This window comes from Aegilops tauschii, chromosome 3 (assembly GCF_002575655.3).
Source record: "Aegilops tauschii subsp. strangulata cultivar AL8/78 chromosome 3, Aet v6.0, whole genome shotgun sequence".
In the NCBI taxonomy this organism is placed as follows: Eukaryota; Viridiplantae; Streptophyta; class Magnoliopsida; order Poales; family Poaceae; genus Aegilops; species Aegilops tauschii.
In genome coordinates this window covers 401189836-401261924 of record NC_053037.3, presented here as the reverse complement: position 1 = coordinate 401261924, position 72089 = coordinate 401189836, and positions in this window count along the sequence as shown.

The following is a 72089-nucleotide window of genomic DNA, read 5'->3' as shown; positions in this document are numbered from 1 at the left end:
TTGGTCTGTTCTTCGGATGCTCTAAACGCCGGCGAACAGAAGACTCCATCATCGTACTAAGAGCATCTCCAGCCGCGCCCCCAACACGCCCCCAGGCCGACTTTTTTCGCGCCGACGCCGAAAAACCCCCCAGTCGCGCCCCAAGACGCCGAAATCTACTGGCTTGGCCCGTTTTTGGGCCTGACGATCCCAGGCCGAACCCAGCGCACTGGGGGGCGCTCGGGGGCTCTGGCTGAAGGGAAAACCATGTTTGTGCCATACTGTCAGGCAAAAGTCAAGACAAACGTCCAGATTCGCCCCCCCGCCCCCGCGCGCCCTCCCACCAGCTTGCCGATACCGGCGCCGCCCACCGCCCACCACCTGTAGATAGGACAATCCCCGTCGGAAAAGAGAGAGAGGGTTTCGCCACGGTAACCTCTCCGCCCGCGGCAACCTTCCTGGGTGAGTTTTTCGGCGCTCCGGCCCCGCAGGCCGGGATACCGGTGGCTGTACGCCCACCACGCCCGCCAGGTGTTCGGCGATTTGTCTGCTAGGTGATGGACTCGGATGACGAGGAGGCGCTCGCGGTGCTGCTGGAGGAGGAAGCCGATGCCGACGTCGAGGATGAAGAGCATCTCAAGGTCCTCGTCGCCCTGGTCGGCCTGCTCGCGAGCAATGCAAAGTAGCGGCGAGGTGGCTCGGCGCCAGGGCGGCTGAAAGCAAAGAACCGGCATCAACTAGAAGGCTATTGCATGCTCTACTCCGACTACTTCGTCGACGCTCCACTGCACGGCGATAAAGTATTTCGGCGCCGTTATCGGACGAGCCGAAAGCTTTTCCTCAGGATTGTGAATTCCATCCGGGAGTTCGACAGCTATTTTTCAAGTGCAAGAAGGATTGCACCAGCACACTTCGATTCACCTCAATCCAGAAGTGCACGACAGCTATGAGGATGCTTGCATACAGAGCTCCTGGTGATTCACTCAACGACTATGGGCGCATGGCCGAGTCCACGACCATTGATTGTTTCTACAACTTCTGCATGGCAGTGGTGGCAGTGTTTGGACCACAATACTTGCGATCACCCAATGCTGAAGACACTGCTCGGATCCTAGCACAGAATGCAGCAAGAGAATTTCCTGGGATGCTTGGAAGCATCGACTGCATGCATTGAAAATGGAAAAAATGTCCATTTTCTTGGCAGGGGATGTACAAAGGCGCCAAAGGCGGTTGCAGTGTGGTACTTGAGGCAGCGGCCACACAGGACCTCTGGATTTGGCACTCCTTCGTTGGTACGCCAGGAACTCACAATGACATCAACGTACTGGAGTGCTTTCCTGTCTTTGCCAAGCTGGTTGAAGGCCATTCTCCTCCAGTGAACTTCGAGGTCAATGGGCGGCACTACAACAAGGGATACTACCTAGCAGATGGCATCTATGCGAGATGGTCTACATTTGTGAAGACTATCTCAAACCCTGTGCCAGGAGACAAGAACTCCCACTTTGCGAAGGTTCAGGAGGCTTGCAGGAAGGATGTCGAGCGGGCATTTGGTGTGCTCCAATCTCGATTTGCTGTTGTCCGGTACCCCGCTCAGACCTGGTCGAAAGATCAAATGTGGGAGATCATGACGTGTTGTGTCATCTTGCACAACATGATCATTGAGACTTGAGAGCGAGCAGGAAGAGCCAGTGTTTGACACTGAACCATATTACAGGCAGGGTCCTCTTGCCCAAGTTGATCACCAGCTACCGGCAACCTGGACTGTCTTCCTCAATATGTGTCAGGAGATCCGAGACCCACATGTGCATCAACAACTGCAGCAGGATCTGGTGGAGCACCTATGGAGGCTCAAGGGCAACGCCTAGCTCGACGTGTGATGAAATATGAGTTTTTATTTGTTGAACTATATAATTTGTATTGAACTATTTGTTTTTTATTGATTTTCTATGATGAACTATGTGATAAAAAATAGCTTCTGTTGAATTTATGCCGAAGCACGGCGAATATGGCCGATTCGCGCCGATAGCGGGCCGTTTTTGCGCCGAAAGTGGGCTGAAAACGGGCAAATTTGCGTCAAAATTGGGCCGATATTGGCGCCTGGGACGACCTGGGATGGCGGCTGGAAACCTAATCACTCCAAGCCGATTTTAGCGCTGGTTCGTTTTCAGGCGGCGATTTTTCAAGCCGCCACTGGGGAACGGCTGGAGATGGTCTAACGCAAACACACACTTTGCGATAGCATTGCAAGTACCTTGCTCCCAGAAGTCAGCACGTGAGTAATAATTTTGCTGTTTAGACGAAATGACAATTCCCCGAAGGGGCCCCGGCGGGCGGGACACCTCGGGTTCGGCGAGCTACCGGCGGCAGACACGGAGAGAAAGCGAGCCACAGTTGCCAACTGTGGGCGGTCGCTGCATCTGCGGATGGACGGGCACCACCGGCACCCAACCCAGGCCCTCCCTGCTCTCCTGCCCGTGGCGCTTCTGTTTGATCAGCGAGTGGTACGTAAGGTAAACTGCATGGACTTGACGTGGTGCAGTGGCAGCCGAGGCGTGCACGATCAGCGGCGGGGCGCCGTGGGACACAGCCGCACGGACGGAGAGAAGGGGTGTGCAGCACTGATGGCGGTAAAGGTAACGAAAAGTGGAGGGAGACAGGCCAAAAAGGAGCACGCTCGGGTGGCGAGTAGTGTTTTGAGTGGATCGATGTACTCGGGTGGCGAGTAGTATTGGTGTACTGGTATTAGAGAAATGATTTTCTAGCCAACCGCCCGTGGTGTTTGGAGAATTCGGATCCCGGTCCTTGGATCGTGCGTACGCTCACCCGTTATGATACTATTATGCATAGGCATATCTTACCCATGTGAGCATCTTCAAGAAGGTATATTATTTTGAGATTGACGAAATCATCACATGCGTCTCGTAGTCAGAGAAAACGTCTCCTCACACTAAACGCGCATCGTCGAAAGTCTTGAAATAAATCCAAAATAATGCGAGTACCAGGACTTGAACCCTGGTGGTTGAAGATACCACTGTTCTCCTATCCATCCAACCACAGATTGATTCTCTTTTAAGGGGTAGATGCAAACGATCCTTCCCAAACGAACTCCTTCGTTGGAAGAAGAAAATACGTGAACCCAACTCAACGGCCCAAGAGGCCCAATGTTAGACCTACCGAACACCCTTGTGAAAAGAAAAATAAATGCAAAAGTAGTCCAAACCAAAAAACCGATGTCAGGTGTTAGCCAAAAAAGTTGCTAGCATGTAAGGCATGAAAATATGGTGCACGGCTATACCTCGCTTATAGCGAGGCAGCCTTCCGACTAGCTGAGGTAGGCGAGCGTATGGGTCGACCAAGTGCACGGCAGAGGGAACCCTCGTGTGAAGGGAGCCCAAGATAGGCCGGCCAGGCGCACGCAAGGCTACAACCTCGTTTTTCTTTTGGGGTTTTCACGTTTTCTGTTTCGTTTTTTGCTTTACTTTTTTAATTTTGTTTATATTTCTCTAGTATTCTGATTATATATATTACAAAAAACCTCTACATAAAACATTAGAAAAATTGTTAAGCAAGCATTTGAAAAATGTTAAATGTGCATAGGGAAAATGTTTATCATGTATACAAAAAATGTATACGAAAAAATACATTGTGTGTGAAAAAAATTGATCATGTATCTTAAAAAGTAAATCAAGGTTTTGAAGAAAATGTAGACCAAGTATGCGAAAAATCTTTATCTAGCATTTGAAAAATGTTAAATGTGTATAAAAAAATGTTGATCATGTATTAAAAAATTATAATCTTGTATTTGAAAAATTTGTAAATCAAGCACTCAAAAAAATGTTAAAGGAGTATGTGGAAAGTGTTAATCAAACATTTGGAAAATGTTAAATGTGTGTAGAACAAATGTTGACCATGTATTAAAAAATTAATCTTGTATGTGAAAAAAAATTAATCAAGAATTTGAAAAATGATGAAAAAGTATGTGAAAATGTTAAATGTGTATAGAAAAAATGTTGACCACACATTGAAAAAAATCTTGTATATGCAAAAAATGTCAATCAAGCATTTGAAAAATGTTGAACAAGTACGTGAAAAGTGTTAATTGAGCATTTTGAAAAATGTTAAATATGTATCGAAAAATGTTGACCATGTATTAAAAAAACTTGTATTTGGAAAAAAATGGTAATCAAACATTTGAAACATACTGAACAAGTATGTGAAAAATGTTAATCAAACATTTAGAAAATGTTAATTGTGTATAGGAAAAATGTTGACCATGTGTAAAAAATGCTAATATTGTATTTGAACAATGCTAGTCAAGCATTTGAAAATGTTTAAAAGGTGTGTATAGGAAAATAGTTAACCATGTATTCAAATAATGTTAATCTTGTATTTCAAAATGTTGATCAAGCATTTAATTTTTTTTAAATGTGTATAGAAAAAATGCTGACCATGTATTCCAATAATGTTAATCTTGTATCTAAAAATGTTAATCAAGCATTTTAAAAATGTTTAAATGTGTATAGAAAATATTTGATCATGTATTAAAAAATGTTAAATTTGTATTATAATTTTTTAATCAAGCATATGAAAAGTGTTTAAAATGCGTATAAAAAATGTTGACCATGTATTGAGAAAGTGTTGAATTTTTATTGGGGAAATGTTAAACGTCTATTAGAAAAGTGTTCTTGACATATACAACAAGTATAGAATGAAAATCAAAATAAACAAAGAAAAAGCAAAAAAGAAAGAACAAAAGAACCAAAGAAAAAATAAATGACAAACAAATGTAAAGAAAAAAAATGCAAAAACAATAAAAAACCTTGAAAATAAATAAAGAAAGAAAGAATAAGAAAAAACATTGAAAACGAAGAAAGAAAGAAAAAATGAAGAAAAAGGAAGGAAAATGAATAAGAAAAGAATAACAATTAAAACAGTGAAAGAAACAAAGAATAACGAAAATAAATAATGGAGAAGAAATAAGGAAAGCAAACCGAAAAATAAGAACACAAAAAAATAACCCGAAAGAAGACCGAATAGAAATCTATACCTACTAATAAAACAAATAGGTATTCTTAGTCTGTTTTGCTATTTTACAGAAAACTCTCTAATGTTTCTGACATTAAACCCGCATTACATATCAAATATTTTTTAAAATACTCATATCTTCTAAACCGTAACTCCAAATTTAACATGTTATATATGAAATTTGATTAGAAAAATATGTAGAATCTAGATATGATGTTATTTTACCTGTTAAAAATTTAAAAAATACTATCTAGGCTGCAATGTTAATCAACGATGCATTATCTGTCTTTTTTTTATACCGGTATTGATTCAGATTGGGGATGAAGACCTCAGCAAAATCAGGATTTGACATGCAATTAAAGATAAATTTGCTAGAGACACCCAATAAATAAGGGATGCATGACAAGAAATAAAAAAAAGGACCCAACAAAGATGGGATGTCCGATGTAAAAGGAATAACAGAGAAAATGCAGAGAAGATCCGATAAAGATGTGATGTTGCGCTATTCTCCTATATATAAGAAGAAGAAAAAGGACATGCATGAAAAAAGTAAAAAGGAGGCATGCATGACAAAAACTAAAATAAAAGACAACTTTGATAAGATATAAATAGTGATGAAACAGGGACCAATACCTATGACATGTATTACAAGAAATAGTGATGAAATAGGGGCGCAAGTACCTGCGTCCATACGAGACCATACAAACATGTTCTTTTCCAGACAAAAAGTTCTCTTTTTATGATTAAAAAATCATTTATCTTTTTACAACTCTTCATGTATTTAAGAAATATGCATGTGAATAAAAGTGTTCAAGAGTTACCCTAAGTTGGTGATTCTTAAACTGAAAACTGCCATTGATGCACACATGTCTCCGTAGTTGCTAATGTGTCATCGTTTGTTTTTGTCGTTTTTCTATACTCGCCCGTAACAACACCCCATTCTGAACATGACATGAATAAATGCATGATCACTTGCCTGTTTCTTTATATGGATTAAATCCACATGCAAGCCGTGTTGAAAAAGAACACCTGTAGAATCTTAAACTGCGCTTTTATAGGTTAAGACCATCTTTGTTTGGGCTGTAGCTACAAATTCTCAGAGTATAGACCATTTTTTTGTAAATTAAGAGCGTGTGGTATTTTTTTTTCTCCCGTTGCAACGCACGGGCCTTTTTGCTATGAAGCAAAAATAAAGAAATGAAAAAAAAATCAATAAAAACAGGAAACCGTGAAAAACCAGTTGAAACCGGGCAGTTTCGCCTCTAGTATTTCGCGCCCTACTATACTTTGTCAGGAACGCTCACTTATTTCTTTTAAGCATTCGCGAGTGGGCTGGCCCGTTACTATAGACACTTCACACAAGAGATCCTTCCGTCTCGCGTGATGTGAGATATAGCCTTTGCGTGAAAATTGCCAGCTCATAAGAAAAAGCAGAAACTTGAAATAGAGTTTGCCATGGTGCACTACCTAGAATTGGCAAGAACCTAATAATATATTTGCTTTGTCAAGCGAAGAGAAGAGAAAGAAATACAGTTGGCATCATTTAGTATTTTGTTTCTAAATTTTCCATGTATAGCCCGAATCTTGAAAAAGTATCTATTCTATCACTGACTTTCAAAAAAATGCCATACGAAAATTTTACAAAAAAAAAATGCCAAATATTATTGTGTGGGTAGTACAAAAATAATTGTAATTCGTGAAAGACTAAATTTTCTATCCAGTAACACAAAAATAACCATACAAAAAAATTAAATCGCCACACAAGTGATAGGGAGAATTAAAATTTGTGATCTAAAACATTTTTATTCTCTGAAAATGTCATAATGAAAATGGAAACACAAAAAATGTAAATTTACCATGTGCCTAATATAAACATGATCCTAGAAGCCTATGTTTTCAAAACCAAAAATCCTAAAAAAGTAGATATGTGAACGTTACAAAAATGAAATTCATAACATTGTCATGTGCACATTATTAAATTTTATAAATCTCTCAGGTTTGAAAAACAAAATGCTATGAATTTTTCATGTGACCACTATATTTTTTTTACAAAATTTGCAATGTGCATAAAAAGATTTTCCTTAGAAAGTAAAAAAAAATGTAAACTTATCATGTGCCAAAGTAGAAACAATTACAAAAAATGTCATGAACAAGGGAGAAAAATCTGTAAATTTTGCCATGGAAGAGTTACAAAAAGTCCTAATTTGCCATGTTTGGAAGACAAAACTGTTATGAATTTGCCATGTGACCAGTAGTAAATTTGCCATGTGTTAAAAACAACTTTTCTTTCAACAAGCATAAATAAATATCTGAAAATTGTCATGTAACTATTAGAAACACTAGTATGTATACACGTGCAATGGACGTCTTAGTATTGTGGACTGATTTTAGTAAATCAGAAAAATCATTTTTAGGCAAATAAATAGTGATGCATTAATGATACTAGCTATTATAAAATTAGGAATTAGTATACAAACTCCTTTTTGTGAGGGAAAATTAGTAATACAAACTCTATTGTTTGGTGGCATGGAAAATTCAAAAAATGTACATTACTTTACTATCTCTTTCTCCATACTCCCCTCCCAGACTATCGTTGTGACGCTCTTTGGACTCAAATCGTATTGCACTCAAGCTGCAACATGGCCCATGAGACACCAATTGACCTTTTTGTTTTCGGGAAAGGGCCGAGTGAATGTTCTAGAATACAGTGGATGCACAGGTGCCGTACTATTCAGTGTACTGTTCACTGCGAATCCTGCTGCTCTTAGTCGTTCGATTTAGGAGACCAATGGTTACGATTGATGCTCTAGCTCTAATTTAAAACTAGTACACTATATAGTAGTATAGATTTCCAAAAATTGCCATGGCTTATACACCAAATATCGGAAATTTGCCATCTAAAACATGATTTTTTAATTTTTCCTGAAATTTTCATCATTTAAGAGAAACAAAAGAAAAAAATGTAAAATTGTCATGTGCCTAATGCAAAACATTATCCTAGAAGGAACCATTTTTTTTTAGAAAAAAAATGTAAAACTTGACATGTCGACATTACAAAACTGTGTAATTTTTTGTCTAAGAGTATATAAAATTGCCATGTGAGAAGTTTAAAATTCATAGAGTTGCCATGTAGACATTTCGAAGATATATACAATTTGTCATGTTTGGGAAACAAAAAGTTTATGAACTTGCCATGTGACCATATACAAATTTGCCATGTTATGAACATGCATAGGCAAAAATTTGCCATTATCGATGGCAAACCTGTATCAATCATATAAAAATCATGGCAAATTTGTGATGCGTGAAAACCTAAAATTGCCATGATATTTGCCAAAAGGAAAAAAGGCTTCTTAGAATTGGTCACCAAATTCTTTAAAAAAAAATAGGATTGTATTATGAAAGCACACTTGCTCCCTTGGTGGTTTTGATAATTAATGTCAACATACATATTGTTGGACTAATATTTTTACTTAGAATATTTCAGACAAGTTCAACGGCGGCATGGCAAGGACATGAGGATGTGGACCCCTTCAAAATGTCAAGGACAAGAATTGGCTACCCCAAGACTCTACATTTTTGGTTTAGTGACCCAAGATCACATTGAGTCCCTTAGGAAAGTCAATACTATTAAAAGGGGATAAGTAATCGTTGATGAGGTTGTTGCTCAAGTGCTTAGTGGCACTGCTCCAAAAACCCTAAATCATTTTCTCAAAACACATCTATCCAAAACCCTAAATCTTCATTTCGGTCCCACCGATATCATCTACTCCGGACCCACCGAGATGACTATTCCATTGCCACAGCCAAAACCCTAGCAATTCGGTTTGACCAAAATGGTTCTCGGTCCCACTGAGACGACCTGCCCAAGTTTCTGTGATGAAGTTGTTTCATTTCGGAATCACCGAGATGAACTGATCGGAATTACTGAAACGAGGTCTTGCCCTAGCCATTGCACTTCAGTCTCACCGAGTTGGTACGATCGGTCCCACCAACAAGCCCAACGTTCATATCTTTTGCACTAGTCGGTCTCACCGAGATTCTCATATCGGTTCATCGATTTGGGTCAAAAGTGTGTAACGGTTGGATTTTGGGTGAAGGCAATTTATACCCCTCACCCCCACTTACTCTCTAAGAGAGCCATCAGAACGAAAAACAACTTCCATCATTCATTTTCTGAGAGAGAACCACATACTCATGTGTTGAAATCAAGAGATTCCATTCCTACTATTTGAACCTTGATTTCTAGCCTCTTCAAGTTGCTTTCCACTCCAATCCTTCTCCTACCCAAGCCAAATTTGTGAGAAAGAGATTGAGTGTTGAGGAGACTATCATTTGAAGCACAAGAGCAAGGAGTTCATCACCAACACAACATCTATTACCTTTTGGAGAGTGGTGTCTCCTAGATTGTTTAGGTGTCACCTAGGAGCCTCCAAGATCATGTGGAGTTGAACCAAGGAGTTTGTAAGGGCAAGGAGATCGCCTACTTCGTGAAGATCTACCCGAGTGAGGCAAGTCCTTCGTGGGCATTGGCCATGGTGGAATAGACAAGGTTGCTTCTTCATGGACCCTTCGTGGGTGGAGCCCACCGTGGACTCGCAGAACTATTACCCTCCGTGGGTTGAAGTCTCCATCAACGTGGATGTACAATACCACCTATCGGAATCATGCCAAAAATTGTCGTGTCTTCATTGCGTTTGACTTTCCAACTCTACCCCTTGCTTCCCTCACAATTGCATGATTTACTATTTGCGCTACTCTATCTCTAGATATGCATGTGTAGAATGTCTTGGTGTTATCTTAACTTGTGCAAAAATCTGCCTAAGTTTCAAGAAAACTAAAAACTGCTCCTTTGCTTGGTTAAGTGTCTATTCACCCCCCTCTAGACCTATCTTCTTCGATCCTGCAATTTGTATCGGAGCTTTGATCTCCATTGCTTTGGTTTCATCACCATTGAAGGAAGATAGATGTGTCTACTTTGGGGAGTCTTAGATGTAGAGTGCCCATTCTTGATGGAGAGTACTATGACTCTTGGAAAACTGAAATGCTTGCTTTATTTAATGAATTTGACTTGAGTAAGTATGTTCAAAATCCTTATGTGCCTCCTATTGATCCCTTGCAACCCACTCATGAAGAGCAAATTGACATGCTTTTCATAAGATTAAGCCTAGTGATCCTAAGTTTGATGAATGTCTATTTGAGCTTCGTGATCTCATGCGTGCTAAAGGTGACGTTGGGAGCATTAGCAACATTATCTCGGAAACCATTAGAATCCACAAACTTGCACATTGTCATGATCATAAATCTAACGAATCATTTGCCCTAGGTGATGATCACATACATGATGATGCTATTGAGCATGGCTATTATGATGAAGATGAGAATCTGGCATCGAATATGAAAAGACTATGAGAAATCTTAGTCTCATTGCTAATCTTCGGAACTACTTGGCCAGAGGAAATGAGTGGATTCTCGATAGTGGTTGCACCGATCACATGACCGAAGATAAAGACATGTTTCACGAGCTTGCTCAAAATGATGGTCCATGCAATTATGTGACTTTTGGAGACAACTCCAAGGGTAAGGTACTTGGCCTTGGTAAGGTGGCCATATCCAATGATAGCTCCATTCAAAATGTTATGCTTATTGAATCTCTTGGTTACAATCTTATTTTCATACCTAGACTTGCCGACTTTGGTTTCAATGTTCTATTTACTGAAGTAGATCGCCAAGTGTTTCGTCGAGACAATCATAATATGGTCTTTATCGGTATCCGTAGAGGTGATCTATACATTGTTGATTTCACTAAGAGAGCCCAATCTCATACATGTCTTATTGCAAAATCTTCTAAAGGTTGGCTATGGCATAGAAGACTAGGACATGTTGGCATGCGAAATCTTGATAAGCTTGTTAAAGGAGATCAAATCCTTGGTGTTAAAGATGTTATATTTGATAAGCATAGAGTTTGTAGTGCTTGTCAAGCAGGAAAAAAAAGTTCGAGGAAGTCATCCCGTGAAGAAAATCATGACCACAAGGAGACCAATTGAGCCACTCCATATGGATCTCTTCGCTCACAATGCTTACAAGAGACTTGGTGGTAACTCCTTCGGTTTGTTCATTGTTGATGATTTATCAAGATTTACATGGGTGTTCTTTCTTGATGACAAATCATAGGTACAAAAGTTCTTCAAGAACTTCGCTAGGAAGGCTCAAAATCAATTTGAAGTGAAGATCAAGAAGGTTCGAAGTGACAATGGAACGGAGTTCAAGAATTCAAATGTAGATACCTTTCTTGATGAAAAAGGCATCTCACATGAGTTTTCAGCTACGTACAGACCTCAACAAAATGGAGTTGTTGAGAGGAAGAACCATACCCTTATTGAGATGGCAAGAACGATGCTAGATGAATACAAGACACCAAAACACTTTTGGGCGGAAGCGGTTGAGACGGCTTGTCATGCTACGAATCGACTTTGCCTTCACAAGCTTCTTGGTAAAATGGCATACGAGCTACTCACCGGTAACAAGCCACAAGTTGGTTACTTTAGAGTATTTGGCTCAAAGTGTTACATTCTTGACGAACATCATCGTTCAAAATTTGCTCCCGAATCTCATGAAGGTTTCCTACTTGGTTATGGATCGAACTCTCACACTTACAATGTCTACAACAACTTTACTCGAAAATTTGAAGAGACGGTAGATGTGAAGTTTGATGAATCTAATGGCCCGCAAGTAGAGCAATTGCTAATTGATGTAGGAGACATTCGGAAGCAATTCAAGACTTGTCTATTGGCAATATCCGTCCAACGGAGGTGAAGGAGGGCACTTCATCCATTCAAGTGGAAGCCCCAACCTCACATCAAGGTGAACCACAAGTTGACATGGAGGTATCCAAAAGTGGAACACGTCAAGACGAAGGGAATGAGGAACTACAACAAGATGATCCACCTCAACCTCCTTTTGCACCTCCACAAGTGAACAATGACGCCAACGACAATGAAGAAGAAGATGATGACGAGGATGCATCACCAGAACCCAAGAAAAATCTACCCCGAGTTAGAGCAAGAATCGACAAGCATCATCCCATGAAACAAAATCCTTGGCGACATCAAATTCGGGAGAATCACTCACTCTAAATCTCGCTTAGCTAACTTTTCTGAACATTACCCATTCATCTCTAGCATTGAGCCTATGAAGGTTGATGAAGCTCTCGAAGACCCCGATTGGGTAAATGCTATGCACGAAGAGCTACACAACTTCGAGAGAAACCAAGTATGGACATTGATTGAGAAGCCCAAAGAACAAAAAAACATCATCGAAACCAAATGGGTGTTCCGCAACAAGCAAGATGAGGATGGATAAGTCATACGCAACAAGGCTTGTCTCGTTGCTCAAGGCTACACTCAATTCGAACGTATGGACTATGGTGAGACCTACGCCCCCGTTGCTAGACTTGAGTTTATTCGCATCTTACTTGCTTATGCCAATCACCATGATATCACCCTCTATCAAATGGATATTAAAAGTGCTTTTCTAAGTGGTGAAATCGAGGAGGAAGTTTATGTAAAACAACCTCCCAGCTTTGTTAATCCCAAGAAACGAAACCATGTTTACAAACTTCACAAATCTCTCTATGGTTTCAAACAAGCTCCTAGAGCTTGGTATAAATGCCTGACAAAGTTTTCTTCTTGAAAAAGGCTTTGAGATTGGTAAATTTGATTCAACCTTGTTCACTAAGAGAGTAAATGGTGAACTATTTGTGTGCCAAATATATGTTGATGATATTATCTTTGGATCCACTGACCCTTTCTTTAGTAAAAAGTTTGGAAGGCTTATGCCGGAGAAGTATGAGATGTCTACGATGTGTGAATTAAAGTTCTTCCTTGGTTTGCAAATCAAGCAAACTCGGGATGGTACCTTTGTGTCACAAACAAAGTATACCAAGGATCTATTCAGAAAGTTTACCATGCAAGAAAGCAAAGTCATGAAAACTCCCATGCCTATCACTGGACATCTTGACTTGTCAAAGGATGGCAAACCCATTGATCAAAAGGTATATCTATCCACGATTGGTTCATTGCTATATCTTTGTGCATCCCGTTGTCAGTGTCAAAACCGGCGGATCTCGGGTAGGGGGTCCCGAACTGTGCGTCTAAGGTCGATGGTAACAGGAGACACGATGTTTACCCAGGTTCGGGCCCTCTCTATGGAGGTAATACCCTACTTCCTGCTTGATTGATTTTGATGAATATGAGTATTACAAGAGTTGATCTACCACGACATCATAATGGCTAAACCCTAGAAGTCTAGCCTGTATGACTATGGTAATGAGTATCTCCCCTTCCGGACTAAGTCCTCCGGTTTATATAGACACCGGGAGGATCTAGGGTTACACAAGGTCGGTTAAAAAGGAAAAGAATCTACATATTCGGTCGCCAAGCTTGCCTTCCACGCCAAGGAGAGTCCCATCCGGACACGGGTGCAGTCTTCGATCTTCGTATCTTCACAGCCCCTTAGTCCGGCCCATGGCTAACAGGCCGGACGCCCGAGGACCCCTTAGTCCAGGACTCCCTCAGTAACCCCTGAACCTGGCTTCAATGACGAGGAGTCCGGCGCGCAGATTTGTCTTCGGCATTGCAAGGCGGGTTCCCTTCTTTCCGAACTCCAAGGTAGTCTCCAGACGAGATGATTATATCCGGACCTGTCACATACCACACACAACCATAGAGAGAACATAATACTCCGCGAGTCCAATCTGCTGATGACGTCATATCTGTCCGGTCATAATTTCGACCCGTTGTTTCGCCTGCGGCCCCACGTTCCGAAATGTGGTTGTCATTGACATGTCTTATCCAAGCAGAGATCGTGTCCCCTTATTAAGGGATTCTTTTATCGACACGGACGTGGGTAACCCAACCGTCCTTAGGGTACAACTCCTTGGGAATAGGCAAATTTTAAGGCCTGGGAGGAGGCGTTCGATATTCTCGGCCTTTAGAAAGGGGCATAGACCCGCCCTTCCTCTCCACGCTTGCTTCTTCCTCGACTCTTACTACCTCGAGTTCCAACACCCAGGTTTCACCCTCCGTAAGCCTCAGTCATGTCTGGATCCAGCCGTCAAGGCCAGTGGGCGGCTTCTTCTGTCACAGAGGAGGATATCGCAAAGCTTTGGGCGGCAAGATATCTGACCGCAGAAATCCTCCATCGGCTTCCCGCAGAGGGGCAGATTATCCCTACCCCTAGATCTGGCGAGAGGGTCGTGTTTGTTTCCCACTTCCTCCAAGGATTAGGGTTCGCCCTCAATCCCTTCGTCCGGGGGCTCATGTTCTATTACAGATTAGATTTTCACGATCTTGCCCCGAACTCTGTTCTTCTCATCTCGGCGTTTATCGTCACGTGCAAAGCCTTCCTCCGAACTCCTCCACACTTCGGCTTGTGGCTCAAGACCTTCAATGTGAAACCGCAGATGATAGAGGGGGAGCAGGCAGAGTGCGGTGGCGCCTTAGTAAGCAAGCTTGCCAGCGCTGACTGGCTAAAAGGATCTTTCAAAGAATCTTCCAACTTATGGCAGCAGGAGTGGTTCTATATCACTGAGCCCCGCAATTCCAAGTGGGCAGCTGCGCCTGCGTTTCGATCTAGCCCCCCAATTTAGCTTGCATCGTGGATTAATAAGGGGTTGGACTGGGGATCAGTTGACGAGGTGCAGACTCAGCAAAGTCGCACCCGAAGCCTCATTGAGAAGAATATCGATATTATCAACGTTATTCAAGTAATGCTGGTCCGCCGGACCCTGCCGTGCCAGCGACGGCCTCTCCGCCTGTGGGAGTTTAACCCAGAAGGGCCACGGACTCTTCAGCACTTCTTCAGCACTACACACGAAGGAATGTGGAAATTATTCTTCGGGAGACGAAAACAATGGCCGGACACCACCGAAGATACTGGCCTAGATGGTAACCATCCGGACACCCCGGTAAGTACTCGTCCGCCGAACACCTCATAATAGGATATTATGTGGTAAGACACTGAGAAAACCATCTTCTTCCAGGGCTGGATAAAGAAAGCGGAACGGATTAGGTGTCCGACCCCTCTTCCCGAAGACTCAGCGGACCCCTTGTTAACAAGGATGCTAGCACCGGCATCGCATTAGGCGCCGGCAGGGGAAGGCAAGGTGGAGAGTGAGAAGACTCAGGGTGACCTTCATTCCGGAGGTAAATTAGATACTGAGTCTGGAGAAATCAACATTTCCTTGCCCGAAGACGAAGGCGAAAAAGAAGCCAGTATCCCTTCTCCCTTCAGGAAGAAAAGGGCCACCTCCGAAGATTAGGAGGGGCGGTCTCCCAAGAGAGGCAAGATGCAACCGTCGAGCGGCTCGGGACTGGAAGGTGACGCCAGTGAACAGCTCCGTCTTGAGGACAAGCCCTCAACCAAACCGTAAGTAAATCCGGGGTGCTTTGATAGCGTCCCGCTTCTTTCCTGTTACCGAAGAGATACGTAACGTGCCGTGTATTTTTACAGTCCGGCACAGAGTTTTTCTAGGCAATCCTCTTCTTCAGGAGATCTCCTCCCAGAGATGATGGAAAGCGAGACTCCTCCTCCGACCTCCTCGCCCAATAAGGCGGACGACTCTGAAGTGTCATCTCGGAGGGTTATTCTTGATCAACAAGTGGTGCAGGGGATGAAGGAGGCAGTACCCGAAGGTGGACCTCCAATCGTTCGGGATTCGGGGGCCGATAATGAAGGCCCCACACTGTCCGGTTTTCAGCCAACGATGATTCTGGAGACGGGTGAACGGGTTCCTTCAAAGGATGGTCGTGCTCCTTCAGCAGCTTCCGGAGACCCGGCGGCGCCGGATATCTTGAGGGATATGTTGCGAAAAGCATATGTCTCGGGGGAACATCGTACCTTGATGGGTACGGTGGTTGAGAAGATTCTGTCCGCGAAGAGCGGATTGAGTGAAGACTTCATGAGCCTGCTAAGAGGCTTTGAGGTTTGTAATGTTTTCAACTATATTTTATTTGCAAAGATGCACCTGTGTATAGGTAGTAGCCCCTGAGACTCGGGTTGGCTTCCCATGGGAGGCGAATGGAGGATCAAGAAGAAATACTGAAGGACTAATCTGATTAACTGGAACACAGGCTGCTTCCCCCCTGGCTACTTCACAGACTACGGATATTGCCGAGCTGCAGCGGAAGCTTGATGTGGCAGGGGATGACATTGCGCTAATCAATATGCGTCTTGACGAGTCGCAAGGTATGTATTTGGGGCAGTCCCTTCACATACATTTTTGTGATATAAGCATGACGTTGAAGGTTATATACTGAATATGCATGACTGCAAATGGTGCTGCCGCCGTTGAAACTCTTCGGGCGGAGCTGGCCCGGGCCAAGGAGTAGGCCCGGTTTAGTAATGCGGCTGCCGAAAAGGCATCGGCTGAGTTAAAAGCCGAACAAGCTGCTCGGCGCCAAGACGAGGAGAAGATATCCACGATGGCGCTCGAATTAAAAAATGCTGCTAGCCGCTGTGAACTTCTTGGGAAGGAAAATGAAGCCAAAACGGCTGAACTTGACAGGGCCTTACAAGAGGCGAGAGAAGCGCGGTCTGAATCCAGAGCAGCCCGTGAGGAGATCCGGCAAGCTGGGGAGATTGCGGCCGGTAAGCCCTTTTTGCTACAGACTAAGTTCGGCGATCTGAACTATGCTCAGCTTAACCAAGTGTGGAGTTCTCCGGACGAGTTTTTAGACTTGCCGAAGAGTTCTTCCGATGTGGCGTAGTTTTACCAAGCGCGAGAGGGGTATGCAACGGAGAAGCTTTTCTGGTCACAATTTGGCGCATCGAAGCGCCCTCTGTTGCTAAATGAACAGATGTCCCAATGGGCCGAGCTTCATAGGATGTCCGGCTCTACCATGAAGAACGTCATAAGCCGGCCGTGGCCGACTGAGCCTGTTCCGAATAGCTACTTCGGCTTGGTGCAGCGGCTCGTTGATGCAGTGCCACGAATCGATGTTGTGAAGCGGTCGGCGTGCATTGCGGGTGCACGGATGGCCTTTGCCCGTGTCAAGACATTCTGGGGGAAGATGAAGGCCATCGATGTTGCGGCGAAGAGTCCACCCAAGGGCAAGGACCGTCATGCGCCGGAGCTTTATTTTGAAGACGTCCTAGAGGCCGCCCGCTTGATAGAGGGTCAATGCTCGAAAGACATAATATTCGAGTGAGGTGTATGAGAATCGTAAAAGATAATTTTATAGTTAATCTATTTTTATGTTTTGCTCGAAAGCTTATGTTCCTCCCGTGCGGCCGTTTTAATATAATCTGAAAGTTTTCCAGTCGTTGACTTCAGCCCCCTCGTAGGAAGTACGGGGGTGTTCGGAAAAGCATTTAATCACTCTTGATCCAACGTCTTGGTCCATGAAGGAGGTGATTGTCGGATCACGGGTTCCGGCAAAACCCTCAAGGTTCAAACACTGGGGTGTGCACGAAGATCTCCCCCTACCGATCCACGTCCTAGCTTGGCTAAGATATCACGGACTAACTCAACGAACTCGCAACACAAAGGACACAAGATTTATACTGGTTCGGGCCACCGTTGTGGTGTAATACCCTACTCCAGTGTGGTGGTGGTGGATTGCCTCTCGAGCTGAGGATGAACAGTTACAAGGGGAAGAACAGCCTCCTGAGGTTGAGGTGTTCTTGTGCTCGGTGTGTGGCTAAGGGTTGGCTCAAGATCCCATCAGTTGCCTCCTACTGTGGTGGCTAGTCCTATTTATAGAGGCCCTGGTCCTCTCCCCAAATATTGAGCGGGAAGGGAGCCAACAATGGCCAATTTGAAAGGGGACAGCTAGTACAGCTTATCCTGACAAAAGCAGTCTTCGCATGTGAAAGGCTCTGGTGGTGACGCCGCCTTGGGCTCCATGGTGACCTCCATCTTGCCGTCCTGCTGGTCTTGGTCTTGTTGCACCGATATGGAAACCTTTGCTTGATGCCTCGGTACTCCGCGCCTGCGCTTGCCTCCTTTGCACCAAAGAGGAAACAAGGACACTGTGCGCACTGGCGCCCGCCTGGTCTCGATCGTCATGGCTCACGTCACGAAAGCCTCGCGAGGTTTGCCTTGCCTTGATCTCCCCGCCCCTCGCGAGCCAACCTGGTGAGGCCACTCCCGAGGAGGTCTTTTGTCGTCCGCCTTGCGAGGCTTGGCCCCTCGCGAGGGTCTTGAATGCTTGTTGGTGAAGATGGGCCGTACGGGCCCGCTCGCAGAGCCACGCCGTGGGCCGCAGGCAGGCAAGTCTGGGGACCCCCGTTCCCAGAACACCGACAGTAGCCCCCGGGCCCAAGGCGCGCTCGGGCTTGGCCTCGAGGCGAAGCCAAAGGTCAAGTGCGGAGCGCCGCAGGCCCCAATAGCCTGCGGCCTTGGTCGACGCGTGGCGGTTGATTGGACGTGGGCGTCTCCGCTTCCCCACGCTGCCTCGGCAACTGCCCGACTTGACAAGTCCCTGCGACATGCAAGGAAAAACCATCATTACCTGTGATCGTGGGGGGCGCCGGTTGGCCTTCTCCTGCTATAAATGGGGAGGGGGCAGAGCCCCCGTCGCCCATCTCTTCCCATTCTGCTTGCTTCTCCCCTTGGCTCCATTGCTAGCAGCGACACCAATGGCGCCGTCAAGGAGGTTCTCTGCCGCGGAGAAGGGGAAGGCCCCTCGCGAGGGGCCTGGCTCCCCGGCGCTCAAGCGTGGACGGGGTCGTCCCCGCAAGCACACCGCGACCCCCGCCGCGGCCCCCCATTCCCGCGGTGGCGCTGTTGCGCATGGCTGGGGTCGTTCCAGTCGTGGCAGCCCTGTCGATGAAGGGAGACGTGCCATGGTTGCACGGCCTCTACGACCGCGCTTCCACTCGGCGGAGGTGCTGCCGGAGTTCGTCGTCTGGTCGGAGAACCCGGCCGGCAACTGGCTTCAGCTCCCGCGCTTCTTCGCCGATGAGCTGCCAGCCTCCGGTCCAGGTGGGCTCTAGCTGCAGGCGGACGGTTGGTGCAGCAGGGCTTCTTGGGCTGCAGTCGAGGTCTCCGTCGCGGGCAACATAGCTCTGGCCCACGGTTGGCAGACGTTCGCCTGCGCGCGCGGCCTGGGTAGGCGGTGCACCCTCCATTTCAAGTACGACGGTGATGCGACCCTCTATGTGAGGGTGTTTGGGGAAGATGGTCGCCGCGCCGGGTGCTGCCCCGAGGTGAACGACGGTGAGGAGGTGCTCGGCCTTGGCGACGGTCAGGACGAGGAGGAAGGCGAACCCGCCCTTGGTGCCGACCGCGTCTCGTCCAGCTCCGGTGGCTCTTCCCCTGGCGACAGCTCCAGCAGTGGTGGCTACGACCAGCCCCCACGCCGCCACGCCCGTTTCGAAGGTGGCAGCGGGTCGTCTTGTCGCCGCACCTTCGTGAAGCGCGAGGAGGGGTCCGGCTGAGCTCAGGACGACGCCAGGAGCCTGCCCCCGTGGACCGCTGTAAGGGCAGGCGCCATTTTTATTTTGTTCTTCCTTTCCTTCCCGCATCAAAAAGAAACCAGTGTGGGCCCCGGAGGGGCGTGTATCAAACTATGATTTCTCAATCGTTATGCTATGTTGGTTGCTTCCGTGCGGTGTCGTTATTTTGTGTAGAGACAACTTAGCTTGGCACATTCGGGGTAGCCTCCTCTTCATGAGGCACTCGTTTCCTGGTGCCTGTCAAGGCCTTCCTTGATTCAGTGGGCGCTTAGGAACTGCAAAAAATTCGTTAGGAAGCTCGCTAGGAGGCTTATCGTTCACCCGAGCCTTGACCTAGCGCTTCATATCGCGGTACCCGAGGGGCACAGATTAGGAGAGATGCGCCAGCTTGTGGGCTCGAACAAGGGTGCCTCGCGAAAAAGCAGACGGAAGGCAGAGAAAAGGAAAAACGTTCGCAAGGGCACCTGCCTAGCCCCCTCGCGAGGTATGCGAGAGAGAGAACAGGTTAAACTGGAGTCGGAGATAGCAACAAAAGGCGACGGAACCAAATTAGCAAGGAACACCAGAAGCAAACTTCAATTAAAAGGAGGCGAGCCAACTACGGAAAGCAAATGAAAAGCCGCGTCTGGCACCTAGTCTAGTCATCAAGTCTTCTCACCAGCGCGGAGCTAAGTGCTGCCACTAGGACGTGGGAGGGAGCCCCCGAGGCCCGAGGGCGGCACTCCCGAGACTCCGGGGCGTGTACAGCCCCACTCGTTATTACGTGAGAGTGTCACTCGCAGTGATCTTCACAAGCACTGGGCCTTCTTCACAGGCACAAGGCCTTCTTCATGGGTAGAACTTCCGGAGGTGCTGGATGTTCCAGGCGTTTTGGATGGGTACCCCATCCCGTGCCTCCAGGCGCACGGCGCCAGGCCTGGAGACATGGACGACCTTGAACGGGCCCTCCCACATGGGTGAGAGCTTATGCAGCCCTTCCCTGGAGAGGACCCACCTCAGGACGAGGTCACCCGCCTCGAGTGTCCTGGAGCGGATGTTGCGGCAGTGGTATCGCCGCAGCGCCTGCTGATACCTTGCAGCCCGCAGTGCGGCTTCACGGTGGCGTTCCTCCCCCAACACGAGGTCCATCCCCCGCGTGGCGTCCTGTTGCGCTTCATCAAACGCCAGGACCCCGTGCGGAGAGATGCTTGACCTCGTGAGGGAGGACCGCTTCTGCTCCGTAGACAAGGAACAACGGGGTCTCGCCCGTTGGCTTGGTGGCGGTGGTGCGGATGGACCATAGCACGGACTGGAGCTCGTCGTACCAGCCCCTGCCGCAGGCCTCGAGCTTCTTCTTGAAGGTCCTGGTCTTGAGGCCCCTCAGGACCTCTGCGTTGGCGCGTTCGGCCTGACCATTGCTCCTGGGGTGCGCCACCGAAGCGTAGCAGATCTGCGTTCCAAGGTTAGCACAGTATGTCTTCAAGAGATTACTAGTGAACCGCGAGCCATTATCAGTGATGATGCGGTTGGGGACCCCGAAGCGGCTCACAAGACCCTTGATGAACTTGACTGCGGAGCCAGCTGGGATGGTGCGGACGGCTTCCACTTCCGCCCACTTGGTGAACTTGTCAATGGCGAAATAGAGGTAGCGGTAGCCCCCAGGCGCTCGAGGGAATGGGCCCAAGATATCCAGCCCCCAGACCGCGAACGGCCATGTGAGTGGGATGGTCTGGAGGCCCTGAGCCGGCTGATGGATCTGGTTGGCATGGAACTGGCAGGCTTCACAGGACTTCACCAGCTCTGCTGCGTCGTTGAGCGCCGTGGGCCAGTAGAATCCGCTGCAGAATGCCTTGCCGACGAGGGTCCGTGATGAGGAGTGGTGCCCGTAGTCCCCACCGTCTATGTCAGATAGCAACTCCTTCCCCTGGTCTCTGGAGATGCAACGCAATGAAATGTCATTTGGTCGCTTCCTGTATAACTCACTGTCCCGGATGCAGTATGTCGTGGCTTGCCGGGCCACGCACTCCGCGTCCTCCTCCTTCTCCGGCAGCACCCCTTGCATCAGGTATTCCTTGAACTCCTTGGTCCAGCATCCCTCCTGGGGCTCGAGTGCCAAGAGTAGGCGCGCTCCCGAAGTCGGGCCATAGGCTCGGGCTCCTGTGGCAGGCGGCTGCGGGAGTTCCTCCCGAGGCTGGGCTGTCCTTGAAAGTGGTGGTGTCACTGATGGCTTGAAGAGCCGCTCCTTGAAGACGCTCGGCTCCTGGGGCTGTCGCTTGGATGCCCTCCTGGCGATATCGTCAGCCTCCTTGTTGGTGCCACGGGGCACGTGCTGCAACTCCAGGCCCAGGAACTGCTTCTCAATCTTGCGCACCTCCGCGAGGTATGCCTCCATGTGCTCGTCCTTCGGCTCGTATACCTTGTTGGAGAAGTTGACGAGGAGCTGCGAGTCGCCCCTAACGGTGAGGCGCTTCACCCCCAAAGCTGCCGCAGCTTTCAGGCCAGCTATGAGGCCTTCGTACTCTACGATGTTGTTGGATACCTTCTCGCCCCGCTGAAAGCAGAGCTGCACGGCGTAGTAGAGCTTGTCTTGAGTGGGCGAGATGAGTACTGCTCTAGCCCCCGCGCCCTGGTGCGCGAAGGCGCCATCGAAATACATGACCCATCCGTCAGGCACCTCACTTCCTGGCGAGGTGGACTGGTCCTCGCCTACTTCAAGAGTCGGGGCATCCGTCCATTCTGCCACGAAATCAGTGAGTGCGGCTCCCTTGATGACCCTAGTAGTGCTGAACTCCAACTGGAATGCCTGCAACTCGATGTTCCACTCAGCGACCCTTCCAACAGAGTTGGGGCTCCTGAGCACTCTCTCCAATGGGTAGGCTGAGACAACCTTGATGGGGTGGCCCTGGAAGTAGTGCCGCAACTTACGCGAGGCCAAAAAAGCGCGAGTAAGAGCTTCTAAGGCATGGGATATCGTGCCCTTGCGTCCCGCAACACCGTGCTGACGAAATACACCGGGTGCTCGACGAGAGCTGGCGCGTTGGTGAGGCTCGCGTCTTGCGGAAGTTGGGGCGTCTCCTGAGGTAGTGGGACTCCCGGCGCTTGATCGCTTGTCGGGATCTCGGCGGCGTTGTCCTGTCGAGCCTGTTGCTGCTATGGCTCTTGCGGTGCCTTCCTGATCTTGCGTCATCTCGGCTGGTGACGTAGCTCGGCGCGACGCGCCTTTGGCTTGGCGCTCTTCCCGAACCGCCACCAGAGCCGCGCTGGCGGAGTATGGGGTGGCGGCAAGATAAAGCACTAGGGGCTCGAGAGGTCTTGGCGCCACCATCACTGGAGGGCTGGTCAGGTATCTCTTGAGGTCTTGAAAAGCTCGGTCGGCCTCTGGGGTCCATTTGAACGGGCCCTTCTTCTTCATCAGCTTGAAGAAGGGCAGGGTGCGCTCTCCCAACTTGGAGATGAAGCGCCCCAATGCAATTACCCGACCAGCCAGCTTCTGCATTTCCTTGAGGGTCTGCGGTGGGCTCATGTCTTCAATGGCCTTGATCTTTTCCGGGTTCGCCTCGATCCCTCTATGGGATACGAGGAAACCTAGCAGCTTGCCGGAAGGGACACCAAACACGCACTTCTCCGGTTTAAGTCGCAAGTTCACCTGGCGTAGGCTCGCGAAAGTCTGCTCCAGGTTCTCGCCTCCCGAGACTTCACCACGATGTCGTCGACGTAGGCCTCCGCGTTCCTCCCAAGCTGCCACCCTAAGGCGATGTGCATCAACCGCTGAAAGGTCGCGCCCGCGTTACGCAGTCCGAAAGGCATGCAAGTGTAGCAGTACACCCCACACGGGGTCAGGAAGGCTGTCTTCTCTACATCTTCTACCGCCATCTTGATCTGGTGATACCCTGAGAACGCATCCAGGAAGCACAACAGGTCACACTCAGCGCTGGAGTCGACGATCTGGTCGATGCGTGGAAGCGGGAACGGATCTTGGGGGCAGGCCTTGTTGAGGTTGGTGAAGTCGACGCACATTCGCTCCTTCCCGCCTTTCTTCGGCACAACGACGGGCGTTGCCAGCCACTCGGGGTACCGGACCTCGCGAATGGCACCCGCCGCCTCCAGCTTGCGGGTTTCTTGGACGATGAAGCCCTGCTTCTCCGTGGACTATCGTCTCGCCCCCTGCTTCACAGGGCGTACATTGGGGCATACCCTTAAGTGATGCTGAAGCACCTCTCTCGGGAGCCCCACCAGCTGCTTGGGTTCCCATGCAAATATCCCCTTGTTTGCGTGCAAGAACTTCACCAATGCCTCCTCTTGGCCCGGGTTGAGGTCAGCACCTATGGTAAAGGTGGCTCCTGAGGTCCCGTCCTCATCGACCAACACCTGCTTGGTTTCTGCCTTGTCTTGGGTGAATAGCTGCTTGTCGGGGGTTGGGTGCAACATATGCCAATGGATGGCTTATCATGGTGGGAGCGAGTAGAACGTCGCCGGTGCCTGGAAGCGGGATGAGGCGTAGACACGAACGCCAATGCACTTTACCCAGGTTCGGGGCTCTCCTAGGAGATAACACCCCTAGTCCTGCTCTGCGGGTCTCCGCATGATCACTAAGGCACTAGTGAGTACAATGGTGCTCCTCGAGCTGTATGCTAGAGGTAGAAGAAGGCAGGCACGCTCTCTCCTTCCTCTAGGTAGGAGTCTAGTTCTAACAGGTTGGGAACCCTTTGCATGGGTGCCCTGGGGGGTTTATATAGGCCTACCCCCAGGGGTACAATGGTAATCTGACCGGGTGTAGGACCCGGCTGTCAGTGTCTCTGGTCACCGGCTTCTCCGCCGGCAGCTGGGGCCCGCCGCCTGGTGGGCCCCGCCGACTGGTCTAGCACGGAGCCGACAGGCCGCTTCCGCCGCTCGCGGGTCTTGCCAGCTGCTGATTACTGTAGCCGCGGCGCTAATGACGCAGGCTTGGTCAGGGGAGCGTGGCTACAGTCCCGCCGCCTGGTGGGAGATCACTGTAGCCACTCCGGGTCTCATCTGGTTAATGGTGCGCGGGCCCCGAGGGAGAGATGGGCCACCTGCTAGAAGCCGACCCCCCTCGGGTCCGACTGGTCAGGCTTCCGCCGTCTTCCGGGCCCTCGCTGCCTGGTAGGGCCCGCCGCCTGCAGGCCGTACCGACATGCCGTCGTGGGAACAGGGCTCTGCCTGCCAGCTGTGACGTCAGGGGTGGAGTGGCAACAGTGCCGCGCCGAGCGGAGATCTCCGCCTTTACGGAACACTGTGGCCACACCCAGCCCTGGATACGGGGGTGATGGGCTACACTGTAGCCTCACCGTATCTCGTATTCTTAATGGGGGCGCAGACTCTGAGGGCGCCGTGGGCCACCTGCTAGAAGCCGGCCTCTCAGGAGGCCGCCTACAAGGAGTCGGCCCGCCTTGGTGCCGCCTTCTGGAGCTTAGCCGCCTTCTGGCAGCCAGCCACTTGGGCCAGCTGGCTATCAGAAGGCGGCGCTTCATCTTGAAGTTCTGAGGGGCGCTGCCGGCCCCGACGTCTTGAATGGTTCAGGGACTCGGGTTAGGCTACCCATGGCCCATTACTCTGACAGTAGTCCCCGAAGCTGGTGAGGCGCCGCGGCTGAGGAGTCGAGGAGCCTCAACAGTTTCTTTCTCCGGGTGCTCTGGACGGAGGCTTCATCCGACTCCTGGCAAGCCGCCTGGTGGGAGTCGGCCACGTCCAGTCGGATTTTTCTGAAACTACGAACGCAACGGCGGGAACTAAGTGGCGTGCTAGCTAAGCCTCCAGGCCCGCCGCCCGTCGTGGGCACGCCGCGTGGCGTCAGCCAGCCGGGCCAGCCTGCTAGCCCACGCGCGCGATGGGACACAACAGCAGGCTGGCCCCGCCACCACCGGGCCTTGGCGCGCAAGCGGATCTGCTGCGGCTGAGGCGGGCGGTTGAGCTTCGTCGCGGAGTTACCGCACGCAGTAACTCGTGCGGTAAACGTGGGGACGTGGGGTCGTGGGCGTAGCTAATCCCACGATCCCATGCATCGCCCCCCTCGGCTTCGTAGCCCGCCAGCTATAAGTAGGGGGAGGAGGGGGAGCGGCGGAGCACGCGCGCCCTCCTGCCCCATCCTTGTCTCCCTCTTCTTCTTTCCCTCGCTGCCGCCGCACCTTAGTGCTCCGCCGAGGCGCCGCCGCAGCCCGCCGCTGCTAGGCTTCCCCGCCCCAAGCTTCTTGCTCGATCCTGCTCGGTCTCCATGACGCGCGAGAAGGGAGGGGACTGGGATGGCTCGGTGGTGATTGACGACCACCTCACCTTCCTCCGCGCGACACGGCGGCTGCCCGCCCCGGGCTTTGTCAAGGTGCGCGTGCCGCCGGAGAAGGAAATCTCGCCAGTGCCACAAGGGGACGAGCGGGTCATCTTCCGCTCGCATTTCCTCCACGGCTTCGGGCTACCGGCGAGTGGGTTTCTCCGCTCCTTCATGGAGTTTTACCATCTCCAGCTGCATCACTTGACGCCCAACACGGTGACGCTGCTCTCCGCCTTCATCACGGCATGCGAGGGCTACCTCGGCATCCTCCCCACCATCGAGTTGTGGGGATCCTTCTTCTACACCAAGCTGGGCACCTCCGTCCGGGAGGTGGCAGCCCAGTGCGGCGCCTTCGTCGCGGTGCACCGGCCATCGCCGAAGAACGCCTTCCCCGCCATCAAGTTGTCACAGTCGGTGAAACTGTGGCAGAAATCCTATTTTTATGTGGAGAATGTTGACCCGGCGATCGACTTCATCAACCTGCCGCCCTATGAAGCCGGCCCCCAGCCAAGCCTCGGGCCAACTGGAGCTATAAGCCGAAACCCCTATTGGCCGACGCTGCTACCGCCATCAGCCGGCTCCGGGTGCTGACGGAGGTGGAGGGCCTCGTGGCGTCCGACCTGCTGGTCGCCTTTGTCGAGCACCGGGTCCTCCCGCTCCAAGGCCGGCCTCATCTGATCTGTCGGATGAGCGGGCACCGCGACCCGAGCCGGATGTGCACGAGGGACATGCCGACTGCCGAGGTGGCCCAGATGGTGAACGAGATCGCCGACCTCAAGCTGTCGGAGGGGTCGTGGCGGTTCGGCAAGCGGCCGTACTCCCGCTCCAACCCGCCGCCTGCTGTAAGTTCCCCGACTCTTTCTTTTTAGTACTTGCCTTGGTCTTGTTCTCGGTCTTGAACAGTCGGTATCTTGGATGCAGATCTACATGTCTCCAGCGACGGCTGCCTCGTGGGGCGGGGTGGAGACTACCACGCGGACCGGGAGGTGAGCGATGTGGACGACCCCGACTTGGGGGCGGCCGTGCTGGAGGACGACGCCATAGGCGGAGGTGACGGAGCAGGTGGCTCCGAAGAAGCAGGCGGCATCGAGACTTGGCCCGATGACGACGATGAGGAAGACGAGCCGCGCCCTTCACGAGGCACCGGCAAGGCGGACGTGGGCCCCTCCGCCGAGCCGACTGCTCGAGGTGGCACGCGAAAGCGCAACAGGGCGCCGCCTTGTTCGACAGCATGCCGAAGAAGGCCAAGAACCCGACCGCCATGACTAGGCGGAAGGAGGCCGCTACGAAGGCGGCCAAATTTCGGAAGCTCCCGAAGGCGCCTCCCATGGTGTCGGCGTAAGTATCTTTTCTCGTGCTTTTCTTTCTTGTCGATTCTTTCTGAGCTTCCTTTCTTCGTCTTTCTTGACTTAGGGCTCCGCTCTCTCTTGAGAAGTCGGCCGCCGCCTCCGTCATTGGGTCGGTGGAGACCTCAGCCACCACCCGGCGAATCGATCCGGCCGCCGACCTCCGGGAGGCGTGGGAGTGAAACGTGTGGGAGGTGCGCGAGGAGCAGGAAGCCGTCCGCCTGGAAAAGGCGGAGGCAGACAAGGCGGAGGCCGCCGCATTGAAGAAGCTGGCGGAGGCCGAGGCTGCTGCCGCGGCGAAGGAGCAGTCCAAAGAAGTCGTGCACCGTCAGTCGGCGTTATTCGTCGTCCCCTTAAACTCTGCGCCGCCACCACCAGAGTTCGTGGCGCCGACTGGGGGAGCCGGCGACGAGCAACCGATCATGGAGAGGGACGGCGGCGATGTCGTCATGCCAGACGTGGCCGTGCCTCCGCCACCACCGTCTGGAGAGGCGCGAGACAAGTAGCCGGCGGACCCGCCGGTGCCGCCATTCGGAGATGAGATGGTGATGGGCCTGACTCCCGAGGTCCGCACACCATCGCGCCGCCGGTTTGCAAAGGCGGCTTCGGCGCCACACCCGCTGGAGGCCGGTGCCGCGAGCTCTTCGATCCAGGATGCTGAGGCGACCAGCGCCGCGCCCGCTGATTGGGTGCGGGGAGGCGGGACGAGCCCTTTGAATCAGGCGATCCTGGACGTCCAAGGCAAACTCCGAGCCGAGGCCGACGCCCTGAAGCGGTGCAACCAAGCGTTCCTGGAGTCGCGAGCCGCCGTCCGGGTATACTTCTTCATCTTTAATTCTTGTATTTCTCTGTGGGGGCGCGCTATCGCACCCACTGGGTGTAGTCCCCGAGTTTTGGGCCGGCTGCTGAGCAGGCGGCTCGGAACTTTAATTGGCAAGCTCCAAGTACTGACGTTGTCTGATATCTTCACTGCAGGATTATCATAACCTTCACGCGGCTGCCTTCAACTCCAAAGTCCAGGAGCTGAATCAATGAACCACCGACTTGTCGGAAAGCCAGAGTAAGTCTTTGTTTTGTTTCTCTGCGGGGGCACGCTAGCGCACCCGCGGGCTGTAGTCCCCGAGATTCGGGCCGACTGCTGAGCAGTCAGGCCGGATCTCCCCGGCAACTGTTCTTCTTTTTTGCTGATGTCTTTTTCTTTCTCTGCGGGGGCGCGCTGGCGCACTCGCGGGCTGTAGTCCCCGAGATTTGGGCCGACTGCTGAGCAGTCGGGCCGGATCTCCCCGGCGAATGTACTTCTTCTCCGTTGGCTGCAGACGCCTTTTTCTTTCTCCCTTCTTGCAGAGGCCAACACTGCCCTGCAGCAGCAGCTGGGCGAAGCCAACACCGCGCTGCGTGCCAAGGAAGCGGACTGCAGCAAGCTGGCCGAGGAGCGTGACCGGCTGACCACGCAACTGGCGGAGCAGGCGGAGCTTCTCAAGAAAGCCCAGAAGGAGGCAGAAGAAAAGGAGACCGCTCTCCTTGCTGAATTCGAGACCGAATGCTCCACCTGGACCGATAAGGAGGCTTTGCTGACCGCCGGATTCTGCAAAATTGAAGACATGGTTGACGGTGAGCTTCCCTCTTTTTTCTTTCTTCGAGCTGCCGGCTACTGATCGAGCCGGTTTCTTGTCTCTAACATGGGCTCTTTTGCTTTCAGTTTGAGCAGACTTCTTCCCTGGTCACTCTGACGCCGCCAATCAGGCCATCGAGGCTGATCGCGAAGAGCGGAGGGCGGAAGGTACGCAGATTGCTGCCAACGCCCCCCGGACCCTTAGTGAACAGCTTCTCAGCATCCAGGCCCGCCTTCGGCCGGCTCATTGGACGCTGCGCCGTCTTCAGCGCATCGGCGCCCAGGAGATCTCTGCCCTGTGGCCAGGCATGCCGGCACTGCGCACTCCCAGTCGGACTGCCGACTGGTTGGAGGTGGCGGCCGGCCGTCTTGAGGCCTAGAAGGGCTCCTCGGCCCTGGCTGGAGCATGCCGGGCCTTGGAGTTCATCAAGGCGTGGTACCCTGGGCTAAATCTAGCCCAGTTGACCACGTTTCAATAGGAGGCCCAGGAGGAGCTGGTGGCGGTGGAGGGTGAACTTGTCAAACGGGCGGCGGCGATCGCCGAGTACACCAACACCAGCATCTTCGTCCCAGAGCTGGCTGAGAACGGTGCCGAGGCGCCACCAGAGTGGTTCGGGCTAAACCAGGAGGATGGCGAGGACTCGGTCAAGGTGATCGACTCCAGCGATGAGGGAGAAGACGAGGAGGACGAGGAAGGTGAAGAGGAGGCGCCAGAGGCTGAAGTGGACGACCAGCCTCAGCTCAACCGTGCCTCCAGCAACGAGCCACGCCCGAGCGAGCCGACTGCTGCTGAAGGCAACCAAGCGGAGACTGACCAGCCGGCCGCTCCACCAACCGGCACCACCAACTCCACCGTTCCGCGGAACCCGTCTGCTGCTCCCTAGGCTGCCAATTTACCTTTTGTTTTTACCTGCTTATCAGTCTCGACAAACTTTGTTAACTTCGCACGATTCCACCCGCGGGGTGTATTTCAAACTTCTGTTGAATGTTGGCCAAGGGCCTTTTGATATGTAAATATGCTCACCGAGTTCTATCTTTCCTGGCTTTCTACTCCTTGGCTTTTTTCCTTTGCCGCCCTCCCTGGTCTGCCATCTGGCCAGCCAAACAGCCGCTCTGCGGACTGAGGCTGGGTCCAGTACTTGGCCGCTTTGGGAGGGTAAGTACCTAGCCGATTAGAGTTTTTTTATCAAGTTAGGTAGAAGCCGGCCGGACGGCTGTTTAGCAGCTGGTCGGTGAAGCGGGAAGCCGGCTTGAACTATATGCATACTTTGGGTCCTTAGCCATTTTTCACGCGGACACCCTTTCTGCCTTAACTCCTGCCCAGCAAACAGTCGCTCTGCGAGCTGCGACTTCTGGCAGGAGAAGGCTTAAGTACCAACACATTACTTGTCCGGCTGCAGGAAGCATTACATAGTACAAGGCGGCGAGTCCCTGGGTCAACTGGTCGAGCCCGGTGCCAGGCGGACTAATGAAATAACACATTGATAGGCATAATACTTATCGTATAGATAAAAGAGGGCAGTCCCCGAGCTCTTCTCGGGGGACCCGTAGTCTTCGTACTTAATACAAAAGTTGGCGTGGTACATACTGCTTCAACGGTAAAACCTTCGGAGGAGGTTTGCATTCCATGGTCGCTCCGTCTCCTTGCCGGAGTCATCTCTTTTGCGTGCTTGAGGCTTCTGCGCATCAATCAGGTAGTAGGACTCATTGCCCAACACCTTGCTGATGATGAAGGGGCCTTCCCAAGGTGCCGAGAGCTTGTGTTGGCCGGCTGTTCGCTGGATCAGCCGGAGCACAAGGTCTCCCTCTTGGAAGGATCTTAGCTTGACCTTCCGGTTGTAGTATCGGCGTAGATTCTGCTGGTAGATGGTGGACCGACTGAGTGCCAACAGCCGGCCCTCTTCCAGCAGATTGACGCCGTCTTCTCGTGCTTCTTTTGCCTCTTCTTCGGTGTACATGGTGACTTCGAGGGGAGTCGAATTCTATGTCCGTCGGGATGACGGCTTCGGCACCGTAGACGAGGAAGAAAGGCGTGAAGCCAGTTGATTTGTTCGGAGTTGTGCGCAGACTCCAGAGGACGGCCGGCAGCTCGTCGAGCCAGCAGCCGGCCGGACGCTCCAGAGGTTCGACCAGTCGGGGCTTGATGCCGGACAAAATGAGGCCGTTTGCTCGCTCCACTTGGCCGTTTGACTGCGGATGGGCAGCGGACGCTAAGTCCAATTGGATGCCCTGTGTTGCGTAGAAACGGGCCAAGGCGCCTTTGGCAAAGTTTGTGCCGTTGTCGGTGCTGATGCTGTGTGGTATGCCATACCGGATGGTGATGTCGGAGATGAAAGTCACAGCAGTCAGACCACTCAACTTCTTAATTGGCTTTGCTTCTATCCACTTGGTGAACTTGTCTACCGCGACAAGCAGATGAGTCATGCCGCCGTGTGCTGTCTTGAATGGTCCCACCATATCCAGCCCCCAGACAGCGAAGGGCTAGGCAATGGGGATGGTCTTGAGTGCAGAAGCCGGCTGATGTGGCTTGGAGCGGAACTTCTGGCACCCTTTGCATTTCTGGACCAAGTCTTTGGCGTCTTCTAGAGCAGTCGGCCAGAAAAAACCATGGCGGAAAGCTTTGGCGACAAGTGCTCTTGAAGCCGCGTGGTGACCAGACTCGCCTTGATGGATGTCTTTGAGGATTTCTTGGCCTTGCTCCGGATCCATGCAGCGCTGGTACACACTAGTGACGCTGCGCCTCACAAGTTCTCTGTTGACAATGGTGTACGCTGCTGCTCGGCGTTGCACTTGCCGGGCCGAGATCTTATCAGTCGGCAGCTCTTTGTTTACCAGAAAGTTGAGGATGGGCTGAGCCCATGAAGGTGCTGTTATTTCTTCGACTGTCAGGACTGCAATTTCCACAAGGGTGGTTGGGCCGGGAGGCGGCGGGTTGGAGTCGGCTGCCGCTTGCTGAGTCGATGAAGTCCCCGGGCCGGGTGCGGCTGCTGCAGTCCCCGGGTTGTCTGCCGAATTCCCCGTGCCGACTGCTTGGGTCCTTAAGTCGGATCCGATTGCTTCAGGAGGAGCCGGCACGAAGATGGAGTCTGATTCTGGTGACGGCTTGACAGACGGCTTGAGGAGGCGTTGCAGGGCGACACCGGCTCGTATTGCTTGCCGGGTGGAGCCAATCCGTGCCAGAGCATCGGCTTGCTCGTTGTCGTTTCGTGGCACATGGAGGAACTCGCACCCTTCAAAGTATCCACTGAGTTGTTGGACGAGGAAGCGGTAGCTCGCCATATTTGCATCCTTGGCGTCCCAGTCGCCTGACGACTGCTGGACCACCAAGTCGGAATCACCATAGCACAGGATCTGGCAAATGCCGAGTTCCTTGGCAAGCCGGAGCCCGTGAATGAGTGCTTCGTATTCAGCAACGTTGTTGGAGGTGGCAAAGTGGATTTGCAGCACATATCTGAGCTTGTCGCCTTTGGGAGAGGCGAGGACGATGCCGGCTCCCAAACCGGTGTGCATCTTGGAACCATCAAAGTGCATCCGCCAATGGGTGGAGTCTGGCGCTGGCGGCAGGTACTAGGTCTCGGCCCAGTCGACGAGGAAGTCGGCCAGTGCTTGTGACTTGATGGCGGTGCGAGGCTGGTAGTAGATGGTGTAGGGGGCCAAATCTATGGCCCATTTGGCCACTCGGCCTGAAGCATCTCGGCTTCCAATGATCTCGGCAAGTGGAGCAGTGCAGACCACAGTGATTGGGTGCTCTTGAAAGTATGGCTTCAGCTTCTTGGCGGCAAAGTGCACGCCGTAGCTCATCTTCTGATAGTGGGGGTAGTTCTGCTTGGAGGCGGACATCACTGCACTCAGGTAATACACCGACCTCTGGACTGGTAGTGCTTTGCCTTCTTCCTTGCGTTCCGAAACTATGACTGTGCTGACCACCCGGCTGGTGGCGGCGATGTAGAGGAGCATGGGCTCCTTAGGAGTCGGATCCGCCAGGACAGGCGGAGTGGTCAGCATCTTCTTGAGATGGAGAAAATCTTCATCCGCCTTGTCGTTCCACTCGAAAAAAGTGGTCTTCTTCATGAGCTGGTACAGGGGAAGAGCCTTCTCACCCAACCGACTGATGAAACGGCTGATGGATGCCAAGCAGCTGGTGAATTTTTGCACGTCTAGCAGTCGGGTGGGCACCTCCATCCTCTCGATGGCCTTGATCTTCACAGGGTTGCACTCTATGCCGCGCTCTGAGACCATGAAGCCAAGAAGTTGGCCGGCTGGTACCCCAAAGACGCATTTCTCTGGGTTGAGCTTGATCTGAAATTAGCGCAAGTTTTCAAAGGTCTCCTTGAGGTCTTCTAGCAGCGTCCCACGCTTCTCCGTCTTCACCACAACATCGTCCACATAGACATGGGCGTTTTTGCCGAGTTGCTTGAGGAGACACTTCTGCATGCAACGCTGAAACGTGGCGCCGACATTTCTCAAGCCGAACGTCATGGTTAGGTAGCAGAAGGCTCCGAATGGCGTGATGAAGGCGGTCTTCAGCCTGTCGGCCGGGTTCAGCTTGATCTGATGATACCCTGAGTATGCGTCCAAAAAGCTCAACAGCTCGCATCCGGCTGTGGAGTCAATCACTTGGTCGATTCTTGGCAAAGCAAATGGGTCTTTGGGGCATGCTTTGTTGAGGCTGGTATAATCAATACACATGCGCCACTGCTTATTCTTCTTCAGCAGAAGGACTAGGTTGGCTAACCATTCTGGAAAGAACACCTCCATGATGAAGCCAGCTGCTAGAAGCCGGGCTATCTCTTCTCCAACAACTCTTCTCTTCTCTTCTGACAGGCGGCGCAAGGGCCGCCTGACTGGCTTGGCATCAGGTCGGACATGTAGCTTGTGCTCGGCGAAATCCGTCGGAACACCCGGCATGTCCTTGGGAGACCATGCAAAGATGTCCCGATTCTCATGGAGGAAATCGACGAGCTTGCTTTCCTATTTGCTTTCAAGGTTTGTACCTATGACAGCGTGCCTCTCCGGGTGCTCCGGGTCCAAGGGTATCTTCTTTGTTTCCTTTGCCGGTTTGAACGAGCCCTCAGCTTCCGACTCCTTGGGGTTGGGTGACATTTCTGGCTGCTTGCCTGCCATTGCCACAACCCAGTCAAGGAGCCGCTTTTGAGCCGTGATCACGAGGGATTCGGCCAGTCGGCTGCTGTCTGCCGCACAGGCGGACGACTTCTTGTAGTCCCCAGTTATGGTTAGGATTCCCTTGGTGCTTAGCATCTTCATCTTGAGGTAGGCATAGTGGGGAACCGCCATGAACTTGGCCAGAGCAGGCCGGCCAAGCAGTGCATGATAAGGGCTCTCAAGGTCCACCACCTCAAACCAGACTGGCTCTCGGCAAAAGTGCTCTTTGTCTCCGAAGAGGACGTCAATTTGAGTCTTGCCGATTGGTGAGCAGGAAAGGCCAGGAACTATGCCATGGAATACAGTCCGACTGGGTTGAAGCTGCCTCTCCTTGATTCCTAACTTCTCCATTGTATCTCGGTACAGGATGTTGATGCTGCTGCCGCCATCTATCAGGACTCGGGAGAAGCAAGCAGCTCACCTCTCCATTGCGAAGGTGGCATCTAAGACCAAAGCATAAGAACTGGGGTTGGGCATCACCTCCGGGTGGTCAGCTCTGCTCCAGCTGATGGGCTTCTCGGACCAATGCATGAACTCGGGGGTCTCTGATGCTACTGCATTCACTTCTTGTTGTCGCTGCCGTCTGCTGTGCCTATCGTTGGCCACGCTGGTGAACATGACATAAGCTCCATGCTCTTCAGGGTATTCATCTTGTATTGCGCCGACTGGCCGAACCGCCGGCTGCTGGGGAGGAGGAGGCGGCGGGCCGGCAGGCGGAGGAGGCAGGAGTCCATCACCCTTGGCGATCCTGGTGAGCCAGTGGCACTTCCGAGTGGTGTGGTTGGACGGCTTCGCGCCGTCGTGGAACTTGCAGGGTGCATCAAGAGTCTGTTCGTACGAGAAGGCGGGCAACCAGTTAGGCTTGCCGCCCTTCTGGCGTTTGGGAGGAGATTGCGCTTCCGGCTGCTGGTCTTCAACTATCGCCACCAGCCGGCTTGTGGAAGCCGGCTGCGTGGCCTTGCGCTTGTTGTCATTCGGATGATGACGCCGACCGGTGTCGCCAGCCGGAGTCTGTGGAGCTTGGGGAGCCACTTTGCCAGATGCGTCAACTTGGATTTCCTCCTTCATGGAGGAGTCGGCCGTGGCGTACTTGTCTGCTATGATCAGCAGTTCATCGTGGGTCGCCGGCTCGTCGTAGAGAAGCCGGTGCTTGAGGAGGGTGCTTTCTCGGCACCCGGCAGTGAAGTATTCGATGGCCTGCACCTCGTGTACGCCCTCGCAGGAGTTGCGTAGCTCGGCCCAGCGCGTGAGGTAGTCGCGAGTCGACTCGTTGGGGCCCTGGACGCATAAGGAGAGCTGGCGAGGCTTGGGCGGCCGCTTGTACGTGCTGGTGAAGTTGCGGATGAAGGCTTCGGTGAAATCAACCCAGCTGTTGATGCCGCGGGGCTTCAGGCTGTTCAGCCATGTCCGGGCTATGCCCTGGAGCATGAGCGGAACGTACTCTATGGCAATGCGCTTGTTGCCATTCGCGATGCTGACGGCTGTGGAGTAGTCGACCAGCCAGTCTTCCGGCTTCACGGAGCCGGTGTACTTGGGCGTATCTCTCGGGAGCGTGAACCCTTTGGGGAAGGGCTCGTTTTGTATGCGGGGGCCGAAACAAGGCGGACCCAACTCGTCTTCTTCTTCTAGCGCCAGGGATCGGTTGAGGCGGTCGATCTGGTGGCGGGCATCGTTCTCTCCGACTCCTCGGCGGCCAAGGCAGTCGCCGAGTGTCGGGTGATCAACAGGCGGTGGGGAAACACGCCTCTCCCTGCGAGGGGAGGAGGAGGCGGACAGTCGTCCCGTCGTTCCACTGCTCTTGGGCGGCCGTCTTGGCCGCGCTCGATGGTGATGCGAGTCCGGCTGCGGCTAGCAGCCGACTCCTTGTCTCTTCTACCGCGGACGCCACCAGTCGGCGTCCGGGATGTCGCGCCTTGGTCTCGGCGAGGAGGCGGGTCGTCGTTTCGCCGGTTGGGCGCTTCAGCGCGGCACCCGACCTCTTGCTGCTCAGCAGCCGCGTCAAGAAGCTACTGGACGCGCTCCGTCATGTGGCGACGCTCGTCGCCCTTGAGCTTATCTAGCTCGTCTGCTGCCGCCTGGGCGGCTTGTATGTTCTCTGCGGACGTGGCGTAGACAGGACGTTTTGTCCCAAACATGCTGGCGATGGTCGCGCCACGCTGCCGGATCAGGCCAATGCGGCTTGGCCCACCAGGAGCTGGCGTGCCGCTTACGGCTCGGTCCATCTCGCGCTGGTAGGCCTCCGAAAGGCGTCGCATGCTGGCCAGCCGGTTGGCACTTTCGACGAGTTGGACACGGTGTGCCTCGAGCGTCTCAGCATCTTCCGGGATGGGCGCAGTCAGGTCTTGCATCGCTGCCTGCAACGGATCCTGGCCACCTCCGCCAGAGTGCTCGCCGTGGCTGATGACGAGCACCTCCGTGACGGTGCTGCCGCCGCTGTCCGCACGAGGAAGCGGTTCGTCATAGACCACCACGTTGGTGGGGAACGCGTCAAGCGACACCGTGTCGGAGTCGACAAGCATCGGGTCAGTGGAGCCAACCGACTCCAAGTCCACAGCAGGCTCGCTGGCGACATGGAGCTGATCGAGGAGGCTGACGAGGCGGCTCTCGAGGCCTTCTGTGCCCGCATTAGACGCGGGCTCGTCGGAGAGGCGAATCTCGCCAACAAGATCGGCGAGGCAGCTCGCCGCGCAGGCGACCTCCGTGCCGTGCAGTGCGTCGGTGCAGACGCCGTCTGGCGTGCCAGGCTGGCTGCGCTCGCCAGGGAGGAACAAGGTTCCCGTCCAGAACAGGTCTCCAGGAGACGGTGCACCTCGCCCCACGGTGGGCGCCAAATGTCGGGGGTTGGGTGCGACATATGCCAATGGATGGCTTATCATGGTGGGAGGGAGTAGAACGTCGCCGGTGCCTGGAAGCAGGATGAGGCGTAGACACGAACGCCGACGCACTTTACCCAGGTTCGGGGCTCTCCTAGGAGATAACACCCCTAGTCCTGCTCTGCAGGGTCTCCGCATGATCACTAAGGCACTAGTGAGTACAATGGTGCTCCTCGAGCTGTATGCTAGAGGTAGAAGAAGGCAGGCACGTTCTCTCCTTCCTCTAGGTATGAGTCTAGTTCTAACAGGTTGGGAACCCTTTGCATGGGTGTCCTGGGGGGTTTATATAGGCCTACCTCCAGGGGTACAATGGTAATCTGGCCGGGTGTAGGACCCGACTGTCAGTGTCTCTGGTCGCCGGCTTCTCCGCCGGCAGCTGGGGCCCGCCGCCTGGTGGGCCTCGCCGACTGGTCTGGTATGGAGCCGACAGGCTGCTTCCACCGCTCGCGGGTCTTGCCGGCTGCTGATTACTGTAGCCGCGACGCTAATGACGCAGGCTTGGTCAGGGGAGCGTGGCTACAGTCCCGCCGCCTGGTGGCAGATCACTGTAGCCACTCCGGGTCTCATCTGGTTAATGGCGAGGGGGCCTCGAGGGAGGGATGGGCCACTTGCTAGAAGCCAGCCCCCCTCGGGTCCGACTGGTCAGGCTTCCGCCGACTTTCAGGCCCTCGCTGCCTGGTAGGGCCCGCCGCCTGCAGGCCGTACTGACAGGCCATCGTGGGAACACGGCTCTGCCTGCCAGCTGTGACGTCAGGGGTGGAGTGGCAACAATGCCGCGCCGGGCGGAGATCTCCGCCTGTACAGAACACTGTGGCCACGCCAAGCCCTGGATACGGGGGTGATGGGCTACACTGTAGCCTCACCCTGTCTCGCCTTCTTAATGGGGGCACAGACTCTGAGGGCGCCGTGGGTCGCCTGCTAGAAGCCGGCCTCTCTGGAGGCCGCGTGCAAGGAGTTGTCCCGCCTTGGTGTCGCCTTCTGGCAGCCGGCCGCTTGGGCCAGCTGGCCATCAGAAGGCAGCGCTTCATCTTGAAGTTCTGAGGGGCGCTGCTGGCCCCGATGTCTCGAAAGGTTCAGGGACTCGGGTTAGGCTACCCGTGGCCCATTACTCCGACACTGCTTCTTCTTGGTTGGTGCAGCTCCCTCGGCCTCGGAGGTGTCCGGGACGGCGGGCTGTGCCGCCGCGGCGGTCTTGAGGGCAAGCTTGAGCACTGTCAGGGCCTCCTTGGTGTCCCCCTTGATGGTGAGGACGCCCTTGCTCCCAGGCATCTTCATGAGGTTGTAGGCCGGATGGGTCGCTACCATGAACTGGGCCAGAGCTGGGTACCCAAGGATGGCGTTGTACGAGAGGCTGATGCGGGCGATGTCGAAGTCGACCAGCTCGATGCGGTAGTTGTTGCACGTGCTGAAGGTGACAGGGAGGCGGATCTGCCCCAGGGGGTGGGCGGTGCCGCCACCAACTCCTTAGAAAGGCTTGCTGAGGCGGAGCCGCTCGAGCGGTACATGAAGAAGGCTGAAGGCCTCCACGGAGAGCACATTGAGGCCGGCGCCACCGTCGATGAGGGTGTTGGTTACAGCCACGTTGCAAATGGTGGGCGTGCAAAGCATCGGGAGCATACCCGAGCCGGCGGTGGTGACGGGGTGGTCTTCTGAGTCGAAGGTGAGGACGGCCTCGGGCGCAGCCCCCGAGCGCTTGGAAGCGGCGCCGATCTGGCGAAGGAACGACTTGATATGGCGATCTGAAGGCGGTGCTTGAGAGCCGCCTAGGAGGGCCGCGACCGCGTGGTGCGCCGGTGCCGCGTAGCGCGCAGTGAAGAGGCCGTGCAGCTCCTCCCAAGACGCCACCGTGGATCCGGGGAGGTTGAGCAGCCAGGCGCGCGGCGCGCCAGTGAGGGCCATGGGAAGCCAGTTGGCCATGACCTTGTCGTCACCCCGGCCTCGAGGACGGCCTCCTCATATGCCAGCAGGAAAGCTGACGGGTCTGCCACGCCGTCGTAGCGAGGCGGCATCTCCGGCTTGAACTTGGGAGGCTGCTGCACCTGCCGCAAGGCCGGGGCCAGGGCTCGGAGCCCCCTGGCCCCGTCGTCGGCGCCAGTCGTCGGAGCCGGGAGCGGGACACCTGCCATGAGGGTGGAGCGCGGTGGTGGCGGGGCGCAGATCGACGGAAGGAAAGCTACGACGCACCCCTACCTAGCATGCCAAATGTCAGTTCACGGGTTCCGGCAAAACCCTCAAGGTTCATACACTGGGGTGCGCGCGGAGATCTCCCCCTACCGATCCATGTCCTAGCTTCGCTAAGATCTCACAGACTAACTCGACGAACTCGCAACACAAAGGACACAAGATTTATACTGGTTCAGGCCACCATTATGGTGTAATACCCTACTCCAGTGTGGTGGTGGTGGATTGCCTCTCGGGCTGAGGATGAACAGTTACAAGGGGAAGAACAGCCTCCTGAGGCTAAGGTGTTCTTGTGCTCGGTGTGTGGCTAAGGGTTGGCTCAAGATCCCATCAGTTTCCTCCTACTGTGGTGGCTAGTCCTATTTATAGAGGCCCTGGTCCTCTCCCCAAATATTGAGCGGGAAGGGAGCCAACAACGACCAATTTGAAAGGGGACAGCTAGTACAACTTATCCTGACATAAGTAGTCTTCGCCTGCGAAAGGCTCTGGTGGTGACGCCGCCTTGGGCTCCATGGTGACCTCCGTCTTGCCATCCTACTGGTCTTGGTCTCATTGCACCGATATGGAAACCTTTGCTTGACGCCTCGGTACTCCACGCCTATGCTTTCCTCCTTTGCACCAAAGAGGAAACAAGGACACTGTGCGCACTGGCGCCCGCCTGGTCTCGATCGTCATGGCTCACGTCATGAAAGCCTCGCGAGGTTTGCCTTGCCTTGATCTCTCTGCCCCTCGCGAGCCAACCTGGTGAGGCCGCTCCCGAGGAAGTCTTGTGTCATCCGCCTCACGAGGCTTGGCCCCTCGCGAGGGTCTTGAATGCTTGTTGGTGAAGATGGGTCGTACGGGCCCGCTCGCAGAGCCACGCCATGGGCCGCAGGCAGGCAAGTCTGGGGACCCCCGTTCCCAGAACGCCGACAGTGATAATGCGGCGAACCAGGCAATCAGACCATAGGGCATTAACACTTTCACTTAGCCATAGGAGTTTAATAGGGGGGGACTACGATATAGCCCCTGGTATGTGTCCGGCTTATTCCAATATGGTGCGTTAGATATATGACCTGAAAAAAGGGTCCTTCGTTTGATACGGAGGGAATTGCGACAGATTCCGATAAGTCATCGAGTGGTTGACCAGCTCTCGCAGGATCATGACAGTCGGTTTTCGGCTTTCTCTACTGAGGTGTTTGACCAGATGATTCGGAAGCACAATCGCAGTAGTTCTCCCTTTACTACCCTAGCCGATAGAGCGGAACATAAGGTAGCAAGCACAGGAGTCGGGCAACCCAACCATTGACCCAAGACATGATTCGGAGCTGATGCATATAAGGCCAAACTCGTGACACCGAAGTACGTTGTAAAGCTGTTCGGACTTTGTTGGCAACTCATTTGTTCCCATACCGAGCCCCTTGCAGGTTATGCCGAGGTATATCTGTGAAACAACCATAGGAGCCATATTCATTGGCGAAAAGACGCGAATGATTAATTCGGATAATGTCTACTGGGACCTGAGCGATATGCCAATTATTACTTTATGTATATAGAGACCACAACCCCGGCTATTTGACATGTCCGGGGTCGAAGGCGGAGGAAAAAGGCATATTACAGGCTCCAAATATGCGGTCTACAAAAAGTTATTTTGGACCTCCTGTCGCACGTCTGCGCCGCCTGTCCTCGGCGAGGGGAATCCTTAACGGAAGTAGCCCCTTAGGTGAGTGTACGGATCCGAACTCCGATAGAGTCAGTTTTAGATATTTGTCCTTTGCGTCACCTGTTTTTAAGAGATAATGGAAAAAAGAAATAAAAAGAAAGTAGATAAAAAATGTTACGGGAATGCTTGCAGGCTTGTCCGTATTGTGCTTCCGCCAATGCCCATGGTATCTTGAGTGCGTAGTGATGTATGCGCGGTACCAATTTTGCGGGTGTATGAGGTGGGCAGCGGAAGCCGAACTGCTATTTCCGCTCCGGGATTGGTCGATCCTCGGGGGAAAAAAATTGCTTCTGATGCCCGGTATTTGGTTGGTGAACCTCTCCGTCGTCCCTATCACCTGGCGACCTCCTCCCCTTGTGTTCGTCGTTGAGCTTACCGGCCTGCTTGAAGACCCAACAGCTTCTATTGGTATGATTAGCTGGTTTATCGGGGTGGCCGTGAATCTGGCAGGGTCGGTCCAATATCCTGTCTAGGTTGGATGATCCGTCTCAGTTCGCCTTCAATGGATTTTTCCGTTGACCGGGTTTGGGATTGCTAAATCCGGCGTTGACCGTTGTGTCGCGTGATCTTTCATTATCATTGCGACTGTTGTGTTTGCTTCGTTGTGGCTTGCCATTGCCGTCTCGGATTTCGGAAGTGCCCGAGTCGCCGGCGCTGTTGCTTCCACGAGCGAGCCAGCTGTCTTCTCCCGGGCAAAAGCGGGTCATTAGAGCGGTAAGGGCTGTCATGGATTTAGGTCCTTCTTGGCCGAGGTGGTGTGCCAGCCATTCATCCCGGACGCTGTGTTTGAAGGCCGTGAGGGCTTCCGTGTCCGGACAGTCGACGATTTGGTTCTTTTTAACTAAGAACCTAGTCCAGAGCTTCCTGGCTGACTCTCCGGGCTGCTGGACAATGTGACTTAAGTCATCGACATCTGGTGGCCAGACATATGTTCCTTGGAAGTTGTCGCGAAAGGCATCTTCCAAATCTTCCCATCTACCAATAGAATTTTCCGACAGACTGTTTAACCAGTACCGAGCTGGTCCTTTGAATTTTAGTGGCAGGTATTTGATGGCATGAAGGTCATCTCCGCGGGCCATGTCGATATGGAGGAGGAAGTCCTCGATCCATACTGCGGGATCCGTTGTTCCGTCGTATGATTCGATATTCATCAGTTTGAACCCGTCTGGGAATTCACGCTCCATTACTTCTCTGTGAAGCAAAGAGGGTGTGCGGCGCCTCTATGTTGGGCCACACTGCGACGTACCTCCGGTGGAATCCACTTGCAGTTTTCGGCCCGGGCGTGTCTAGGTTTGTCATGTCCGAATAGGTAGTTGTCGTCGCGTGTCGAGGCACGTCCTCGCGATCCGTAGATCGATCTTGCGTGTCCTGCTCTACTGTCCAAGTCCTGTCGAAGGTCGTATGTACAACCCCGAGCTGTTTTATTCTTGCCTTTACGGCGAGACGGGGCGATCTGGTGTTCGGCTTGATTTGCCGCTTTATCCGGCCCAAGTTGTGATCGGCCTGCCGCATTGTGCGATGATGGTACGGGCTCCAGCGCCTCTTCATCGAACTGAGGTAGCAATCTATGCTTCGGGTAGCTTTTGGCTGGGCCACTAAGGCCGTATTCTTCGGCGGCCAGGACTTCGGTCCATCTATCATTGAGCAGATCTTGGTCCGCTTGAAGCTGCAACTGCTTCTTTTTCAGGCTTCTTGCAGTGGCTATTAGCCGGCGTTTGAAGTGCTCCTGCTCGATAGGTTCTTCAGGCACAATGAACTCCTCGTTGCCGAGGCTCTCCTCTTCCTCGGAGAGCGGAAGATAGTTGCTGTCCTCCGAGTCTTCGTGTATGGCCTGTTCATCCTGTTTGGAGGTTGCTCCAACAGGGTCTTCATTGCCTTCGGCATCGTCCGGGGTATTGTTTTCTCCGGTGCCCGTGTTGTTGTGTTTTGTACGACGTGACTTAGAGCGGCGCCGCTGACGCCAGTGACTGGGCTTTGTCTCAGGAGGTTTGTCTTCAACTGGATCCTCTTTGTCATCGTTATTAGTTTCTTTAGGCGTATCCACCATGTATACGTCGTAGGAAGAAGTGGCCGTCCATCGCCCAATGAATGGCGGGTTCTGGCCCTGCTCCTCGTCAGCATCGTCGTCCGTACTGACGATGTCTTCGGGGCCGTAATCAAGCATGTCGGTTAAATCCTCGACAGTGGCTATGGAGTGGGTGGCGGGTGGGAAGCAAAATTCCCCATCATCAACCCCTAGTTCGAATCGTACATAGTTCGGCTGTGAGTCCCCCGCAAGGACAAGTCCTCTAATGAGTTCAGCACATTGCCCAAGGGCGAGTGCTGGAAGATGTCTGCGGTGCTGAACTCGAAGATCGATAAGCGATCGAGTTCGGTATCCGTGGACTCACATGGTTCGGAACTTAAAACCGAAGAGTCCGGAGTTCCGGTGACACGAATAGTGCGTGAGGTTAAGTCCATGTGCGGCTCCAACGCCGGGGAATCTGTGGCCTCCGTGGTGGGGTTGAACCTCCAACCCTTGGATGCCGTAGTGTGCTCTGGATCTAAGGCCGGAGTGGTCACATGAGCTATCTCCTGAATGCGGTCTGACGACAGATTTAGGTCATGTTCGTCAAGGTGACCGGGAGCGCTCGCCGCGGTCTCGAATCCGGCAAAGATCAAATCTCCACGGACGTCCGCAACGTAGTTCAAACTCCCAAATCTGACCTGATGGCCAGGGGCGTAGCTATCGATCTGCTCCAGGTGGCCAAACGAGTTGGCCCGCAGTGCGAAGCCGCCGAACACAAAGATCTGTCCGGGGAGGAAGGTTTCTCCTTGGACAGCATCACTATCGATGATTGAAGGGGCCATCGAACCTTTCGTCGACGGCACAGTGGAACTCTCAATGAAAGCACCAATGTCGGTGTCAAAACCGGCGGATCTCGGGTAGGGGGTCCTGAACTGTGCATCTAAGGTTGATGGTAACAGGAGACAGGAGACACGATGTTTACCCAGGTTTGGGCCCTCTCTATGGAGGTAATACCCTACTTCCTGCTTGATTGATTTTGATGAATATGAGTATTACAAGAGTTGATCTACCACGAGATTGTAATGGCTAAACCCTAGAAGTCTAGCCTGTATGACTATGGTAATGAGCATCTCCCCTTCTGGACTAAGTCCTCCGGTTCATATAGACACCGGGAGGATTTAGGGTTACACAAGGTCGGTTACAAAGGAAAAGAATCTACATATTCGGTCACCAAGCTTGCCTTCCACCCCAAGGAGAGTCCCATCCGGACACGGGTGCAGACTTCGATCTTCGTATCTTCACAGCCCATCAGTCCGGCCCATGGCTAACAGGCCGGACGCCCGAGGACCCCTTAGTCCAGGACTCCCTCACCCGTACCAACATTATGCTAAGTGTGTGCATGTGTGCACAATATCAAGCGGCACCAAAAGAATGTCATCTTAAGGACATGAAGAGGACTGTGAGATACCTTATACATACAACAAACTTTGGCATTTGGTATCCCAAAGGATCTTCTTTCAAACTTGTTGGCTATTCTGATTCGGACTATGCCGGAGACAAGGTTGATAGAAAATCCACTTCGGGTACATGTCAATTCCTTGGCAGATCTCTCATGTCTTGGTCCCCCAAGAAACAAAACTCAGTATCCCTATCCACCACCAAAGCGGAATACATCACCGCGGGATCATGTTGTGCTCAATTACTATGGATGACACAAACCCTCAAAGATTATGGGATACATGTGAAATATGCGCCATTACTATGTGACAATGAGAGTGCTATTAATATTGCACACAATCCCGTGTAACATTCTCGAACCAAGCATATTGAGGCTCGTCACCATTTCATTCGAGATCATGTTGCTAAAGGTAACATTGACCTTAAGCATGTTCGTATCAACAAACAATTGGCGTATATCTTCACTAAGCATCTTCATGAAAAGATATTTTGTCACTTGAGAAGAGAGTTGAATGTCATTGATGCTTCCAATGTGAACTAGACACTCACTTGGATGCATGCAAGGGCATGAGCTATTATGACTAATCCTTGATATCTATCTTATGATGATCATTTTATATCTTGGACACTTTGCTCCCTTGTATTGCATCTAATCCTTGTAGTTACTTGGATATGTACTACTTCATAAAGCTTGCTCTCAACATTCATATCTAGAGCAAAGGCGATTGAACGAAGTATCGATACCTTGGGTGTGCTCAAGGAACAAGACAACTTAAACATATCCTTTGACACTATACGACTCTATGCTTCAATCTTGTCAAAATGGATACATATGTTGTTCCTTGCAAAACAAACCCATGTAACAAGATGAGCTACAAACGAAAGGATTGCTCCAATTTCCACTCCATGAGCATCCACCTCAAGTTCAACTACATGAAGGGTATCCACATCAAACCCAATGTAAGTTCTCATTTCTTAGAGAAGTTTTACTCGAAGACATGAGTTAAAGCAACTCAACAAGATGTTAATACGTTGGAACGCTTAAATGAGAAATGGCAACCCCATTTTGAGCTTAACGATGAGTATGACCTATGATCAAGTGATCTCACTTGACTCCTAAGTCAATATACTCTAACATCGGTGACTTAGTCACCGATCCCCCCCTCTAGATGAAGTTCTCTAGTGTTATATTCATTTTCCCTTCTTTTGCCTTTCTTTTTTGCTAGAGTGTTTTATTTTAACAACAACAAAAACTTCATCTAGATTTCTTTCTTTTTTTGTTAGGTTTTGGTATTCGTTGCAAATCTTATCAAATTCCTTGCATATCTTTGTGAGAATTCTTTGCCTAGTGAGCTGAGTTGATTCAGAATTATCTCTGTGTTGAACTCGGTCCCACTGACTTGAAACGCATCGGCGCCACCGAAGTGTAGTAACACTACAACCTAGTTAATCGATTCAACCGAAATGGACTTCTTCGGACTCATCGATGTGGTCTCTTTGTGTTGTCCTAGTCTCGGACACACCGATTGGCACAACTCGGCGTCACCGACTTCACCACCTAAAGAATATTCAATCAAAATTTTCTCTTAAATTCCTTCTCCAGCTCCACTCAATGATTCTTTCCCTTTTTCTGCATCAATAACAGCATAATGCCTAGCTGTTCTTCTCCAGGACCACACTCACTTGACTCATAACCCTGAAGCCAACCCTTGTTGGAAATTGATGTCAAAGGGGGAGAGAGATGCACATCAAAGCTTATCTTCAAATCTCTTCCATATTAAAAGGCACTTCCGAAGGAAGAGAGATGCATTTCTAAAAGTGGAGAGAACCTACATGTCTCTAAGAGGGGAGAGACATGTTGTTATTTCAAGTCGAGTCTCTGCCTTTGCAGCTTGTTTTTGCTCTGATTTTGTCTCACCCTACCTACTCCCATTATCCAATAATAGATTCAGGGGGAGAGGAAGCTCAAGTTTAGGGGATAAAAATCCTTGAAATTTTATTGCAAATCCTATTAAAACCTTTGGGGACGTGTCTATATCTAAAGAAGTACTCACCCTGTGATACTTATCTAATACATGTCATCTCAGTCTTGGTACTCTTGTGGATCTTGTGACTCCTTGTTGAAATTTCCTTGTGTTATCTAACCTTGTTTTCTCAAACCTATTTCTTCAAGAAGCCCAAGGTAAGTATATGCATCTCACTCATGTACATGATGATCTCTTGCTTGTCGCACATATTGTTTGCAAGAAGGAATCATGGACATGAAGGTACATCTTTCATCATACTTCTTTGATGCATATACCCAAGATACATGCAACTCATTACTCATTCCTTCCTATAGTGCATACACATCTCTTTAGATTATATCATAAACATGATTGCACACTTGTAGGGGGAGCTTATGCATGTTACATGTTCTTTCAAAGATTTAATGTACTACTTACCATATTCTTACCTGAAGCTTTGATGTATGTTGTCATCAATTACCAAAAAGGGAGAGATTTGAAAGCACATTCGCTCCCTTGGTGGATTTGGTAATTAATGTCAACATAAATATTGTTCGACTATACCTAGAATATTTCAGACAAGTTCAACGGTGGCATGTCAAGGACATGAAGATGTGGACCCCTTCAAAATGTCAAGGACATGAGTTGGTTACCCCAAGACTCTACATTTTTGGTTTAGTGATCCAAGATCACATTGAGTCCCTTAGGGAAGCCAATACTATTAAAAGGGGGTGAGGTATTGCTGATGAGGTTGTTACTCAAGTGCTTAGTGATACTGCTCCAAAAACCCTAAATCATTTTCTCAAAACGGATTTGTCCAAAACCCTAAATCTTCATTTCTGTCCCACTAATGTCATATACTTCGGACCCACCGAGATGACTATTCCATTGCCACAGCCAAAACCCTAGCAATTCGGTTTGACCAAAATGGTTCTCGGTCCCACCAAGATGGCCTGCGAAGTTTCTGTGATGAAGTTGTTTCATTTCGGAATCACTGAGATGAACCAATCAGAATTACCAAAACGAGGTCTTGCCCTAGCCATTGCACTTTGGTCTCACCGAGTTGGTTTGATCGGTCCCACCAAAAATCCCAACATTCATATCTTTTGCACTAGTCGGCCTCACCGACATACTCATATCGGTCTCACCGATTTGGGTCAAAATTGTGTAATGGTTGGATTTTGGGTGAAGGCAATTTATACCCCTCCACACCCACTTACTCTCTAAGAGAGCCATCAGAATGAAACACAACTTCCACCATTCATTTTCTGAGAGAGAACCACTATCGGCGTTTTGGGAACCGGGGTACCCATACTTGCCTGCCTGCGGCGCACAGTGTGGCTCCCTCGACGGCCTGGTATGGCCCATCAGCAAGATCGCCAAGACAAGACCCTCGCGAGGGCCCTGGCCTCGCGAGGCAGGATACACCAAGACCTCCCGAGGGAGCGGCCTCCCCAGGTGGCCTCCCGAGGAGCGGAGATTTCTATGCATGTACCCAGTCTCACGAGGCTGCGATGATGTGAGCCATGACTACCAAGGCCAGGCGGGCACCAGCGGGTGCAGAGGAGGCAGTTTCCTCTTTGGTTCGAAGGAGGCAAGGACAGGCGTGGGTTCCCGAGGAATCCCCCGAAGGTTTCCATTCCGGTGCTACAAGACCAAGACCGCGGGCTCGGCAGGACGGATGTCATCACCGAGCCTACCGCCACGTCACGACCAGAAGCTTTGCAGGCGAAGACCACCTTTCGTCAGGATTATATGTACTACTTGTCCCCTTTCAAATTGGCCGTTGTGGGATCCCTTCCAGCCTAAGTTTTGAGGGAGGAGGACAAGGCCACTATAGATATAGGTTAGCCACCACCGCAGAAGGGATCGAATCCTTTCCACCCTCACCACCATAGCCCTCGCGAGGTTGTTCATCCACTATACTTGTTCATCCTCAGCCCCTCGTGAGGCCAATCGACCACAAAGCAGGAGTAGGGTTTTACACCGCAAGGTGGCCTGAACCTGGGTAAACTATTGTGTTCATGTTCTTCCCAGTTCACGTGAATCCGGTTATGCTAGGCTATGGAGCGATGAGCTCGAAGCTGGAGAGGTTGAGGTCTTCGCACACGCCCTAGAGTTTGAACCTTGTTGGGTCTGCGGAGCCCTGAATCCGACATTTGGCGCGCCAGGTAGGGACGTGTTGAAGACTGCTCCTCCGGCCACCACGCTTCGTCCTCGCCACGCTGCCCCATGGAGGGTGCTGCCTTGCAGGCATGGCCGCCCAAGGCATACGGGAGCGCTGCGGGTTGCCCGGCTTTCACCCCCGATCTGTGATGGGTGCAATGGCCCGTGAAGTTCAGGCCGGCGCTGCCCCCGCGGTACGACGGTGTCGCGGACCCTGAAGGGTTCCTCCGGTCATACGAGCAGGCCATCCAGGCGGTGGGTGGCGACGACAAGGCCATGGTGAACTGGTTCCCCTAGCCCTCATGGAGGCTCCTCGGTCCTCGCTCCGCGGCCTCCTGTGTGCCTTGATCTCCTCTTGGGAGGAACTCTGCGACCGGTTCATCACATGCTTCGCGGCTCCGGCGCCGCACGCGGCCGCGTGCATCATCGGCGGATCACAGGCGCCAGCGTCTGGCCGCCACATCAAGCAACTCCTCCGTCGGCAAGGCGCTGCCCGGTCGCAATGCATGGCTGTGCAGTGCCATGCTGGGTCGGAAACGGCCATCACCTTCGATTCCAGGGACCACCCCGAGGCCACGACTACGGCGGGTTCCCTCCCCATGCTGTGCACGCCCACCATCAGCAATGTCGCGGTGACCAAGACCCTCATCGACTGAGGTGCCGGCCTGAACATCCTCTTGGTGGAAACCTTCGACTTGCTTCATGTATCGTACGGTTAGCTCCTCCCCACCCGACCTTTCTTGGGGGTGGTCGAGGGTTCGGCCACTCCCCTGGGGCTGATACGCCTCCCAGTCACCTTCGGTACACGCGACAACTACCTCACCGAGCTCATCGACTTCGACGTCGCCCGCATCGGCCTCCCGTACAACACCATCCTGGGGTACCCGGCCCTTGCCAAGTTCATGGCGGCGACCCATCCGGGCTACAACGTATTCAAGATGCCGGGCAGCAGCGGCATCATCACGGTGGTCGGGGATACGAAAGACGCGGTCCGGGTTCTCAAGCTCGCCTATAGGGCCACGACCGCGTCGTGCCGTGTCACCATGGGCGCCGCGGAGGCCCGGGAGGCCGCGCCCGCGAAGAAAAAGCAGTTGTACTCTCAGGATCGGGCTAAGACGAAGCAGGTGCCTGTCGACGCAGGGGGCTCGGGCCCCACCTTCACCATCGGCGCGGGGCTCTCTCCAGACCAAGAGGAGGCACTGGTTGGCTTCCTGAGGGCCAACAAAGATGTGTTTGCGTGGGAAGCGTCGGACTTGGTTGGTGTCCCAAGAGAGGTAATTGAGCACCACTTGATGGTGTGTCCTGGCACACGCCCGGTGAAACAAAAAGCGCGGCTTCAAGCACAAGAAAAGCAGGCGTTCATTGTCCAGGAGGTCGGCAAGCTCCTGGAGGACGGCATCATTCGGGAGGTGCGGCACCCGGACTGGTTGGCAAATCCGGTGATCGTCCCCAAGAAAAGAGGGAAGGAGCGCATGTGCGTTGAATTCACAAGCCTCAACAAGGCTTGCCCTCAAGACCCTTTCCCGCTCCCGCGAATTGACCAGATTGTGGATTCCACTGGCGACAGAGTATGTCGAGAAGACAACTTTTATATCCCCATGCGCCATGTATTGCTACACTTGCATGCCCTTCAGGCTGCGGAACACTGGTGCAACATTCCAGCGACTAATGCACATTGCGCTCGGGCCGCAGCTGGGGAGGAATGCAGAGGCATATGTTGATGACATCATGGTCAAGTCGCGGGAGGCCAGGACCCTAATCAAAGACCTGGAAGAGACATTCGACAACCTGCACAGCATAAACCTGAAGCTCAATCCGGAGAAGTGTGTGTTCGCGGTCCCGCGGCAAGCTACTGGGTTTCCTGGTGTCGCACAGAGGGATCGAGGCCAACCCCGACAAGGTCAAGGCAATAGAGCGGATGAGCCCGCCTCAGACCCTCAAGGAGATGCAGAAGCTCGCAGGGTGCGTGACCCCATTGGGGCGTTTCATCTCCAAGCTTGGAGAGCATGCGCTCCCTTTCTTCAAGCTGATGAAGAAGAATGGCCCTTTCGAGTGGACCCCGGAAGCTGAGACGGCCTTCGAAGACCTCAAGTGATACCTCACGAGCCCGCCTGTCATGGTGGCACCCCACCCACGTGAGCCCCTGGTGCTTTACTTGGCGGACATTCCCCACTCAGCCAGTGCGGCGCTCGTGGCAGTCAGGGAGGGACCCGCTGGTGCGGGCTCGAATCAAGGAAACACGCCAGAAGCTGTGCAATCTTCACTGCCCCAGGGCGGTGCTCCTGAGGATACCATTGCTTCATCAACCTCCGAGCCTCACGAGCCCCTTGCGCCCCCAGTGGAGCAAGACGTCCCCGGCTCCTCACCCCCATCTAGCATCCGGTGTACTTCGTCAACACAGTGCTGCGAGATGCGCGCGCATGCTACCCCATGCAGCAGAAGCTCCTACTCGCGCTCCTTGTCGCCTCTAGGAAGCTGCGCCACTATTTCTAAGGCCACCCCATCAAGGTCGTATCAGCGTATCCCCTTGAGAAGGTATTGCACAACCCAAATGCCGTGGGGAGGATCGTGGAACCGAACATCGAGCTACAGGCCTTCCAGCTGGAGTTCAGTACGACCAGGGTCATCAAGGGAATGGACTGACGCTCCTGATCGGGGGCTGGATGAGGACCAATCCCTCACACCCGGCGACGAAGCGCCCAACGGATGGGTCACACACTTCGACGGTGCCTTTGCATGGCAGGGCGGGGGGGGGGGGGCTGGAGTCGTGCTCGTCTCGCCAAACAAGGACAAGCTATACTATGCCGTGCAGCTCTGCTTCCAGCGCGGCGCGAAGGTCTCCAACAACATCATGGATACGAGGGCCTGATTACTGGCCTCAGGGCCGCGGCCGGCCTGGGAATCAATCGCCTCACCATCAAGGGCGACTCCCAACTCCTCATCAACTTCTCCAACAAAGAGTACAAGCCGAAGGATGAGGACATGGAGGCTTACATGGAAGAGGTACGTAAAATCAAATAACGCTTCCTGGGCTTGGATTTATAACACGTCCCGCAAGGCGCGAACAAGGAGGCAGACGATATTGCCAAGAAAGCATCCCGCCGCGAGCCCCAGAGGCCCGGCGTCTTCGAGGAGAGGCTCCACAATCCGTCAGCGCCCCCCGGCCATGGGCTTGGCGTTGCTCAGGGAGGAGCTACCGCCGGCCCCGACCTCAAGAGCCCCAGCTTATGGTCCGACCTCAGGAGCTCGTCTACTCTTGGCGATGGAACCTCAGGCGGACTGCTGGATCGAGGTGTTCAAGGCCTACCTGCTCCGCGACACCTTGCCAGAGAAGGAGGAGGACGCGGAGCGCGTGGTCCGCCAGGCCACTGCTTATTGCTTGCAGGACGACCAGTTGTACCGGCGGCGCCCCAACAACGTCTCGTTGCGGTGCATATCCGAAGGACAAGGGCGGGAGTTGCTGGTTGATATCCACGGCAGGGACTGCGGGCACCACTCCTCGCCGCGCACCCTTGTGGGCAAGATGTGCCGCAGTGGTTTCTACTGGCCGACGACGCTCAACGACGCCACCGAGCTAGTACGATCCTGCGAGGCTTGCCAATTCCAAGCCAAGTAGATTCACCAGCCCGCGCAGGGACTCCAGACCATCCCGCTCTCATGGCCGTTCGCGGTCTGGGGGCTGGATATTCTGGGCCCGTTTCCTCGAGTGGCCGGTGGATACCGCTACCTCTACGCCGCCATCGATAAGTTCATCAAGTGGGCAGAGGTGGAGCCCGTACACACCATCCTCACTGGCTCATCCGTCAAGTTCATCAAGGGCCTCGTGAGCCATTTCGGTGTTCCTAATCGTATCATTACTGACAATGGCTCACAATTCACGAGCAACTTCTTCAGGACGTATTGCACTAACCTTGGAACGCAGATCTGCTACACTTCAGTGGTGCACCCGTGGAGCAACGACATGGCCGAGCGTGCCAACGCGGAGGTCCTGAGGGGCCTCAAGGCAAGGAGCTTCAAGAAAAAGCTTGTGGCCTGCGGCAGGGGCTGGCTCGATGAGCTTTGGCCTGTCCCATGGTTTATCTGCACCACTTCGACTAAGCCCACTGACGAGACCCCGTTCTTCCTCGTCTATGGGGCCAAGGTGGTCCTCCCTCATGAGGTCAGGCATCGCTCCCCGTGGGTCCTGGCATTCGACGAGGCGCGTCAAGATGCCTCGCGGGGGATAGACCTCGTGCTTGGGAAGGAAGCCCGCTGCCAAACCCCGCTATGCGCAGCGAGGTACCAACAGGCGCTGCGGCGTTACCACTGCCACAGTGTCCGCTCCCGGACCCTCGAGGTGGGGGACCTCATCCCGAGGCGGGTCCTTTCTAGGGATGGCCTTCACAAGCTCTCGCCCATGTGGGAGGGCCCATTCAGGTTCGCCCGCGTCTCCAGGCCTAGCGCCATACGCTTGGAGACACAGGACAGGGTCCCCATCCAGAATGCTTGGAACATCCAGCACCTCCAGAGGTTCTACCCGCGACACTCTCACGTAATAATGAGTGGGGTTGTACACGCCCCGGAGTCTCCTGAGTGCCGCCCCTGGGCCTCATGGGTGCTCCCACCCACGCCCAAGTGGAAGCCCCATGCTCCACGCTGGCGGACGACACAGTCAATCAGCGACTATGCCCACGCCTAGTGGAAGCCCCATGCCCCGCACTGGCGGGAAGACTAGAAGACTAGCATAGGTGCCAGACGTGGCTGTTCTTTTGCCTTGCTCTTGTAACCCATTTGCTGTTTCTTGGAATGAAACTTGCAGCTCTTGCGTCTTTCTTCAAAAAGGGGGGAGTTTCCTTTTCCTTATTCTTCCAGCCATGTTTCCTCTCTTGAGTTTCGTCTTTGAGCAGTACAGTAGCTGCCCGTGGCTCCCTCTATCGTGTCCCGCGAGCGGGGGCTGGGCTCGGTGTACACATATGGATCGGCCTAGGCTGCGCCAGGAGCATACCTACTCATACATGCACCTTGCCAAGGCCTTGGCAGAATCCTCGCGCGACGCTCTCGAGCGAGCCATCGGCCCCTGAACCTCAGAGAGCGCCCGCCTCCTGACTCCGCCAGGCATCGTGCCCCGACGCGCTAATGACAGTCAGCCCTCGCTTGGGGGCTGCGAGGCCTACGCAAATTGCACGAAGGCTCCGGACCTTCGCGGGCTCTCCGAAGGCCCCGCGGGCAGCATACCATTCAAGGCTCCGGAGCTCTTCGAAGGGCCTCTCTAGGTCGCTCCGGCACTCTAACCGTGTCGTCACCAGGAGGAGATCCGGAGGAGCTGGAGCGCACCCCCACGACAAGGGGACCCACCGAGGGCCATGAATGCACCAAGCTAAGTTATTCTAATCACGCAAGGCAGGAGCTCTGCAATCAACGGTAATATAACGTTGGAGTACGAGCGAGAGACACTACTATAAAGGCGCAAGCGCCATAGTTCATTACACGCCTGCAGGGATGTTTGCAAATTCTTGATGCAGGAAATCAAAAAAAGGGAGAGAGAAAAAGTAGCGGATTCCTGAGGGCCACTACTCCTGAGGCCCGGCTCTGTCACCACCCGTGCTCAGCCGGAGTCCTCCTTCGGCTTGACAGGGGCGTGATGGTGAGGCGGCTCGGCATCCCCATGAGCAGGGGCAAGACGGCGTGTGATACGTCTCCAACGTATCTATATTTTTTGATTGTTCCATGCTGTTAGATTGTCAATCTTGGATGTTTTATAATCATTTTATAGTCATTTAATATCATTTTTGGTACTAACCTATTGACATAGTGCCAAGTGCCAGTTGCTGTTTTTCCATGTTTTTTACATCGCAGAAGATCAATATCAGACGGAGTCCAAATGCCACGAAACTCCATGATCATTTTTATGGGCTAGAAGGAACACAACGGGCCCTGGCTGCGCCTGGGGGGAGTCCCGAGCAGGGGACAACCCACCAGGGCGCGCCAGGAGGCCCAGGCGCGCCCTGGTGGGTTGTGCCCACCTCGGGTGCCCCCCGGACCGCCTCATTGCTCTATAAATACACCAATATTCCAGAAACCATAGGGGAGTCGATGAAATATTCATCCAGCCGCCGCAGAGTCCAGAACCACTAGATCCAATCTAGACACCATCTCGGATGGGGTTCACCACCTCCATTGGTGCCTCTCCGATGATGCGTGAGTAGTTCTTTGTAGACCTTCGGGTCCGTAGTTGGTAGCTAGATGGATTCCTCTCTCTCGCTGAATTCTCAATACAAGGGTCTCTTGGAGATCCATATGATGTAACTCTTTTTGCGGTGTGTTTGTTGGGATCTGATGAACTTCGAGTTTATGATCAGTTATATCTTTTTATATCCATGAAAGTTATTTGAGTTTCTTTGATCTCTTATATGCATGATTACTTATAACCTCGTATTTCTTCTCCGATATTTGGGTTTTGTTTGGCCAACTTGATCTATTTATCTTGCACTGGGAAGAGGTGCTTTGTAGTGGGTTCGATCTTACGGTGCTTGATCCCAGTGGCAGGAAGGGAAATGACACGTATGTATCGTTGCTACTAAGGATAAAACGATGGGGTCTATCTCTACATAGATAGATCTTTTCTACATCATGTCATTCTTATTGCATTACTCCGTTTCTCCATGAACTTAATACACTAGATGCATGCTGGATAGCGGTCGATGTGTGGAGTAATAGTAGTAGATGCAGGCAGGAGTCGGTCTACTAATCTTGGACGTGATGCCTATATAATGATCATTGCCTGGATATCATCATGATTATTTGAAGTTCTATCAATTGCCCAACAGTAATTTGTTTACCCACCATTTGCTATTTTTCTCGAGGGAAGCCACTAGTGAAACCTACGGCCCCGGGTCTTCTTTCTCATATATTTGCCTTTGTGATCTACTTTTTCCTTGCATTTATTTTCAGATCTGTTAAACCAAAAATACAAAAATACTTTGCTGCACTTTATTTTATTTGCGATCTATTTATTCAATCTATTACACTTTCTCCCATCAACACGCAATTTCTGGCGCCGTTACCCGAAAGGGATTGACAACCCCTTTAACACGTGGGTTGCGAGGTGTTGTTATTTGTGTGCAGGGGCTGTTTACGTTGTGTTGCTTGGTTCTCCTACTGGTTCGATAACCTTGGTTTCATATCTGAGGGAAATACCTATCGCCGCTGTGCTGCATCATCCCTTCCTCTTTGGGGAAATATCGACGTAGCTTCAAGCCACATCAAAAGGAATTTCTAGCGGCGTTGCCGGGGAGGATCTTCAACATATACCAGGTTCCTAATCATAAATCTCATCCCCTCGCAATTTACATTATTTGCCATTTGCCTCTCGTTTTCCTCTCCCCCACTTCACAAAAATTTGCCGTTTTATCCGCCTCTCTTTTTACATTTGCCGTTTTCTTGCCGGATCTGTTTTTGTGTGCTTTCATGTTTGCGTGGTCATGATGCCTCAAAGAAAATATTTTGATGTTCCTTACCCAAATATTTTGCTTGAAATTGAGAAGAGTACTAAGGAATATATGACTACGCAATTTGAGCATAATAAGTATTTACTGAAGAACTTAAGGAGCACTCCGTTGTGCTAGATGCTATCACAAAACAACTTGATGATATTAGTACAGAAGTTTGCAATCTCCAATCTAAGTATGCTTCTGCTGAAAGTTTGCTGGGAAAAATATCCGATGCACAAGCTACCTTAGTAAACCAAATGGCTGCTAAACCAATCTCGTTAGAAGATAAGAATGATGAAGATCTTAAAATGATTGGTGTTTCTTCTATTGATTCCTTGTTTAGTAAAGTTAAGATTGATGAAAAAGGGACTGGAGAAGAGTCAACTTTAGGTAGAAGGCGTCCCAATATTTCGGAGGGTGAAAATCTTGTTGAGAAAATTGATGAAAGTGGGTTTGGAGAGGTCGAAACTTTAACTAGTGATGTGCCCACTCTTTTGGATTACAAAGACTTTAATTATGACAGTTGCTCTTTGATTGATTGTATTCCTTTGTTGCAATCCATGATCAATTCACCCCATGCTTATGAACAAAATAAAGCTTTTACTAAACATATTGTTGATGCTATGATGAAAGCTTTTGAAGAAAAACTGGAATTAGAATTATCAATTCCTAGAAAATTGCATGATGAATGGGAACCTACTATCAAAGTCAAGATTAAAAATTATGAGTGTTTTGCTTTGTGTGACTTGGGTGCTAGTGTTTCTACAATTCCGAAATCTTTATGTGATGTGCTTGGTCTTACTAATCATGAAGAATGTTCTTTGAATTTGCACTTGGCGGATTCTACTATTAAAAAGCCTATGGGAAGAATTAATGATGTTATTATTCTTGCAAATAGGAATTATGTGCCCAGAGATTTTATTGTTCTTGATATTGATTGCAATTCGTCTTGTCCAATTATTCTTGGTAGACCGTTTTTACGCACTATTGGTGCCGTGATTGATATGAAAGAAGGCAATATTAAGTTCCAATTTCCTTTGAGGAAGGGCATGGAACACTTTCCTATAACAATAATTAAGACACCCTATGAATCAATCATGAGGGCATCTTATGGATCTCGAACCAAAGATGACAAAATTTAGATCCTTGCTTTATGCCTAGCTAAGGGCGTAAAAATATAGCGCTTGTTGGGAGGCAACCCAATGAATAATTTTATTTTGCATTTTGCTTTCTGTTCTTGAGTGTTAACAAAATTATGCTACTTTTATGATTGTGTTTTTTGTGTTTTAATTAGTGTTTGTGCCAAGTAGAACCAATAGGATCTTCTTGCGTGATAGTTGTTTGATCTTGCTGAAAAAAACAAAAACTTTGCGCTCACGAAAAAAATTCTAATTTTTTATAAGAAAGAGATTTTGCCCTGATTATTTTTGCAGAAGATTAATATACAAATTACCCAGGTCTTCCTAGTTTTTCAGAATTTTTGGAGTTCCAGAAGTATTCGGACAAATCTGATTGCTACAGACTATTCTGTTTTGACAGATTCTGTTTTCTTTGTGTTGTGTGCTTATTTTGATGGCTCTATGGTTTTCTTTGATAAGTTTTTGCCATAGAAAAGTTGGAATACATTAGATATAATACAAAAAAAAAGAATTGGTTTGATACAGCACTTACAGTAGTGATTTATTTTTCTTACACTAACGGATCTCACAAAGGTTTTGTTGAGTTTTGTGTGATTAAAGTTTTCAAGTTTTGGGTTATCTTACGATGGATGAAGGAAGGATAGAAGAGCCTAAGCTTGGGGATGCCCCAGCATCCCAAGCTATTATCCAAAAATGAGCACCCAACTAAGCTTGGGGATGCCCCCGAGTGGCATCCCCGCTTTCTTCCAACGACTATCGGTATTTTACTTGAAGCTATTATTTTATTCGTCACATGATATGTGTTTTGCTTGGAGCGTCTTGTATGATATGAGTCTTTGCTTGTTTTATTTTGTGTTTGAAGTCATCAATCCTTGCTGGACACATTTATTTGAGAGAGCTAAAATTATGTCATGACTTGTTAGAATTGCTCTCTATGCTTCACTTAAATCTTTTATGAGCTATGGACTTGCTCTAGTGCTTCACTTATATCTTTTTGTGCACGGTGTGCTTAGTATTTTTTTGAATAAATGATCTCTTGCTTCACTTAGATTTATTTGAGAGTTAGTAAAATTTTTCAAGAAATTCTCTCTTGCTTCACTTAAATTATTTTGAGAGAAAGAGGGAAAATTATGCTCATGATCTTCACTTATATTTGTTTGAGCTTATGAAAAGCAACACATAAAAATTAGTCCCAAAGTAATAGATATCCAAAAAGGATATAATAAAAGCTTTCATGAAGATCATTGGACAAAATAAACTTGATTCTAGTTTTGAGATATGATGATGTGATATGTGAGTTATGTTGATGAGTAATTAAGCTTTAGTAAGAATATTGGTGTTAAAGTTTGTGATTCCCTGTGCAAGTACGAAAGTCAATAGTCATGCAATGAAATTATATCCTACTTGTGGTGCATTATTCGGTGTTATTTATGCTTAATGCTTGCTTATGAGATTATCCGTTTCTTGGTTGGTCGCTTCTCAATCTTTTGCTAGCCTTCATTTTGCACCAAGTATGATCTCTACTTGTGCATCCAAAATCCTTTAAACCAGTTTTGCCACATGAGTCCACTATATCTACCTATATGCGGTATTCTTTTGCCGTTCTAAGCAAATTTGCATGTGCCATCTCTAATTTTCAAAGTAAACTTCTCTTTTGTGTGTTTGTTTCGCTCGCGGAGCGGTAACGGGTGGCTAAAATTTTCTATGCTGGATGTGTTATTCTCACGATGAGTGTTTATTCACTTGTCATTGCATGAGAGTAAGGCAAAGGTTTCAGGGATGCCCAGTCCCGAAATGCAAAAATGAATTTACTTTATGTTGTCAAATAATAAATTCCTTGGAAAGTGTTGGTATGGAGGGAAACCGTGGATACAGCTAGCCATGGAAAGTGAAAGTATGGTGGAAAAAGGAATAAAATTTATTTTCTATTTGGGAACCGCCTATGGCATATCTAGCATGGAAAGTGTTCGGAACTCTAAGTCATTTTCGTTGGTGGGATGGATACACCTCCCAAAATGTTTTTATCTCAATTTTTTTTGCCTTGAGCTCTGGCACCTCTACAAATCCCTACTTCCCTCTGCGAAGGGCCTTTCTTTTACTTTATGCAATTTTTATTTTTGAATTTGAGTCTCCATCTTTTCTTACAAAAGCACCAACTAGGAGGCAATATGATCGTACTTAATTATTGGGTGTAGCTAATATTCGAGTGTGTTTCATGAATGAATCAATGTTTGAGCATGATGGGCTAGGGATAACTTATTTTAGCGTTGATATTTTGAAAGACATGGTTGCTTATTGATACGCTTGAGTATCCAAATTATTATGTTAAAACTAGACTATTGCTTTGAATCACATAAAAGTCCAATTGTCCATGCTATAAAGAAAAAAAAAATGATATTACATGATAGGCAGCATTCCACATCAAATTTTTTGTTTTTATCACTTACCTACTCGAGGACGAGTAGGAGTTAAGCTTGGGGATGCTGATACGTCTCCAATGTATCTATAATTTTTGTTTGTTCCATGCTGTATATTATCAATCTTGGATGTTTTATAACCATTTTATAGTCATTTTATATCATTTTTGGTACTAACCTATTGACATAGTGCCAAGTGTCAGTTGCTGTTTTTTCCCATGTTTTTCACATCGCAGAAAATCAATATCAGACAGAGTCCAAATGCCATGAAACTCCATGATGATTTTTTATGGGCTAGAAGGAACAAAATGGGCCCTGGCTGCGCCTGGGGGGAGTCCCGAGGAGGGGACAACCCACCAGGGCACACCAGGAGGCCCAGGCGCGCCCTGGTGGGTTGTGCCCACCTCGGGTGCCCCCCGGACCGCCTCTTTGCTCTATAAATATCCCAATATTCCAGAAACCCTAGGGGAGTCGACGAAATATTCATCCAGCCGCTGCAGTGTCCAGAACCACCAGATCCAATCTAGACACCATCTCGGATGGGGTTCACCACCTCCATTGGTGCCTCTCCGATGATGCGTGAGTAGTTCTTTGTACACCTTCGGGTCCGTAGTTAGTAGCTAGATGGCTTCCTCTCTCTCGCTGAATTCTCAATACAATGGTCTCTTGGAGATCCATATGATGTAACTCTTTTTGCGGTGTGTTTGTTGGGATCTGATGAACTTCGAGTCTGTGATCAGTTATATCTTTTTATATCCATGGAAGTTATTTGAGTTTCTTTGATCTCTTATATGCATGATTACTTATAGCCTCGTATTTATTCTCCGATATTTGGGTTTTGTTTGGCCAACTTGATCTATTTATCTTGCAATGGGAAGAGGTGCTTTGTAGTGGGTTCGATCTTACGGTGCTTGATCCCAGTGATAGAAAGGGAAACGACACGTATGTATCATTGCTACTAAGGATAAAACGATGGGGTCTATCTCTACATAGATAGATCTTGTCTACATCATGTCATTGTTCTTATTGCACCGTTTGCTATTTTTCTCGAGAGAAGCCACTAGTGAAACCTACGGCCCCCGGGTCTTCTTTCTCATATATTTGCCTTTGTGATCTACTTTTTCCTTGCATTTATTTTCAAATCTATTAAACCAAAAATACAAAAATACTTTGCTGCACTTTATTTTATTTGCGATCTATTTATTCAATCAATTACAACTTTCTCCCGTTAACACGCAATTTCTGGCGCCGTTACCCGAAAGGGATTAACAACCCCTTTAACACGTCAGGTTGCTCGGTGTTGTTATTTGTGTGCAGGGGCTGTTTACGTTGTGTTGCTTGGTTCTCCTACTGGTTCGATAACCTTGGTTTCATATCTGAGGGAAATACCTACCGCCGCTGTGCTGCATCATCCCTTCCTCGGGCAAATATCGACGTAGCTTCAAGCGACATCAGGGTGGCGGATGGCCGCCCTCCTGGGTCCGGGCGCGGCGACGGGGCGGCTCATCGTAGTCGTCATAACTCGAGCTTCCCCCGGAGGAGACGTCGCCACTGCTGCTGGAGGCGCGACAGCCAAGGGCAAGTTCACCGTCGAGGACGCCGCCAACGCGCCGGCTGTCGTCGTCCGAAGAGTGGCCGCTGTCATCGTCACCCTCCGAGTAGTACCCCAGGTGGCTGCCGTCCTCCCCAAAGACCCTGACAAAAAGCGTCGCCGCCCCGTCATACTTGAAGTGGAGTGTAGCGATCCGACCTCAGACGGTCAAATCTCTGTGTATAAGTGTCATCCCTGGACCGGTAATGCTGACACACACAGTACTTGAAGGATTTATAACAGAGTTCAATCACACACTTATTACATCGAGTGTCTCAAAAGAGACCTTATTACAATTAATATGGCTTAAGGCCATCTAAATAAGATAACAACGAAAGGCTTGGAAGATAAAGTGAGACCATCAACTCCAACGGCATAGCTGAGTGCACGACAACGACCTAGCGCACCTTACTCTTCGTCTGAAAGTCTGCAACATGAAATGTCGCAGCCCGAAAACGGGTCAGCACATGGAATATGCTGGCAATATAACACAGTAGAGCAATGAACAGATAAATGCTATCACTACATGCATATATGGCTGGTGGAGGCTCTATGGTTATAATGTTTTGCGAAAAGCCAATTTTCCCTACTACAAAGGAATATATTTTGTTTAACTATCATGGTAGTTGAAACATTGAGAAGGTAAATCCCCATCTCAATCCCAATTAAAAAGTAATTAACAACCCAACAAATTAATTTAGATTGATTAGATCAACATGATAATCCAAGAACCAGATACTCAAGATGTCCATAACCGGGGACACGGCTAACCATGATTAGTTTGTACACTCTGTAGAGGTTTGCACTCTTTTCCCCACAATACTCGATCTCCTCCGTTGGATTTCTCGCACTACATGGTGTTTGAGAAACGGATGAACGAGACACAGTCTTTCAGAAGCATTAACTCTTTACTCTGAGTGGACAGTTACACCTACTTTCCCCTACATCTGCTAGCCCACCACTGAAAGAGGTCCTGCAACATACTCAACTATGCTAGAGCCCATAATAGCTTGTGGCTGCACATGGAAGTTTCTAGCTTGAATAATCTTATGATCCCTTTGAGCGTGGGTGGCGAACCAAATGGACATCACTGGTATATCCCCAGGTGCCCGCAACCTGTAACGACCCGACCCGAAATCGGTCAAGTCTCTGTGTAGCTGTACCATCCCAAGATCATGCTGGCACACACAGTACATTGATGCAAAGATTCAAAGTTCAATCACACCTGAATTTATTACACGATTCTCATATCGAGTCTTTATTTACATCATAATAAATTCGGCCGAAGGCCAACTCATGAGAAATAAACTAAATAAAGCTGCGGAAGCGTAGACGAGTAGCGAGTCCATCCGACTCCATAGGGCAATCGCCAAGCGTGGATCGTAGCCTCACTCCTGATCGGAAAACTCCTCTGCAACATAAGACGTTGCAGCCGTGTAGGTCAGCATTTTGAATATGCCGGCAAGTCATGAAGAGAGAACAACAATAAAATTTCTAATACTATATGCAATTTGGCTGTGGGGCTCTAAGTTTCATTGTTTTGCGAAAAAGCCAGTTTTTCCCTACAACAAGGACTTGTTTGCAATTACTACAAAATTGTTGGTAGTTATTGAGATGGTTCCGCCAACCAATGTCTCGTTCCCAATTATTAAATAACCCCCTCAATTAATTTATTAAGTTCAGTGTTGAGATATCCGAAATACTCCAATTCCAGAGGCTCATTTGTCCGTAACCGGGGACACGGCTAATCGATTAGGTTGTACTCTGCAGAGCTTTGTGCACTTTACCCGCAAGAATCGTTCCCTCCTTTAAGTCTTCGCACTGCCTGGTGTTTGAAGACGGGACGAACGAAACAGGGTCTTCCGAAGAGTTCCTCTGGGCCACTGCCGGTGCCCATCCAATCCTACCGTTCTTCTACATCTCGTAGCACCGTCCGGCCAGAGTCACGCCTACGGTCGACCAAGCCAGAGCCCATAATGGCTTGCGGCTGCACAGGTAAGCTTCCGGTCAATGGGGTATCCATCCGTCTCTTCGTGGCTAGGTGAAGCTTTCCGCAAGATGTCATGGCGCTTCTCCATGCATCCCGGCCATCCGCTGGTTTCTCCAGGGTGCCCGTCAACCGTCCTCCACCCAGTAGTGAATTTTGAAGTCCATCTTGAGCTTGATGTCATGGGGTTTTCATCATCTTGACTCTCGCATCTCCCTTATGAATCACTCAACCAACCCCGTCTACTAGCATAGCAAAATAAACTACATCGTCCCAGGCATTGGTAACAAGGGAGAAGGGTTCATCCTACCTCATGATACTACTCAAGAACATAACTTAACAAAATTCTCCTACTGCATGCATGGTGGGGAGGTATAACTCTAATGCAAATAAAAACATAGGTATTGTAAAAACATGATCAAATGACTTGCCTGGCTGACGGTCTTCGAAAGCTAGCGACTCGTAATAGCAGGCTTCGCACTCCGGGAATTCTACCGAGTCAAACAATAGCACAAATAAGTATAGCACAATATAACATAACAGCAAATTGAAGTAAAACACCCAAGCACTCAAACCAAAACCAAAGAAAAACTCGGAGAAAGCAAATCAAGGTTTTCATCATATCAAGCAACAACTAAGAAATAGTTTTACACAACTAAAACTTTTCTTAACAGAACCTAAGCATTGGTTTTTCTAACTAACAGAAGGGAAAACATCATACAAACTCGGAGCAAAAAGAATCACATCAAAAGCTATTATAGAACTCCTATTATGCCTAAAACAATCCTAGCAAAGAAAATAAAATAAAAGTTTTATTCTACTGTAAATAAAAGTTCATCCTCTGTAGCTACAGAAACTAATCCAAAATAAAATATAAAATAATAAAAATAAAATAATTTGCTAACTAGAACAGTAGAAAACAACAGTTAGCTAAATAAACAAGAAAACTTGATTTCGACATAAAACTAATTGTTTATTAAATCTAAAATACCCAAACAAGTTCCTACTGCTAGGCATGGTCAAAACTAAGCAGTAGCAAAAAGAATCACAAACAAAATAATAATCCTAGCTCAATTTGTGGCAGAAAAACTAATCTGTCTAAATCTAATATAAAACTATTTCTAATAATTTAAACATGGCTGAACATATTTTCTACAGAAACTACAACAAATTTTCAAACTCACAAAAAAAGAATCAACTAAAAATAATGAACCAACTAAAAGAAATAGCAAAAACAAAAACAGAACTATTCTGCTAAAAACAGAAACTGAGAAATAAAACTAAAAAGAAAACCGCGCTATTGGGCCTATATGCCGCTGAGGCAAAATCTAAATAAAAAGCGCCCGCGGCTAAATAGAAAAGTCGATCGGTTCGATCTAACAAAAAAACCGTAAGTAAAACCGATCTATTAAATAAAACCGTACCCCTTCGTTGCTTCTAATCTAGGCCATACATGCGAGATCCAACGGTGGAGGGGAGCTCGGGCTTACAGCGTCGGCGGTGACGAACGGAGACGACGGCGGCGGCTCGGGCGTTGGCGGTGCGGCGGCTCCGGTAGTCGGGGAGGTCGGCGAAGGTGTCGGAGAGGTGCGGCGAAGCGTGGTGAGGTCGAGGGTGGTCTCGGTGATGGTCGAAGATGACAGAGGCGAGTGGGACGAGCTCGGCGGGGCTCCTGGTGCTCTGCAACTCCGGCGGCGGGCGGTGATGCTCGGGGCGGAGGCTTCGGTCGTTCCTGGGCGACCAAACCTTGTCAAAAAGGTGGGAAACGGCGAGGGGAGTGCTTGGATGGAAAGAGGGTTCGAGGTGGTGCTCACCGGCGACGAACGTGGCGGCGAACCGAGGCGGCGGCGGCGAGATGCGAATGGCGATGGCGTGCGCTGTGGTGGGTTTGGAGCGTAGGGTTTTAGGGGGTTCGAGAGAGGAGAGCGAGGGGAACTTATAGGACATGGACTTGGACGAGGGGGCGACGCGGGATCGCGATCCCGAGAAGATCGCGGTGTCGGGCGCGCTCTGCGCATGCTCCGGTGCGGCGTGCCGTGCACGAGGGGAAAGAAAGAGGTGGGGGCCAGCGCGTCAGTGAGAGAGAGAGAGGGAGAGGGGATCGGGCGACTGATCGGGAGAGGGTTCGGGCGTGCGGGCGCGCTGGGGCAGGCCGGCTCGGCGTCGGTGGGCTGCGCTCGGCGCTGGCTGGGCCGGTTGGCCTGGCTGGCGCCTGAGGCTTTCCCTTTTTTTTGAAATAGAGGGAAGGAAAAATATTAAAATATATATATATATATTTTATAGGACATATATATATATATCAAAATTCTCAGGGGAATTAATCCTACAACGTGGACATTTTTCCAGAGGTAAAACTCAAACTAAAAAAAACAATTTCTGGAAATTCCAAATAAAATTCAGATTCGAATTCAAACTTTTTGGCAATACATTTCTTCTGACATTTTTGGAGTGTCATGTTAGCTCCTCTCATACTTTTGATCAAGTATTTGTCAGGGATATTTGAAATAAATTTCAATGCCAAATCAAGTTCAAATTCACAACACAAACTCAACTGCCTCTAAAATTTTCAAATGCCACTCAATTTCAATCAAAATGCATAGATGCTTAGCTAATAATTGTAAAACATTCCAAATTGAAAATTTGGGATGTTACAAACCTACCCACCTTAAGATGAATCTCGCCCTCGAGATTCGGGTTGGCTAGCAAATAGGTGCGCGTGGTCTCGGCGGAGGTCTTCTTCTCGCTCCCAGGTGGCTTCCTCCTCGGAATGATGACTCCACAGAACCTTGCAAAACTTGATGATCTTGCTGCGGGTGACTCTGTTTGCAGTCTCGAGAATTCGGACGGGTTTCTCCTTATATGTCAGATCACTGTCAAGCTGTATGGCCTCTAGGGGGACTGTGTCTCTCAACGGAATTTCGGCCATCCCAGCATGGCATTTCTTCAGCTGAGAAACATGGAAGACATCGTGAACTCCGGACAATCCTTCCGGCAATTCCAGCTTGTAAGCGACTTCTCCACGACGTTCGAGGATTTTATAGGGGGCTATAAACCGGGGTGCTAACTTTCCTTTAACACCGAACCTCTTGATTCCTCGAAGTGGGGACACACGAAGATATGCTCGGTCTCCAACTTCATACGTTATCTCCTTGCGTTTACTGTCGGCATAACTCTTCTGTCTCGACTGTGCTATCTTGAGTCTATCTCGAATCAGCTTCACCTTCTCTTCGGAGTCTCTAATAAGATCGGGACCAAAAAGTTTTTGGTCTCCAACACCATCCCACAGCAATGGTGTTCTACACCTCCTTCCGTATAGAGCTTCGAAAGGAGCCATCTTCAGACTGGTCTGATAGCTGTTGTTGTACGAGAACTCTGCATATGGCAAGTTGTCATCCCAGCTAGACCCATAGTCTAGCGCACAGGCTCTCAACATGTCCTCCAAAATCTGGTTGACTCTCTCGGTCTGTCCATCTGTCTGCGGATGAAAAGCTGTACTGAACTCCAGCCTCGTACCCAAAGTTTCATGCAACTGATTCCAAAACTTTGAGGTAAATTGTGTTCCTCTATCTGACACGATACTCCTCGGAACTCCATGCAGACATACGATCCTGGTCATGTATATCTTGGCTAACTTAGCGCTGGTATATGTGGTCTTCACGGGAATGAAATGAGCTACCTTGGTCAAGCGATCAACCACTACCCAGATAGAATCATAACCTGAACGGGTCCTCGGTAATCCTGTGATAAAATCCATTCCAAGTTTTTCCCATTTCCACTCGGGTATCGGCAAAGGTTGAAGTAACCCTAGCGGCTTCTGATGTTCTGCCTTTACTCGCTGACAAACATCGCATACTGCTACGTACTCGGCAATATCCTTCTTCATACCTGTCCACCAGAAACTTTCCTTCAAATCCAGATACATCTTGGTGTTGCCTGGGTGAATCGAGTATGGTGAATCATGGGCCTCCTGAAGAATTAACTTCCTGACCTCTGGGTCATTAGGCACATAGATACGATCCTCAAACCATAAAGTTCCGTGCTCATCTTCACGAAAACCTTTCGCCTTTCCGTTACACATCTTTTCCTTTATCTCTGCAATTTCCTTGTCTGTCTTCTGGGCTTCACGGATTCTTTCGGTCAGAGTGGACTGTATATCCAAGGTGGCGACAAATCCTCTTGGTACTATCTCCAGTCGGAGCTCTCTGAGATCGTCGGCTAATTCCTGAGGTAATCCTCCAGCTATGAGGGTGTTCACATAACTTTTACGGCTCAAGGCATCTGCTACAACATTTGCCTTCCCTGGGTGATAATGCAATCTCATGTCATAGTCCTTGATCAATTCAAGCCATCTCCTTTGCTTGAGGTTCAATTCCTTCTGCGTGAAAATATACTTCAGGCTCTTATGATCCGTGTAAACATCACAACTGTTTCCGACGAGGAAATGTCTCCAGGTCTTGAGTGCGTGCACTACGGCTGCTAACTCCAAATCGTGTGTGTCATAATTCATCTCGTGAGGTCGTAGCTGTCTGGAGGTATAAGCTACAACTTTTCCTTCCTGCATGAGCACTCCTCCGAGTCCTTGACGAGAAGCGTCACAATATACCTGGTAATCCTTGTGTATGTCCGGCAAAATTAGCACCGGGGCGGTAACCAAACATTTCTTCAGCTCCTGAAAACTGGCTTCACAATCCTCGGTCCAAATGTACTTGGCTTCCTTCTTCAACAGCTCAGTCATGGGCTTGGCAATCTTGGAGAAATTCTCAATAAACCTCCGATAATATCCTGCGAGTCCGAGAAAACTGCGGATCTCCTTGACTGAGGTGGGGGACTGCCAGTTGGTGACCGATTCGACCTTGGTGGGGTTGACTGCTATTCCTTCTCCTGAGATAACATGTCCGAGGAATCCGACTTCCTTCAGCCAAAATTCACATTTGCTGAACTTGGCATATAACTGATGTTCCCGGAGTTTCTCCAGAACTAGACGCAGATGTTCCTTATGCTCTTCCTCGCTCTTGGAGAAAACCAATATGTCATCGATGAACACCACGACAAACTTGTCCAGATATTCCATAAATACCTTGTTCATCATGCTCATGAAATACGCAGGGGCGTTAGTTAATCCGAATGACATGACGGTATACTCATATAAACCATACCTGGTGTGAAAGCTGTTTTGGGTATATCCTGTTCACGAATCTTCAACTGATGATACCCTGATCGAAGATCGATCTTGGAGAATACCTTGGCTCCAACTAGTTGATCAAATAAATCATTAATCATCGGCAGAGGGTACTTGTTCTTGATGGTCACATCGTTCAATGAACGATAATCCACAACCATTCTCAGGGTTCCATCCTTCTTCTCTACCAAAAGAACTGGGGCTCCCCAAGGTGACGAGCTTGGGTGAATATATCCTTTCTCCAATAGCTCCTTAATTTGCTTCTTGATCTCTTCCAAATCATTCGGGGGCATCCGATAGGGTCTCTTGGATATTGGGGCTGTGCCGGGAAATAACTCAATCAAAAATTCAATGTCTCTGTCCGGTGGCATTCCTGGTAATTCCTCTGGAAACACATCGGGAAAATCTTGCACTACAGGCACTTCCTCCTGAACAACACCCGTGAGGGAATTCACCCGATTCTTCATCGGTGTGCGTCTGGATACATACTTGATCCTTTTCTGCTCCGGGGTGGTGAGCAAAATCGTCTTGCGAGCACAGTCGATGTTTCCTTCAAACTTGGTCAACCAATCCATGCCTAGAATTACATCCAAACTCTGGGATTCCAATACTATGAGGTCTGCGGGAAAATCATGGTTTCCGATGCTGAGGGTCGAATGATAGCCTAAGCCTGCCGTCATCTCTCCTCCTGGGGAAGTGACCTAAAGCGGGGTTCTAAGGGTTCTAGTGGGCAACCCGTACTTTTCCACAACTACCCTTGATATGAATGAATGTGTTGCACCGGAATTAAAGAGTACCAATACTGGATGTGAACTTAATAAAAAATTACCAACCACAGTGTCTGGCTGATCATAGACGTCCTCCACGTCAAGGTGATTCACCTGAGCACGAGAAAAAGGGTTGGGCTTCTTTGCTGAGCTTCCATTGCCGTTGCCGTTTCCATTCCTCTGCTTGGCCTCCGGACAATCGGTGGCATAGTGTCCTGTCTTCTGGCACTTGAAACAGGTGATATGACTCAGATCCTTCTGAGCCGGAGCAGGACGGTGCTGGTTGCCATTGCCTCCATTGCCTGACTTGGAGTTGTTGTCGTGGTTGCGATTGTTCCCATTCCCTCCATGGTTATGTCCTCCATGATTATGTCCTCCATGGGTGTGATGGGTATGTCCTCCTGAGTATGGGGTATAGCGGGGCTTCTGCTGAGCTCCGGAGTTGTACTTTCCCTGGCCATATTTCCGCTTGCGGCTATCAATCTGCTACTGCTTGCCTTCAAGTATGGCGGCCTTGTCTACCAGCTCCTGGTAGTTGTTGAAGGTAGCCACCATTAGCTGCATTCCTAGCTCATCATTGAGTCCCTCGAGAAACTTCTCTTGCTTTGCGGCATCTGTCGCCACATCATCTGGGGCATAGCGAGATAATTTGCTGAACTCATCCACGTACTGCCCCACAGTACGGTTCCCCTGGCGTAAGTTGCGGAACTCACGCTTCTTCAGACTCATGGCTCCAGCTGAGACATGAGCGGTGCGGAAGGCCTGCTGGAACTCAGCCCATGTCACGGTGGTGGCCGGATAAGTGGCGGTGTAGTTCTCCCACCAAGAAGCTGCAGGTCCATCAAGCTGATGTGCGGCAAAGCGCACCTTCTCTGCATCCGTGCATCCAGCAGTGGCTAACTCCCTTCCGACCTTGCGGAGCCAATCATCGGCCACAGTCGGCTCAGTGCTGCTAGAGAACACTGGCGGATTCAGCCTTAGGAAGCGGGTCAAGTTGTCAACAGGGGGTGGTGGCGGTGAATTGTTGTTGTTGTTGTTGTTGTGGTTCTGGATGAGCATCTGCATCAGGGCATTCTGCTGCTGGATCAGCTGGGTGAGCTCCGGCGGAAAGTTGAAACCGGGGTCACGTCTCGGAGGCATCTGGTGTTTTGGAGTGGATGAGAAATTATAATAGAACAAGGGTCTAATGAGAAAATAGCACTACCCATATGAATGCACAATCATAATCACACCAATCATTTATTCATTCATCTCAAACAAGGTTCAATCTGGGATTACAAAAATCTCATGACTAATCAAAAATAACGGCCTAACTGATCGACGAAAAAAAACTAAAATAACATGGCGGTCGGCTAAATGTCTTCATCAATTATTCTTGCGTCCTCCGGTGCGGCGTCCTCTGGTGCGGCGTCTCCTCTTGCGGCTTCCTTCGGTGGAGCTCTCTTCATAATCCTGGCCATTGCTCACGAGAGGTCCATCATCTCCACTCGGAAAAAGGTCTTCTCCCAGGTCTATCTTCTCCTCCAGTGTGGCAATATATTTATCCCGGACCTCGATTCTCTCCATAAAATCCTTGACTTCTTCTTCATGTTCAAGGAAGTCCGCGCGTGCTTTCTCCTCCAGTTCCAGTTCACGGAACAACAACCTCCTGTGTACCTTCGAGTTTCGGCGCGTCTGGATTTCCCGGTTCCTGATGAGACTCTCCAAGTCTTGGACATATGAAAGAATGGAGTCGTCCTCTACGGTATGGATGATATCTCCATTCCTAGCTCTGCGAGAAATCATGGCGAGGTCTGATGGGTCGAGCTCGGCCCTGTACTCTTCTCGGAGATGTCCAAGTGCACGATAAATTGCCATGTCTCTTCCGAGGATCCAAGTGAAATCGGTAAACTCAAAGTCAATGGGCTCTGAATGTCCTCCGAAGGTCCTCCCTGGAATGTGCACCATAATCCTGTAGCGGGTATCCGTCGGAAGTGCATTGATAGGCTTCCCGGTGATTGAGGGCAGGGCAATCTTCAGCTTTTTCACGATCTGAACCAGCTTCTTGCCGAGAAGCATCGTCTCATCTGGCTGGCAAAACTCCGGTAGCAGAACTGGGGTGAACTCGTCGGCCATCTAGAATGTTGAAAATCGGAGAGAAGTCAGAAATGAATAGGGGAGAATTACGGAATGATAAGGACATAAAATAAAATAGTCTCTTCCTATGGCTTTCCGATCCTAGGGGTTACGTCCTACGGTCAACCCGGCTCTGATACCATCTCTGTAACGACCCGACCCGAAATCGGTCAAGTCTCTGTGTAGCTGTACCATCCCAAGATCATGCTGGCACACACAGTACATTGATGCAAAGATTCAAAGTTCAATCACACCTGAATTTATTACACGATTCTCATATCGAGTCTTTATTACATCATAATAAATTCGGCCGAAGGCCAACTCATGAGAAATAAACTAAATAAAGCTGCAGAAGCGTAGACGAGTAGCGAGTCCATCCGACTCCATAGGGCAATCGCCAAGCGTGGATCGTAGCCTCACTCCTGATCGGAAAACTCCTCTGCAACATAAGACGTTGCAGCCGTGTAGGTTAGCATTTTGAATATGCCGGCAAGTCATGAAGAGAGAACAACAATAAAATTTCTAATACTATATGCAATTTGGCTGTGGGGCTCTAAGTTTCATTGTTTTGCGAAAAAGCCGGTTTTTCCCTACAACAAGGACTTGTTTGCAATTACTACAAAATTGTTGGTAGTTATTGAGATGGTTCCGCCAACCAATGTCTCGTTCCCAATTATTAAATAACCCCCTCAATTAATTTATTAAGTTCAGTGTTGAGATATCCGAAATACTCCAATTCCAGAGGCTCATTTGTCCGTAACTGGGGACACGGCTAATCGATTAGGTTGTACTCTGCAGAGCTTTGTGCACTTTACCCGCAAGAATCGTTCCCTCCTTTAAGTCTTCGCACTGCCTGGTGTTTGAAGATGGGACGAACGAAACAGGGTCTTCCGAAGAGTTCCTCTGGGCCACTGCCGGTGCCCATCCAATCCTACCGTTCTTCTACATCTCGTAGCACCGTCCGGCCAGAGTCACGCCTACGGTCGACCAAGCCAGAGCCCATAATGGCTTGCGGCTGCACAGGTAAGCTTCCGGTCAATGGGGTATCCATCCGTCTCTTCGTGGCTGGGTGAAGCTTTCCGCAAGATGTCATGGCGCTTCTCCATGCATCCCGGCCATCCGCTGGTTTCTCCAGGGTGCCTGTCAACCGTCCTCCACCCAGTAGTGAATTTTGAAGTCCA